Raw genomic sequence first — 72,089 nt, 5'->3', positions numbered from 1 at the left:
ACACACTTCAGCTATTCATGTGCAAAACAGCTTTAATCTTTACCCCATTTAAACGCAACATGAAAAGATGGATCACAACTTGTTGACGTTGTAAATATATATCGCTGGGTCCTGTAGAGAGATTTTTTTTTTCAAGAAAAATAATGCATCACTGAATTTGTGTCTATAGCCGAAAAAATGATAGTATTAAAATGTTTTTCTAATTAGCTGGTGGACAAGCATCTCCCATATCTCAATTGCTGTGACTTTATAGACTTTTCAAAAACATCCTACAGTACATCATTAATACAATGCCACTTTATTACTAATGTTGCACTCACCTAGTTTTTTTTCCATATAAAACTGTTTGTCAACATTTAGCACTGCCATCTACTGCACTTATTCCTCACCTGCGGTCTCTGTAAGTCTCCCAACATACCAATAGATTGTAAGCCCTCCGGGGCAGGGATTTCCTTTCCTACTGTCTGATTTTGCTGCGCTTATTGTATTTTTATAATTCTCTGTACTGTATTGTCTTTGTGAAGCACTGAGAACTCTTTTGGATATATATATATATATATATATATATATATATATATATATATATATATATATATATATACACACCATAATACTGAGTTAAGTTATGGTGAGTAAAAAAAGTGACAAAAACCCTCCACAGGAAAGCAAATACAACTGTATGCTCATCTGCATGTCTTAGGCAGGTCTGCAACCCTGCCTTTCCCCATTATCACCCAGCATACAGCACTTCCACTGCAGCAAGGGATTCGACCGAAACAGCTGTCTGTGGGTGGTTTTCTGGGTATGCACCTTAACCCTGGCTGTGCTCAAAGCTGTGACCATGCAGCAAGCTTAAGCCTATAGGGAACCATGTTAAAAATGGTTTTAGAGGCAAAAAGTGACACTGTGTGCTCATTTGCATGTCATTTCCTAGAATCCCTTGCTGCAGTGGAAGTGCTGTATGCTGGGTGATAATGGGGAAAGGCGGGGTTGCAGACCTGCCTAAGACATGCAGATGAGCATACAGTTGTATTTGCATATATATATATATATATATATATATATATATATATATATATATATATACACACATACATACATACATACATACATACATATCTTGTGTGAAGTTCCATTGAGTCCTACGTCACCCCATGTGTGATATTGAGATAAATATAAATTCTTGAAACACCATCGCAGTCCAAAACTTGTAATATACCTGTATTCTTTGGTTACATAAAGGGCTTTAGTTTTCTTTTTAATAATACAGCCACTTTTACAAGCACTAAACTAATGGCAAAAAAAAAATCACCATTTCTAATCAGTGCCCATCTGCCATTTTCAACAGATTGTGTTGGTAAATAAAAGCTGAAAAGAAAACCCAGAACAGGCCGTCCCCTCTGTTGGTAAACAAAGGTGCCTAAGAAAGTGGTGCACTGCTAGTTGTGTCCATGTGCTTTAAAATGTGATGATGGTCATGATCAAATAAAGCATGGGAGTGCATGGTGCATAGAAATAATAGCAGGCTCACAACAAAGTCATTAGCACCAGGCTGTGTGGGTTTGGATTTCTCCTTCTTTCCCACACTTCCCCCCCCTCCCTTCATTTGAGGGCATGTTTTCTTGCACAATAGAAGTGTGCCTTCCTACTACTAGTCACATTAGTGCTGCTGCTTGACTTTGAATTAATGAAGGGGAAATCTTACTCCCCACAGACCATCTGGCTATCAGTTCTAATGCAATAATAAAGTAAGTCTTGTCCCTGGGAAAGAGATGCTCTATATGCCCTATAGCAGTTTCTTTAGTAATGACGATCCTTCCTGTTGGAAACCAACCATGCAGCAGCAGTTTATACCCCTAAAAACTAAGTGGCACAAACAGCATTGTATGGCCAGTCAAAGTTGGAGTATCTATTCTACAAAGGCTAAAGATGTTGAACGATAGTTAGGTGTGTCAATGCAAAACAGTTGCAGGGTTAAAAATATGTCTGAAAATGCTTGCGGATCCCAAGAGAATATAACAATTGTTGACCCCCTTTCTTGACATAGAGGTGCTTAGCGCTACAACTGAACAGTGAGTCTTAACTTAAACCCTTAGTTATCTCATCATGAAATTTCAATGTCCAATAGTCCCTCAGAACTCCATTAATTACATAGAACGTGTCACCTGGGGATGTGCTCATTATCTATCATACGGACATTAAAGATGTTGGAAAGAGACAATTATAATAATAAAATGTTTAATATGACCATAGTTTCTCATGATCGTCCCTCCACAATTGAAGGTCCATTCCAATGACCTGCACAGTTTGCGGGGTTACAGGTATCTTTTTTTTTTTTTAACGATCTTTTATTGTAGATTGACATATACATTGAAACAAAGCATCATATAAAAGAAAACATATATTTACTGTACATCATATACATGAAAGCCATACAATATTTTGACTCCAACTCTTTAGATTATCTGTCAGATCTGTGAGACTTGGCATTCTGCAAACTTTCTCGTATTTTCTCTTTATAGAAGATTACAAAATAAAATGTAAATAAAATAAACCAACCTAAACAGCGATCACATCTGATCGAATTAAACATACTAACATTTAAACAAAAATGTAAACAAAACAATGACGGCCTCTAAGGGGTTCTACAGACTAGGTTAGGAACAGGAATGCATGTTAACTCAAGCAGAGAAACATGAATAAAACACTAATACCAGCTTTGACCCAACTCCTGAGCAGCCATAGTTTGCATTTATACAAATATTGTAAATTAAGACTCTATACAGTCTCCCTCTAGATAGTTCTTTACCGCCCTTGACCCAGAACCTTGCATTTGTTCATCACTTCTTACAGGTATCTTTAAGTGAAATATTGTTTCTGGCAAAAGAAGATTTAATTTAGATGGAACATCTATCACTAAGAGTGTATTATATACACATGCATACAGTTGAAGCCACCAAGCTTCTGAGCATTCCATAATATATCTTTTATATTTACAAAAACGCTTATTATTAACATGTACGTCCCAGACTTTAATATCTGAAATGTTGTACTTCATTTACAGTAGGTGCTTATCGGGTAATTTAGTGCTCAAAATAATAAAGCTGGGTCTTATAAGCCACCTCTCACCCCCACCTCATCATACACTCTGGCTTACTTAAAACCCCTTTGCACTATCCATTGAATGCTGGTAGTTCTTAAAAGCAGCCCACCTAGCACCACTAAATCAACCTGCCATGCTAACATATCTCTTTTTGCAAGTCACAAATAATGATTTACTTTTATATTTACATTGTTACTTCCTTTGGCAGGTGATACAGAATGATATCCAGGCCCTCTTATTTCTACACATTTCAGTAACTTACGAATGGTAAAATGTGCCTACCTTTCTCTAAGCCTATTGCTATTGCCCTCCTATGTCCCACTACAACCCCTACCTGATGTGACTCACTTTGTCAACATAATTTCTTCTATGAATAGAAACAGTGAGCTACAGCAGCGGTGCACAAACTGGGGGGTTGTGAAAGATTTTTTGGGGGTTCGCGGTGCTTACAGAGGCCCTGCGCTCTACCAAAAAGCATTTAAATTAAATGCCGGGGGAGCGCGCGAGGCCTCTGTAACTCACTTACCTGGTCTCCGGTGGCTCTTGGCTAAGCATCGTCACATAATACTGCATTGCCATGGAAATGTGACGTCACATGACATCGTGACGCGAGAATGCCGGAGACAAGGTGTAACAGGGACTTATCACTGTTGTACGTTGTACGTTCCGGAAGAAGTCGCGAGTAGAGCGACGAAACGTACGTCGGGTCTTAGCCGACATGGTTGCACCAAGTTGATCAGTTCCTTTTGTATGGACATCATGTATATAACTAGTTAGGACCTCCTGTATTACCCTGCTTTATTCCGGCAACACAGCCGGAACCGTTTACCATTTCTCACGTGTCAGCTGCTCACAATACATGTAGAAGCACACTGATACACGATCAAATTTAGCCACGGTGTTACCGTATAGACAGATTTAAGGTCTGCCCTCTAACTGCATGGCTCCACACTGATAGCCACTCCGTTGTCGGAAAAATCTTCATAGGACACGGAACAGTGTATCAATAATAGACAGCGCAACACACTGCCCTACATGTATAAATGAAATAGTGACAGAAGTCCATCTACCCTAGTTTGATCAAATCCCATTCTGTGTATCCCTGCTTATTAGAACCAAAAGTGCTTAGATTCCTAGAGTTTCATTGAAACTGACACCAACATATGACGCTGGAAGCCCTTGTAGTCCCACACGGTGCCTACAATAAAATCATTACTAAGCCAATACTTCAAATCTCTCACATAGTAAATACTCAGAGATGAGAGAAAAGGTCTTCCACCCTCATCTCGATCAGGGACAGTGTTTGTATGTACAATAACATCATCGCGCAGGGCATCCTGTACGGAACCCACCGCGCATGCGCAGATCATTCAATTGGACTCTATCCTGTTATTAGATCATTACAAGGAATCTACAGATAGGAACACGTGTGGGTATACTGCACCCACCAGATGTCATTGGATACTTTCTGAGCACCTACAATATATTAATGGAAACACAGACTCACTGTACCATGCACTGTGGGATGATACATATGGCATGAGAAATAACGAAACACTATATTTACACAGGCAGCCACATGCACTCCTTTATGCACGACTGATCTGCATGATTACTCTCATGGATCAATAGTTAATAGATGATTCTTTTCGGTTTAAAAGATACCTGGGAGGCATCACCTGAAATAGGGTAGATATTAATCTGCCCAAGGGATCACTAGGACCCCCCACTGAGGATCAGAACTCTACATTCCCCCCACTAAAGAAACGTCTGTTCAGTAGGGGGCAGGTTGATATCTATAAGATCCCTGGAAGTATCAACTTTCACTGTGCACACCAGCCGTAGTGGTGTGTTGAAAATATATATAGGAGGTACCTTGATTTGTCCCCCTACCCAGTCATTTGACATTTACACATAGGGTATACAGCAAATCCAGGTGTATTCACACCCTGATCCAATCCTGTGGAACTTTTCTGGATGTTTTAACAACTAGTTACATTACAGAATTTCATCTTAAGGAACATCATTATATTTATATATCCTATTCCACTGAATTAGGATTTATATTTATTTTTACTAGCTTATAATGTTTACCAATAAATTTTATTTTTAACTGCTAATACACAGCCGCACCTTTTGACCTTAGTATATCATAAAATTTGGTCTGCTGTGCGCCACCACTTGGGACTCCTCTAAGTGTACCCTGTCTCATCAACAGAGTACACTAACTCTATATTAACTATATATATAGATATATATTTGGGGTGGTAATTACCTTAGCTACTCACTCAGTTAGAGAGGGCTGGAGCAAAGGTGTAGATATTGTCCAAAGCGGAGTAGGCCTTTATTTTGTTTATTTTTAATGTTTTGCCGTGTTAAAGGAACAGGAGCAATAAAATCTTATTTTAGTTTCACCTTAAAAACGTTCTCCATTGCATACTTCTCCACACATCTCCTACACAAGGTAAAGGGGGGAGGGAGAGCATTGGGGAAGGGCAAGCAGGGGTGCGCAGGGGAAAAAGTTTGCGCACCCCTGAGCTACAGTATTGCAGCTTTGTAACTCTAAATTTAGTTCAATTGATTTCTTAACCAACTTGAATCAATCTAAGTCCCTGTAACCACTCATTCTAATATTGAATCTTACCTTCCTGTCCCAGCAGAAACCAATCCTCTGATATTTAACCTGACATTTTCATGGATTCTGAAATTATGTACTGTGTATGCAAAATCAGACCGCAAAGTTATTATCATCACAGCATTGTCATGAAATAACTCCACATTAACATTAGTGTAATGAGCTCAATTACAGCTGTTATTTTTTCATATAATTAGCTTAGTGAGTAAGGCGTTAACCCAAGAAAATTAATGTCCGTTCCTATTTTGTATAACGTCACATTATTTGCCCTGATTTAACTATGCTCAGTGAATCTGGGCCAACATTTGGGCCAAGGGGAAATGCAGATTCACTCATGGGTTAAACATATATGGTTACTGTGACAGGGTGAATGAACGTTACCAGCCATATGCCTGGAAAACCTATGTTTAGGCTTGCAGTGCAGCAGTGACGAGGTTAGTTGAGAAGGGCTGCTTAATTAGTCTGACCCTAGCTGCATAATCAAGGTGTTAAAACCCCAGGCTGTACACACATGCAAGAGAGCTGGTGAGGAGACAGGACTGAAAATGCTGAAGAGATTACTGCTGTAAGGTCTGTGTTGCAAAGTACATGTGTGATGAACTGTCTGTCTCCTGCATACAAAAGAGAAGCTGCTTTATTTTTTTTGTCTGCTAAAGAGAAGCTATTTTGTTCTGTCTGCTAAAAAGAAGCTATTTTGTTTTGTCTGCTGAAGAAGCAGCTATTTTCTTTTGTTTGCTGATGAGAAGCTATTTGTTTTTGGTGTGCTGTATGTTTTAGGGCTCAAATAAATAAGCCTTATCCGTAAGAACCCGCCTGTGTGGTTGCATGTACCCTGCAACATATGGTGTCAATAAGTGCTGGGATTTTAAAAGGCCCCTGCAGTTAAAGGGCCACACACACACAAGAATGAGAAAAATGGAAGAAATTTTTAAAGAGTTTCTGTGCGAGCAGAGCAGAAAGCAGAGACAGTTAATGCAGGAGCAGGCCCGGCTACAAACAGAGACAGATGAAAGACTATTGCAGCAGCAAACCCAGCTCCTAACCCAGCAGCAGGCAGCACAGGAGGAGCGGATGGCCAAGCTGCTGACCCAATTCCAGGGGTCTGTCAGTCCAGAACTTGCAAACAAACCCCCAGTACTCCTGAGGAAAATGGCTCTGAACGAGGATCCAGAGGTTTTTTTTACTGACATTTGAAAGGGTTGCCGAAGCTCAGGGCTGGGCTGCAGATCGCTGGGCAACTGTGTTGGCCCCGCTCCTCATAGGAGAAGCCCAGGCCTCATATCAGGGCCTCCCTGCAGATCAGGCAATGGACTACCGACAAGTAAAAGCCGCCATACTGGATCACTTAGGTCTGACCCCAGAGACCAACCGGCAGCAGTTCCGGAACATGAAGTACACCGCTAAGATGAGAAACTGGGTCCTCGCTCAACGGTTATTGGACTTGTGTACGCGCTGGGTACTACCTGAGGAGTGCACTAAGGAGGCAATTCTTGAGCAGGTGGTTTTGTAACAATTCCTACAGATAATACCCCCTTCCTCACGCTCGTGGGTAAAACACCACGCTGCTGAAACCCTAGCTTTGGCAGTCCGACTCGTGGAGAACTTCCTTGGGGCTGAGGAGCAGGCGAGTGTTCTGGACCCGACGGATCCGACTCCACTGGCACTTGCGAATGCCCAAAGAGGGAGGTCAGATCAACGGGGAGCCTACGGCCCGTCCACGCGCAACCGCAAAGTCCAACGGAAGGAGCAGTCGTTCCAGCAAAGGCGGAGTCCAAATGCTGGTCCCCGCCGAGACCCTCATCTACTTCCTGATGTCGGCTCATTGCAAAATGAGAGGAGCTTCCGAGGACGTCGCCCACAGTACCCACCAGATGCCTGGTCTCCAGTGTCCGGTTCAGCAGAGCGCTATCCACGGCCCCCTCCTATGAGGGAACCCTCTCCATGTTCCGCCTGCGGAGAACAAGGCCACCGGCATGTGGACTGTCCACGGATGGATTGTTCATTCGGCAGGACCGTTGCCTCTGCCTTCACTGGAGAAAACCACAAGCCCTGGCTACTTCCAGCCCAGGTTGGGGGAAAAACTGTCCAGGCCCTTGTAGATTCGGGCTCTGGGAAAACTCTGGTCTTCCAGGGACTGTTACTGCCTAACGTATGTTCTTTTGACTCTCCATGGAGCATAGAATGTATACACGGCGATGTAAGATGGTATCCGACGGCCAAAATCCGGCTACAGGGAAAGGGTCAGGAGGCCTACCTCGAAGTAGGAGTCGCTCCTTGGCTCCCTGCCCCCGTTGTGCTCGGCCGGGACTGGCCTTTCTTTTCGGAACTAATGGCCCCAGTCTCTCACGAGGAGCCTTATTCTGTGGCTCAGGAGAACCCTGGCAAACTGTCCCCCTTCTCGGCAGACCTTTTCTCCAGCCGACACCAGAAGCAAAGACGCTCCGACAAACAGGACTGGTTGCAGAAATCTGGGTCTCAAGGTGACCATTCTAGTAGCCAGAGGTCACAAGTGATGGCTGGGGATGGCAAGAGGGAGGGGGATATGGGCCCTGGAGATTTACCAGACCTATACCTCCCTGACTTTCGCCAAAGGGAAGACCCAGTCCTTGCTAGACAGTATGACAAGGTGGTAAAAATTGATGAGCAGATTTTAAATGCACAGGGGCTGATAGTATTCCCCCATTTTAAATTATCAAATGATATCCTGTATAGGGTGAATAGGCAGACACAAACAGGGAAGGTCACCAGACAGATATTGGTTCCCAAGGCGTTTGTTAAATCTGTGTTCACTCTAGCCCATACTGTCCCTTGGGGTGGTCACCTGGGCAGGGATAACACATTGGACCGTATTTCGTCCCGATTCTATTGGCCAGGGATGCATAGTGATATTGCTAAGTTATGTGCGGCATGTCCGGAGTGCCAGCTTACTAGTCCGAAGGGACAAAAAACAGCCCCTTTGGTTCCTCTACCCTTGGTGTCAGTTGCCTTTGAAAGGATTGGGGTAGACTTGGTAGGACCTCTAGAACCTTCTGCGAAAGGACACAGGTTTATTCTTGTAATAGTTGACTATGCAACAAGGTATACTGAGGCGTTCCCCCTGAGAACAGCAACGGCGAAGCAAGTAGCCAACAAGTTGTTGGAGCTGTTCTCACGGGTTGGACTTCCCCAGGTTATATTGACAGACCAAGGTATAAATTTTATGGCTAAACTGATGCAGGATATCTTAAAATTATTAGAGGTCAAGTCGGTTCGGACATCGGTCTACCATCCACAGACTGACGGATTGGTGGAAAGATTTAACCGAACTCTAAAAGGGATGCTGAGAAAGTTTGTAGATTCTGAGAAGACAGCCTGGGATGAACTTCTCCCTTTTCTGCTGTTTGCAGTGCGGGAAGTTCCCCAGGCCTCCACAGGATTCTCTCCATTTGAACTGCTGTATGGCCGCCAAACCCCGGGGTATCCTAGATCTCCTAAAGGAGTCCTGGGAGGAACAGCGGCCCCCTTCTAAGAATACCCTGCAATATGTACTAGACCTTAGGAAGCTCCTAGATGTGGTCGGCCATTTTGCTAGGGAGAATCTTAGATCAGACCAGGACAGCCAGGAGAGACATTACAATCAGAATGCTCGCATGAGAGTGTTTCACCCGGGAGACCAGGTGATGTTATTATTACCCAGTTGCGAGAGTAAACTCCTGGCCAAATGGGAGGGCCCATTCGAAGTACTCCGCCGCATGGGTGATGTGGATTACGAGATTGCTCAACCAGGGTACAGGAAGGGTAAACAAATTTACCATGTGAACTTGCTGAAACCCTGGAAGATGCAGCAGGCTCTATTCATCCACCCGGTGGAGGAGGAAACGGGCTTGGGTCCTCAGCCCCCACGGGAAAACTTCGTGGGTGACGATAAAATCCCAATGGGTAAACAGTTGTCCTCTGAACAAAAAGGGGACTTGTTAGCAATAATCACACAATTCCATGATGTTTTTTCTGATCTACCAGGGCAAACTAATTTAATTTCACATGCGATCAAGACAGCACCTGGGGTAAAAGTACGTTCCCGTCCTTATAGGTTGCCTGAAAGTCGTAGGGCCCTGGTAGAGAAGGAGGTACAAGAAATGTTACACTTAGGAGTGATTGAGGAATCATGCAGTGAGTGGTGTAGGCCACTAGTTATGGTCCCTAAACCCGATGGGAAGGTAAGATTTTGTGTGGACCTCCGAAAGGTCAATGCGGTATCCAAGTTTGACGCATATCCGATGCCAAGGGTGGACGAGTTAATTGACACCCTTGGTAACGCGGAATATATATCCACGCTGGACTTAACAAAAGGATACTGGCAAATACCCTTAGAGGAAAAGTCCAAGTGCAAAACAGCCTTTGCCACTCACATGGGTTTATACCAGTTTGTGACAATGCCATTTGGACTGCATGGAGCCCCAGCCACATTTCAGAGACTCATGGATAAGGTGCTGAGACCCCATAGGACTTATGCCGCAGCCTACCTAGATGACATTGTCATTTATAGTAAACACTGGCGGGCCCATCTAAATAGGCTGAAAGCGGTCCTCAAATCTCTAAGAGAGGCAGGGCTCACAGCCAAGCCTAAGAAATGTGCCTTAGGTGAGGCGGAAACCAAATATTTAGGGTATGCAGTGGGAGGTGGAAAAGTAAGGCCACTAGCCGACAAGGTAGTTGCCCTGAAAGTTGCCTCAAACAAAAACGCAGGTACGCTCTCTGCTGGGTTTAGCAGGGTACTTCCGGCGGTTCATCCCCAACTCCTCAGAAGTTGCAGCCCCATTAACGGACCTCACAAAAAAGTCCGCCCCTACACAAGTGTTATGGTCAAGGGAGTGTCAGAGAGCCTTCGAGGACATAAAAAGGTGTCTATCAGAGGGTCCCGTCCTTAGAAGCCCAGACTTCAACAGGACTTTTGTAGTGCAAACCGATGCATCAGAGATAGGGGTAGGGGCAGTGTTGTCACAACAGTTTGAGGGAGTGGAACATCCAATCCTTTTTCTGAGTAGGAAATTGTTCCCGAGGGAAAAAAAACTACTCAGTGATTGAGAAGGAGTGCCTCGCAGTAAAGTGGGCAATCGAGGCTTTGAGGCATTACCTGGCAGGAGTCCATTTTACTCTGGTGACGGACCATGCTCCATTAAAATGGTTAAATAGCATGAAGGACTCCAATGCTAGATTGACCAGGTGGTATATGGCCCACCAACCCTTCTCATTTGAGATTCAGCACAGGCCTGGAAAAGAAAATGCAAATGCTGACTTCTTTTCTCGAGAAGGGGTGGAGGACCGGGCTTCAGCTGTGCGTGGCCCCAGCCACACACTAACAGGGGAGGAATGTGACAGGGTGAATGAACGTCACCAGCCATATTCCTGGAAAACCTATGTTTAGGCTTGCAGTGCAGCAGTGACGAGGTTAAGTTGAGAAGGGCTGCTTAATTAGTCTGACCCTAGCTGCATAATCAAGGTGTTAAAACCCCAGGCTGTACACACATGCAAGAGAGCTGGTAAGGAGACAGGACTGAAAATGCTGAAGAGATTACTGCTGTAAGGTCTGTGTTGCAAAGTACATGTGTGATGAACAGTCTGTCTCCTGCATACAAAAGAGAAGCTGCCTTATTTTTGTTTTGTCTGCTAAAGAGAAGCTATTTTGTTTTGTCTGCTGAAGAAGAAGCTATTTTGTTTTGTTTGCTGATCAGAAGCTATTTTTTTTTGGTGTGCTGTATGTTTTAGGGCTCAAATAAATAAGCCTTATCCAAAGAACCCGCCTGTGTGGTTGCATGTACCCTGCAACAGTTACGATCAGGCATATTCTTAGATGGGAGAAGGAGCGGCTAGTGAGTAAAGACACTGACTGGCATTGAGAGTTTGAAGCAGGGGAACCTGGTTCAATTCCTGGTGTCGACTCCTTGTGACCTTGGGCAAGTCACTTTATCTCCCTGTGCCTTAGGCACCAAAAACATAGATTGTAAGCTCCACAGGGCAGGGACCTGTGCCTGCAAAATGTCTCTGTAAAGCGCTATGTAAAACTAGCAGCGCCATACAAGAACATGCTATTATTATTATTATTATTATTAGATACAGTATATTGCTGGGAGGTAAATCAACTTCTAAAGCATGTGTGGAACTACCATTGGTGCAGCAGATGCAAGCCACTGGGGCTCCATAACTTAAAGGGCCCACTGCACTGCCTGTCTCACTGGTGATCCACACGGCGAGCCGAGCTATGTATTCCGTGGTAAGATTTTTCAGTGCTTGGCGGCTGTCAGGTGCACCCCAACATGTGAACGCAGAGGTCACATGGTGGGGCCCCTTTCACTAGTTACGCCACTCTTAGAATAATATTAAGGGAAGCATAATTCTACCCATTAAGGTTTTTAAAGGCAGTATATATATAAATATATATATATATATATATATATTATATTATATAGTCAATGACTGAGCCAGTGATTGAGCCACCTGTGCTGAAGCAGGGATATCCTTACAATCTGACCTGTTGGTGGCCCTTGAACTGGAGTTGGCCACCCCTGCTATAGGTTTTTGAACATTAACCCTTTCTTTTACTGATGGGAATTATTTTTACACAATGCGAATATAGGGATTTAAACTGCCAGATGGTGAAATGTGTTATTTCCCATCCACAATCAACTGCAGTAATAATGTAAATATTCTCATTGATTGCTAGGGTTTAAATTTGGAAATCTATTACAAATATCTTAAATTATTAAGCCTTTTGAAATGGCAGGTGTTGCACGATTGTGTGATTTCACTTTATTACACCTTCAGTACATGTTGTTGATTGCACCATTAAAGTGCTGATCACATATAAATAAAATGATAGATTTGGCTTCTTAAGGAAGCTAAGAATTGTACGATATTGGTCGCCCACTCCTATTAAATTGTGGCCTTAAATAGGATCTGAGTTTTCTCAGGGTATCCCACAGCTTTCTTTCTATCTGTAACATTCAGAAGGGGTACAAAAGAAGTGTGTCTTACAAGAGGCAAATTACTGATGATGTTTAACTTGCTATTGTATTTACCAGCAATTCCTGTCCCCGCAGACCATCTGGATCGCTCTTTTCCCAAGGAGCACAATGATCGGTCAGTATTGTCAAATGCCTCTAAAACCTGGGAAAGTAATGCCCCTTGACACTAAATGAGCTGCTTAAGAGGTGAAAGGGTTGGTTTTAAGCAGTTTTTAGAATAGCCGATTTCACCAAAAAGGGCCCTTTTTTTTAGCTTGTCATTATATGGTGACAGCCTCATTATGCGTGTCCCACTACAAAGGTCATTCTTCTTATCAGAACATTCTGTGAAAACAGTTTTATCCGCTCTCACAAGTTTTTTTTCTGTCTACACGAGACCCACTGCATTAAACAAATGCAGTTGTTTGTTCTTCACAGAAGGAAGGGGGATAGAGGTAAGAAAAAAAACATCAAGAATTACAGATCATACATTAACAGGATAACTAATGTTTACAGATGCATGCTTCAAAAGCATGACATTGATGGTAATGCCCCTTTTTTTTGGTTATTTATAATAATATCTCACCTAGTCCTATGCTGAAGGCATAAACTCTAGGAAGATGTACGCAAACTAAAGAGTGTTACTAGAAGAGCGACTAAAACCAAGTTGGTATTGTTCGGCAGTATGCTATCTGAATACATTTCTCTTATAATGTTGATGATGTTGTCCATGGTTAATGTTTAGCTGAAGGTTATTACTTCAAATTATGCTAACAGGAATATCATTTTAGATTGATATACTTAAGCATATTTTCCCCTTTGGCAAACCCCATGATAATTACCATATCAACCTTGACTTTACAACGCCTTATCCTATTGTGTTGTAAACAAACAAGCCTTTATTTTCCTAAAACACCTACTGTAGAGAGAGATGTATAGCATACTGTCAATATGGCCCAGGAAAAAGTACTAAGCACTTCTAGTCAAATATATGTTAAAAATAAGACAGATCAGAGAGTTTTTGTGTAAGTTGGGGACATTCAGTCAGGTATCTATCCTAATAGTTATAATTACACAGAGTTAACACAAGAATCCCACAGAATATTCTATCCAGTACATTCATAATATTGTTATACTGTATTATAATAATGTAAAATTGATGGTAATCATTTCCAGTGCCTCAACATATGAACATACAGAGTAACTCAGGATTAATTATTATATTAACATTACATTGATCTACTCATACAGATACTTCAAACATTATTGTAGTTCCATTTCTTTCTAAGAAAGAAAGAATAATGTGAATAGCGCTAAAATAATAATAAGTGAGTGGACCCTAACTAGGGGAAAAAAACCTTACAAGGGTACTAGGCTGCCTGGTGGAATCTGACAGCACAATCAGGATGGAACAATAGAACAAAAAGGGGTACCGGCGCCTTGAATGTCCAAATGGATTATAGTCCTGGAAATTCCAAACAGAAGGATGAGTGTCCAAGGAGATGAATTGGCAATTCCTCAGTCTTTTAGGTAGTCAGATGTAGCTTCATCCGTGTGGAAAGCGATATGAAATGAAAAAAAAGAAATATAGTGAAACACAGCTAACTCACAAATGACCAAACATAAAACAATACAACACAACACAAGACTAACCACAAATACACAAAAGCAAGGCTGAAAATAAAAAAGTTAGTTTAACACAACTCTAAAATATAATATAAAATTGATGGATGAGTGACTCAGGGTACGCCGATCCGGTGGAGTAAAATCAGAGTACTACTCACAAGATGGCTGAAGGTAATGAGCAATGGATAATAGATTGAAGATGTGATGTATCTTTAAACGCCCAGATCATGAGGTGAGCCGGTGCACCTCTCCACACTCCGTGCCTCTTCAACCGGAAGTGACGTCACCGGATGTTCTGTCACTGGTAGGTGGGATTGCTCCACGGAAGTCCCGGATGTGACGTCACCAGATGCTCCGTCACTGCTGGGCAGGATTCCTCGACGAGCGATCTCTCCTTCTCCTGCTTGAAAAACTCTAATGTCTCAGAGCCCAAGCCTCAAACGTGCCTTCGTCACAACACCCAAAAACGTTATGAGAAAACCCTATGCGTTTCATGCGCTTGCGCACACTTCCTCAGGGGATAAAAGTCATGCCAGTGATGCGTGGTATAAATACTCACATACAAGTTCCTGATTGGCCTATCAATTAAGGCATACATGAGCTAACACCTATGTGGCTAATGGTAATAAAACACTGGCATTTGAATAGCCTTGCAAGACAAAAACATTACTACAAATACATTACTACAAAAACAATAAATAATAACGTAACATAAAACATAATATAAAGGAAAAAGAAGAGGAGAAAGAAAATGTAAAAACCTAATAATGTTGGCAAATATCGGTCATCAAATAGTTACAAGAAGGCTCCCAGATCAAAATCTATATTAAAACCTTTTGGAGAGAGTGTTTGTAATACATAAATCCAGTATGCCTCACGCACACTGGATTGTTGTAGTCTATTGCCACCTCTTATATTAATAGGAATGGTCTCAATTGCCTGACACACCAATCCTTTTGGATTTTTATTATGGTGTGTTAGAAAATGATGAGACACACTATGGGTAACTAGCCCCTTTTTTATATATTATATATGCTCATATTTTCTCCTTTGGAATGTTCTACCTGTTCTGCCCACATATTGTAAACCACAAGGGCATTGGAGTAAATATATGACATACACCGAATGGCAATTGATAAGTGATTTGATCGGGTAAACCTTCAAAGTGACGGACTTAAAACTTTTTACATTACAACTATATGAACATGCCAAACATTTTGCACATTTAAAAAAACCTTCCGGTTGAAGCGGCACGAAGTGTGGAGAGGTGCACCGGCTCACCTCATGATCTGGGCGTTTAAAGATACATCACATCTTCAATCTATTATCCATTGCTCATTACCTTCAGCCATCTTGTGAGTAGTACTCTGATTTTACTCCACCGGATCGGCGTACCCTGAGTCACTCATCCATCAATTTTATATTATATTTTAGAGTTGTATTAAACTAACTTTTTATTTTCAGCCTTGCTTTTTTGTATTTGTGGTTAGTCTTATGTTGTATTGTATTGTTTTGTTTGTTTTATGTTTGGTCATTTGTGAGTTAGCTGTGTTGCACTATATTTCTCTTTTTTCATTTCATATCGCTTTCCACAAGGATGAAGCTACATCTGACTACCTAAAAGACTGAGGAATTGCCATTTCATCTCCTTGGACACTCATCCATTTCTTTCTAAATACCTAAGCAATCAAGTACACTTTAACAAGACATTATTGGACTACCATATCTTTATAAACACATCAGACATTACCTATACATCACCTGTATTAGGGCCAGATGTATGAAGCTCTGTTAAATCATGGCAAATAACGGACATTATTTTCACTGTTTAACACATATTCACTAATGATATGAAAAAAAAAAATCCATCATTAAAAGCAGTATTGTAGCGAGCACGTTAATAGCAGTGAAGCGTTAAGGAAAATGCACATGCGCACTGGGAAAAATGCACATGCGCTTTAGCTGCGTAACCTAAACGTAACGCTCATGTGCACGTTCAAATTCAAATAAATACACAATACACAGGGAAGGTTTTCAGCTATATTAACCTGACCCTACAGATGTGAACATGGCTGAGGAGGCTTCCACCTCTGCTGCTGCTAATGAAGGGAGAAGCCTTACATTTACTGATGAGGAGTTGGAGATTCTCATAAATGGGGTGGTGGATCACCACTCCAAACTATTAGGGGAACTGTGTCCCAAATCTAGTACTGCAGAAAAGTACCACGTTTGCGCCAATATCCTCAGTAGGATAAATTCCCTGGGGAATACTGTCCGCACTGTGGACGTGTTAAAGAAATGGAGGTCAGACAGTAAGATGAAGAATAAAATGGCTACTAAGACATGGCGCAGATGAGGGGGACCCCCACCCCAACTTACGCTCTCCACCTTCGATACACGGCTGATAGCAGGCCCACAACCTGGGAAGGTGAGATCATGTCTATCACTAGTGGATTCAAGGGATCTTTCCCAGGAGAAAACTGGTAAGTAAAAACAGACACCATACAGCGTATATTAATGTAATGTATACATGTAACATTATACACTACCCTCTATATCACACATTACAGTATTATTTTAAAGTCACTCACATATACATATGCTGGGTAGTTCTCACAATAAGCTATATGTGACATGCTTACACTAAAGAGTGCATATTCTTAAAGTATAACAGGCCTAACGTATTACATTCATTGAACAATAACTACAAAGTAATCAGTTGTATATTTCATCCCCATAGGAATGTTAACAATTCCCTATTAGATTACACGAATATACTCCTTTAACCCTATAATTACAATATGGTAAATAATATGTAGCTAACCATATTAATAAAATTATTAACATGTAAATAAAGGTATGTATATTCACTCATCAATATTCATTGTGTTATATGTACCCAAAGAATGTAGTACTTAATTTGACAATTATTTACCTTTTTATGAAGAACTATCAAGCAGAGACAATCATCTCTTGAGCTGGAACCCTCCTTGCAGGAACATTCTGTTCAAGAGCTGGCAGAGGGTGAAACACTGATACTAACCTCCATGGAGGTTCCTGAATAGGAGTATACAGCTGCAGCTTCCTCACCTGCTGCACCACCTGAGAGTACTGTATTATGACCAGGCTATCCTTCAGTGCATGGCTAAATTAAGGCTTTGGGGGGACTGGGGCACTTTAGACAGGGGCTCTTGTGGTCTTGTCCACATGGGCAGCACATACTGTCATTATAACATGTCTGTCTCACGACAAGAAAAAACACAAAAGCGCACCAAGATGAGAGATAGATATTGTATTAGCAACAAATAATAAAATTAGTAACTTACATATAAAATTTCTTTAATAATCCCCGATTCTGGTGTCTATCACAGGAGTAGGGCATCACATAGGAAGTATGAAGGGTAATCTCAGTTCTGAGAGATCAGACCCGCGCGCTGGGGCTGTCTCAGTTTCGCCTGAAGAAGTTTACTTTGTTAAACGAAACGCGTCGCGACTGTTGTGGCTGGCGGTTTTACTACCCACCACCAGTACACACTCAAGTGTACCGTTCCTGCTTATTTCCGATCGTTTCTATGCTATCAAAAACGGACAGGCATCCTAAGGACACCTATTGAAGGCCCCGGTTCCTGCACATGTGTGCTACACTCTGCACCACGCTTCCACACGTGGAGGACAGGAGAGGAAACAGAGACAGCCCCAGCGCGCGGGTCTGATCTCTCAGAACTGAGATTACCCTTCATACTTCCTATGTGATGCCCTACTCCTGTGATAGACACCAGAATCGGGGATTATTAAAGAAATTTTATATGCATCCTAAGGACACCTATTGAAGGCCCCGGTTCCTGCACATGTGTGCTACACTCTGCACCACGCTACCACACGTGGAGGACAGGAGAGGAAACAGAGACAGCCCCAGCGCGCGGGTCTGATCTCTCAGAACTGAGATTACCCTTCATACTTCCTATGTGATGCCCTACTCCTGTGATAGACACCAGAATCGGGGATTATTAAAGAAATTTTATATGTAAGTTACTAATTTTATTATTTGTTGCTAATACAATATCTATCTCTCATCTTGGTGCGCTTTTGTGTTTTTTCTTGTTTTGCTGATATTGGTATCACCATCGGGGTTCCGGTGGAGACCACATTTGGAGGTGGGGGAGACACCTCATAAACACAGAAGCAGCAAGAGAACTGAGAGGGACCAACACTCCAAGTTTAAAGAGCCAGAGCGCGGACTGAACTTTTCATGTCTGTCTCACGCCCTTTGCCCCTCCTCCACTTGTCTGTCTGTCTCGTTCTCTGTGCCCACTTGTTGGCCTCTCTCCCTGTTCTCCTTGCCTGATTCTGTAGGTGCCACCCTGTCTGTTTGTATCTTTCTCTCTACCCCCTCATCTGCCTGTCTCCCTCTGTGCCTGTATGTGTCTATCTTTGTGCCACCCTTGCTTAATGTTTGTCTCTCTCTGTCCCGTCTGTATGTCTCCCCTCAGTACCTGTATTTGTCTTAGGCCTTGTTGTTTCCTTCTCTGTTTTCCCTGCTCATCTTCTGCTTAGTCGTTACCTTCCTCTCTATCCTGCACCCTAACTCTTCTGATTGGTCCTGTCTTATGTAATTTTTTTCCTCCTCTGAGCGTTCTTGCAGGACTCTAGCTCTGGGTCCTATACACTGACTGGCACCAACCAGCTGGGGGACCCCCGTTAATAGGAGGGCCCGGGACACATACCCCCTGTGCCCCCATCTTAATCCAGTCTTGCTGCAGTGGTAGCATTAGTTGATGTGCATGCAGCATTCCACCTACAGTAAGCAGCATGATGATCGTGTTAATCATTTGCGGAACTGGCATTTCCGCACCATGACCCACCTGATCGTCGGCACACTACTAATGTGATGAAGCGTTTAGCCCTGCTGACTGGTGCTGTCAATGGGCTCACCTGGGCAGTGCTGTTGAGGTGAAAAAGTTGCAGCACATCAATTGTGTAATAAAATCAAGGTCACTTACTGTACATAAGTGACTGAGTAGAGTATATACATAAAAGTGGTGTAGGTACTGTAGATCAAGCTCATAAATTGAACAATGTGCAATAGTGCCAATGAATAAATAGAAATGGTAAAAATGACTACAATGAGAGAAATAACAGTCAAAAAAGGGCATAAATTACAATACAAAATCCAGGACTACAAGAGAGTGTCTGCAGCTATCCACACAGATGGCTCAACATCTAAATGGCTACAGAAAAATGACATGCGCACGACTCTCATAGTGTAGCAAGTACAAAAAGTATATATATATATATTGCTGTATAAAAGGTGAGTATAACACATACAATAAATCAGATCCTTCAGGCATATCGTGTAGCACTTGGGCACTGAATCAAGGGCTACCAGTGCACCACACTCATCTGGTCTCACATGGACAATCACGATCAGGGGGACACTGGCTGCAGCACCTATGGATAGATATTGGGACTTCTAATCCACAGTCCTGGCGTCTCCGGTGTTCACAGATGAGCAGGGACGCAGAATCACAGCTCTTTGGGTCAGTGTTGCCCTTGGCGAGTGATCTCCAGAGGCAGTGATTGATGACATCACTGAAGGGACCGGATGACGTATCTGCAAAAGTCCGTTATGAGTAGACTACAGTAGTCGACGAAGCAGAACAACTCCACAACTGTAATAATATCGATCCAACACGTTTCATGGCAGGATACTACTTCCCTGATGTAGTATCCTGCTACAAAACGCATTGGAACAGTATTATTACAGTATTGCAATGTAATTCTAGATAGATACACACTTCAACTTCAATAAAAGTATAGCAGCATAAGTTACATTTTTTTTTATAAATCTGCATCATAAGCTAAGCTGAAATGTGACTTTAATTAACAGCTTGACCAAATGTCATGAAATTATCAGGAGTAAGTGGTCAGCAGGCCACTCACAAACACTTTGGAAAATGGATTTGGCCACAAATTGAAAAGTCCTATAAAACAAATAACAATTACAGTATATTTGTTATACAGTATAACAAGTACAGTATTTTTTTATACTAAATTGTTGGGCTAATCATAAGATCAGAGCGTCTACTGTTGCATGGTACTGCATGGTTTGAAGTTTGGATTTGGGAAACACTAGTAGTCTTGGAAGCTCAGGTTCTTGTTTCAAGTTCTGCTTCTGTCACTGACACTGTGAGTGATCCAAGACAAAACAAGTTTGGCAAAATTCACTGTGATCATTACTATGAATTTGTGATTTACTCGCACTCCGAATCAACTGAGCCAAATCACATTGCTTCTTTTTTTCAATCAGTTATACTGTATGCTTGTGAGTGCAAGTCTCTTTGTATGGTATCTGCATTCTACCCTGAAAATTCTGCATGCAATACACAGTATTACTTTTTAAATCTGTTTTTTAGTATCTGTCTTATAAATAATCTCTCTCAATATGATGTAATTTTGTATTGTTCAACATTATCCAGAAAGCGGGAACAAAAGGACGTGATTTCAGGTGCTATGCATTTCTTGTCAAAAGATCCCCCAATTAATCTATTTCTACAGTGTAAAATATTTGTGGGAGTGTTTTCATTGATAGGCCTTAGAACATTGTTTAAATTATTCAATTGCTTTGCTCTGAGTAAGTATCAGTAGAAACTGACACGTTTCCAATGGATAGAATTTGTTGAGTACTATATTGTGGTTTGTGAACATTTGCAATAATTTTACTCCATGTGCCTGAAACCAGCATAAACAATTATAGTAATCTGTATTATGCTCAAAGGCACACCGGATGTAACTTACTGTAGATCACTTTGTGGGGAGGTTTATTTGACGGTAACAAAATTCAATTTCACTTACTGTATATGTTTTTTTTAATCTTTGCCTTAGCAATGGGTTGTACTAAAAACATATAATTTAATGAAATTATGTTCTGCAGCTAGTGCATCTATGATTTGTGCCCTGTGCTATGACATCTGGTTTCACATTTGTGATTGCACTGGCACACTTCAAAAAGAGCAGCATATTGCCATGTAGATGTTCTCATCAGGCATCAGTTTGATTATAATGATGGGAAGCTCTTTCCCACGTTCTCCCACCTCATTTTAAAGCTTATCTCTATTGTGTAACACACTCTTCACCTGCTCCTCTGGGAGAAGGGTATTATCCTCAGGCAATTCACGGTCAATTTACCATGCTGTAATAGATGCCTGTTCTATTGTCCCTCTGAATGCATGTATTGGCTAAAAGAGTGTGGGAAAGTCTAACAAGTTTGGAACTCATGCATTTGTATACAAGCTTAGGAGTATAAATACAGGGAGAGTTCGCTCCATTTCTCAGATCACTTGAGACTCAGCACTAGTGCCTGTGCATTCACTCTCACACTTTGGATAATGGCTCCTACCACCATTTTACTGCATTCTCTGTCAAAGGAAAAACATATAGTAAGTTTCATTCACACCATTTTATTTGAATGTCCATTTTATTTATATGTACATGTTCAGTATATAAGTATTTTAAATGGTTGATTAACAATGTTACCTTTTTTTATTTTTTGCAGTTGAGGAAACCTATTGTGGAAAAGATGCGCAGAGACAGAATTAATAGCAGCATTGAGCACCTAAAACTGCTCATGGAGAAAGAATTCCACAAGCAAGAACCTAATCTCAAACTGGAGAAAGCAGATATACTAGAGATGGCAGTGAGCTATTTGCAACAGCAAAAAAGTAAGTTTCTTCCCTGTCAATATTTACAAGAACCCTACTTAAAGACAACCATTAAATTAAACATTGACATAATTTCCTTTCCTATTTTCTGATCTTATTTGTTGCACTTATTATACTATAATTCCCTGTACTGTATTGTCTCTCTTGTAAAAGCGCCGAGTACAGCTATGGGTGCTATATAAATAAAGATATACATACATAATGGTCTACCCATCTAATCTGTGTTATTATTTCTCCAGGTCAACCCTCCTGTCTAAACAGTTTGGAGCAGGATTACAAGCAAGGATACTCCTGGTGTACAAAAGAAGCTTTGCAGTTCTTATGCTGTTATCCAGAAAGCAGTGAAGCTCAGATAAAACTGCTTAACCACTTGCAAGCACCCCAGAAAGTAAAGAAAGACTTGGAAGTTTGCTCTGCCTCCTTCTCTTATCTTTCCAGTCTTACTGACAGAAAACAAACAGTGTTGACAAGCATTACCAGCAAGCCATGGAGGCCTTGGTGAAGTAGAAAGCATTTCATGAGGACTTTTAAAGCAAAGAGGAGAAGATGCTTGATGCAAGTCATTTGTGCCTCTATCAGTAAGGAACTGTGTTTTCCTACAGCTATACATTATCATGCTTGGATATTATCAACTCTAGAAGAGCAAAGAGTGACTATTTCAGTGGAGCATGATGTTATCCTACGGGATGATTGTTAGACGTTCTTCCATGAGGATGTGCCAATTTCTATACAACCTATTTTAAGGTTTATTGAATGTTTATCATAATTGGTAACTTGGGTAATTTACTCCTGTATAGAGAAGTTCTATGATATTTGTAGACATTATGTAAAAATGGGGGACACCACATTCAAATACAATATATATGTGTACATACACATAACAAAATAGACTACAATACCTGGTAGTGCCCTTATTAAAAATTCCTCCATTTTCATTAGTAACTTCTATGAAGTTTTTTTTCTTTTTTATAGCAAGGGTCTAACATCTATAACATTTATAGAATGTTTTGTATTCTCATAGAATGTAACAGAATCAAGCACTCTATTTGATTGAATAATAAGTGTCAAAGGACATTTTCCATGCTAAAGATTCTATTTTGCATTGAAAAAAACTTACATTTTTTTTCAGACTATGCTAAAAAGAGGTTTGCAATATTTGCAGAATATATTTCTTCAAGGAAGAGAAAACAATATTCTTTATGTAACTTTTGTGAAGTTTGTGTATGGTTTCTAGATCATATGAATGTAATGACTAGTTTTATCATGGTGAATATTTCACTGTGAGCTATTTTATATAATACACATTATTGTGTTTTTACAAAATTAAGCAATATTTCAGTATGTTTAATAACAGAATGTAAACTGCAAAGTTTCCTGTTCCCTTCTGAAAAATCTATTTTAATTATGTTTTTTAAAGATGTATTTATTAAACAGTGGAGGAAGACATTAACTGTATAAATGTTAACCTACTCAAGCCATTGTACAAAACATTTTTGTTTATATGGTACAGTAAATTACTGCAAATGCAGTTACTTCATAATATTCATCCTCACAGGATGATCAAATGAGTATGTGTGAAATGCATCAGTACTGTAATTTATATTAAATAATATTTCCAGTACAAAGAGTAAAGGAATATTGCACAAAGTAAAAATAAAATGTTCTGTGAACTAAATTTTAAGACTGTTCAATCCAATTTTATTTTTAAATTATACAAATTGTTTTGTAACAAACATATCATAAGACAACTCATATATTACAGATGTTTTGCACACAGCCAAACATACATTGTTAGTCACATACTGTACTGTATATACAATATACAGCCCCATCAGTGTCTCTTTGTGTCAGTGTGCAACACACACACACACACACACATACCTCTCCCCATCTCACTGATTCCACTCTCTCCCTCCTTCCCCCTCCCTTTCTGACACTTTCTCTCAATTCTCCCCCCTCCCTCACTTCTCACCCCCCCCCACCCCCAAAACATCTTAGTTCTCCATCCTATCTCACTGAAACAGACAATACTTCCCCCCCCCTTCACCCCCTAAAACAGGCCTCACTCTCACTCCTCCATCCTATCTCACTGAAACAGACCTCTTCTACTCCCCTCCCTGCCTCCCCCCCTGAAACAGACCTCAATCTTAGTCCTCCATCCTATCTCACTGAAACAGACCTCACTTCTCACCCCCTGAAACAGACCTCACTTCTCCCCGATGACGAATGACGAATATATATATATATATTCGTCATCAGGGGGAGAAGTGAGGTCTGTATCACTTATTTATTATTTTCTTCTTTACATTACCGGTGTGCCACAATGTACATTATAAACATTTTCAACAGTAAGATTGTGTGTGTGTATATATATATATATATATTATATATTATATATTATATAATATATATATATATATATATATATATATACACACACACACACACACAATCTTACTGTTGAAAATGTTTATAATGTACATTGTGGCACACCGCTAATGTAAAAGCAAAAAATAAGAAAAATAATAAATTAGTGAAACAGACCTCACTTCAATAGGTGTTGGGTCTGAGGAAAGGACCTTGAGTCCTGAAACGTTACCTGTTCATTAGCTCTGATGATCTAATACAGCTTGAAGTTTATTTAATTCTCCTTTAGCCTTGTGTGTGCTTCTTCTTTTCTACATTGTTTGCCATCTTGATAATGCGTGCACATGTGCAATATGGATCGCGCATGAACACAGATGATCCAGGTTGCGGCGGCCATCACAGGAGCTATGCGCATGCGCAGTAAGCAGCGGCCATTACAATTAAGATTCGCAGGGGATGTACAAGCCACATGATGCCCAGGGGCTTGAGGTCACGTGGGCGTGAGCAGCCAATTGGGCTGCTGGTATCACAGAGGACTGGGATTGATACATTTGGTGCGCTGCGAGCCACGCCAGTCAGAGCTGGGACACTGAAGGGTAAGGGTGTAGGGTGTCTGTGTCCCTTGCACTAGGCCAGGGGTCATGAAACCGCGGCTCGCGAGCCACTTGCGGCTCTTTGGGCAAGTCCGTGCGGCTCTCCCCTCAGTATTTGAAATTGAGGGGCAGGCGCGATGCGGGAGCAAAATGGCGGCGATTTCCCTGCTGTCCCGGCGCGCGCATGCGCAGGTCCCCAAACGTGGGACGGAGGGGGAAGTACAAGCTCCTCCTGCAGGGGCCCCTCCCTCCCCCCATCCCGCTCCCAACGTGGGACGGAGGGGGAAGTCCAGCTCTTCTTGCTGCGGCCCCTCCCCCCCCGGCTCCCAACGTGGGACGGAGGGGGAAGTACCAGCTCTTCTTGCTGCGGCCCCTCCCCCCCGCTCCCAACGTGGGACGGAGGGGGAAGTACCAGGTACTCCTGCGGCTTGCTTCCCCCCGCGGCAAGCTTCCTGTGCTCCCCCCGAGCCCACCTCCCGTGCCCCCTCCCCGAGCGCACCTCCCGTGCCCCCCGAGCCCACCTCCCGCACCCCCAAGCCCACCTCCCCTCCCGGGCAACTGCTACAGGGATATCGGGGGCAGGAGGGGAAAGAGTCCAGCGGCAACCTGCACCCACCCGGTCAAGGTAAGTCACTGTCACCCACCCAGTCACTGTCACCCAGTCTGTCTCCCACCCACCCAGTCACTGTCACTGTCAGTCACTGTCTCCCACCCACCCAGTCACTGTCAGTCACTGTCTCCCACCCACCCAGTCACTGTCACTCACTGTCACCCACCCACCCAGTCACTGTCACTCACTGTCACCCACCCAATCACTGTCACTAACTGTCACCCACCCACCCAGTCACTGTCACTCACTGTCACCCACCCACCCAGTCACTGTCACTCACTGTCACCCACCCACCCAGTCACTGTCACTCACTGTCATCCATCCAGTCACTGTCACCCACCCAGTCACTGTCACCCAGTCACTGTCACCCACCCACTGTCAGTCACTGTCAGTCACTGTCAGTCTCCCACCCAGTCACTGTCAGCCTCCCACCCAGTCACTGTCAGTCACTGTCAGTCACTGTCACCCTCCCACCCAGTCACTGTCAGTCACTATCAGCCTCTCACCCAGTCACTGTCAGTCACTGTCACCCTCCCACCCAGTCACTGTCACCCTCCCTACCCAGTCACTGTCAGTCACTGTCAGTCTCCCACCCAGTCACTGTCAGTCACTGTCAGCCTCCCACCCAGTCACTGTCAGTCACTGTCACCCTCCCACCCAGTCACTGTCAGTCACTGTCAGCCTCCCACCCAGTCACTGTCATTCACTGTCACCCTCCCACCCAGTCACTGTCAGTTACTGTCAGCCTCCCACTCAGTCACTGTCAGCCTCCCACTCAGTCACTGTCAGTCACTGTCAGCCTCCTACCCAGTCACTGTCAGTCACTGTCACCCTCCCACCCAGTCACTGTCAGCCTCCTACCCAGTCACTGTCAGTCACTGTCATTCACTGTCACCCTCCCACCCAGTCACTGTCAGTCACTGTCAGCCTCCCACCCAGTCACTGTCAGTTTCCCACCCAGTCACTGTCAGTCACTGTCAGCCTCCCACCCAGTCACTGTCAGTCACTGTCAGTCTCCCACCCAGTCACTGTCTCCCACCCACCCACTGTCATTCAACTGTCATTCACCCACCCACCCATTGTCATTCAAACCCACCGTCATTCACCCACCCACCCACCGTCATTCACCCAACTGTCATTCTACTGTCATTCACCCACCCACCGTCATTCACCCACCCACCCACCGTCATTCACCCACTCACTCACCACCCACCCACCCACTCACTCACCCACCCAGGCAGTCACATGTCTTTTGTTGAAAATATAAAAATAAATAGGTTGCATTGTAATGTTTTTTTCTGTATCACAATAAGAAAACAGTTAAGTAAAAGTTGCGCGCTAAAAGATATTTTTTCGTGGTAGGTGCGCTATGGGTTCGGGGGGGGGGGGGGGGCTGCTCCTTTTATTTGTCCCGGGCCCCATGGTTTCTGTTGGCGGCCCTGGGGGGGGGGGGGGGGGGGAAGCCTGATGTGATGAGGGGGAATAATGATGGGTGGACAGCCTGATGTGATGAGGGGGAATAATGATGGGTGGACAGCCTGATGTGATGAGGGGGAATAATGATGGGTGGACAGCCTGATGTGATGAGGGGGAATAATGATGGGTGGACAGCCTGATGTGATGAGGGGGAATAATGATGGGTGGACAGCCTGATGTGATGAGGGGGAATAATGATGGGTGGACAGCCTGATGTGATGAGGGGGAATAATGATGGGTGGACAGCCTGATGTGATGACAGTTAATCAACCGTATTTGTAAAAATATATTTATGGCTCTTTGAAAAAGAGTTTGATGACCCCTGCACTAGGCCAGAGAACCCCTATTATGCCCCAGCTAGCCCCCAACTCCCCTGTAAGCTTGTGGCTGCTACAGGGACAGATCCCTTAGAAATGGACACTGTCCCATGAGCTGATCAGTGTCAGGGACACAGCTGAAGACGCTGCGCAGCATCAGCAGCCTGTAGTCTTGGATCAGACCACACCCGTATGTAGAGACAATTAAGGTGGGACCCTCCACCTGTATACCACCCCATGTGGAGGCGGACTCATCGCTGAGGGCGACGGCATGGGACCGGACGGACCCCTGTCTTCCGTTGGCGATATTGGGTGTTGAAGCACCCAGCAGGTATCACACCATCTACAAGTGCACCAACTATAACACTGTGGGTGGCGCTGTCACACACTTCCGGGTGGGTTGGCTACTGTGGACACAAGGTTGGGTAGGTGCCCAGGGAACCTCTGTACATTGGGGGACTCTCTCACCGGGGTGTGGACAAAGTAGATGTACAGTGTACTATCGCGTGTGGGAAAGGCCGTGCCAGGCCTGAGTATATATATTATAGTGTTATCATTTGCATGTCAGTAAACCTGTTATTATATATACGCTGTGTGTGATTATTGCATTGGGTCTTGTGAAGGGATTATCCAGCGCTGTCCGGATCCCACACAGGCGCTGTCACCAGAAGATCCAGATACACCCCAGGATCCCAGCAGCAGAGGTTCAGGCCTCCTGAGAGCCGCAGGTAAAGCACCACACAAACTCAGTAGCCGCCACATCTCCCATAGGGTGGGGGAAACAGCGCCACATATACATATATATACTGTATATACTATATATATATATATATATATATATATATATATTTTATACATAGACACACAGCCGGCTTGTACTTTTACGGGGCTCAGTGTAGGGGCTTTCGTGGGCCTCTTACCTGGTACTGTGCGGCATCTCAGATGTCATGCAACGTGACGCCATTTGACGTCATGGCACCATGATAATGAGACGCTGAAAGAGGAGATGCCGCCGGACAGGTAAGAGTCGGTTACAAACGCGGGAAGAGCGCGGGGCCTCTGTAAGCGCGGGGCTCGGTGCAGTGGCACCAACGGCAGCATCACAGACACTCGAACATCATTATATTACGTGAAATATCCAGTGTAATTTAATCACACAATGTCCACATGTTCTCATTTTCTGTATTACAAATTAGTCCGCAACAAATATTTTCAAAAAGTAATGGTCATTCTCAAAAGACAGTGAAAAGTGCTACAGCAACACAACCTCAACCACTAACGGTATAACCCAGAAAAAAATGGGACACAAGTCCCCAGTGGTGCTACAACAACTTTAGTGAATCCAATGAGAAATGCATGACAGCAATCCTAAGGATAAAGCTCCTACATGGAGGGGAACGCATCAAAGGACCCCTGTATTTTATTTGTATATGGCTATTATGCACATTACATAATTCATTTTTATTTTTAATCTGCCTCCAGCCCTCAACTTTTTTCTTCTTGCTGTGCTCAATCTTTGTTCCACACTACATCGATCTAACTGTACAACCCAAATGACTCCAAAACAACCACCAAATCACAAGCCGTTTTCCAAAGCCAACCAACAATCACAATCTAAGGCTGCGCTTATAGTGACAGCAACAGCGACGTCGCGTCAAAACAAATGCATTGCCGCCATCGCGTGCGCTTATAGTAAAAGTGACGCGACGGAGCAATGGCTTGGTCGCGATCGCTGGAAGTCATCTCAATTTGATTTTTCCAGCAACCGCAGCCTGATGTCACTATAAGCTTAGCCTAAGGGTGCAATCACACATAGCCAGCCAGTTGAATTTCTTAGGGCCTCTTAATGGGGAGGTGTTTGTCAATCAAGTGTTTTCTTTACCCTTCTACCATCCTTTCCCTATTAGGAGCACCAATAGAGATAAGGGAGCGGTAAGGAGCAGTGGCGTGGTGGGGGCTGTAGGAGCACATGCTGAACACACAATAGGTAGTAAATCAAACCACTCCACAGGCTAACTTTTAAACATACATAAAAAATATACTGAAATGTGTTGGATTCGGGTTAAAAAAGTATAAACGATCCAGATAAGACCCATAATACATATCACTGGAATTAATTAATTTTGGTCCTAGGTGGGATTGTCTCAAGCAGCAACCTACAAAGTAAACGCACTATCAATCTATGGAGGTTTACTGAAAAGTCCTATATTAACTTTACCATAACATAAAAAAAAGCACAAGTTACTAAAACAGTTCTTATAGAACCCCACAGAGATTGATACATACTTTCTTTAAAGCAGCAAACCACGTAGACCATTTTTATTTAGATAGCATTGTAGCGGAGGGAGCCGACACCCATCCATTTCAGCTCTGGGGATCCCCTGCTTCCTAAGATACTTACCTCTCTAGGGGCTGTCGGTATCTTTGCACTGTTTTAAGTCCGGGTCACGCGGGACAGATAGGAAACCGCACCCGATGAGGTCACTGCTTCCTATTGGCCCATGTGCCACGAGAGCTTTGAACGCCGTCAATACGAGAATCCCAGCTAGCCCAGACGGAGGTAGTCCTGGCACCCCTTATGGACATCAGAATATCAGGAAGCAAGGGGTACCCGGAGCTGAAATGAATGGGGTTCAGCTGCGGAGACCCCTTCTTCAATACTATTTAACAAAAAAAACGGTCCGCTTGGATTGCTGCTTTAAAGTATTGTAACTGTGTCTGCACCTTTTTAAACCCCTCAATGTCAGAAGGTCCAAACACGGACCCTCCGACACTTCCTGACAAAGTGACCGCTCAATGTGAGTGCCCTAAAAAGCCAACAAAAGCCAATGAGATGGCACTTTTCATGACGTACGCTGTACGTCATTAGGAAACTGAAGGGGTTAAATTGTGTTCCTTTGTGTAGGAGATGGTGCATCTGCGGCATAAACTGAATCTGTGTTTCTTTGCTGTATACCTTATGGTTACAGACAATCAAAATGCTACTGACTTATCAAAGTCGCAAATCGAATATAGCAGACCACATGACTGGAAAGAAATATTTTAAAGGCCTAAAAATATCTCAACATGTTAGAGCTAATGCAGCATAAAATCAAAAGAAAATATGGACTAAGGACAGTGGCATATTTATTAGGTTAAAAGATAGCTGATAGCTGGGTACGAAATATGGAGGTTTACAGGTCGCACGTCCCCCGAGTCAATAAGGAGCCACAACGCCATCCAAAACAGCTTTCTATTGGCCCTCGAGACATATATATATATATCTCAATACATTGGCCATTATATACATAGGCAAGATAAGCTAAACCAACCTGAAATAGGTGACAAAATAGTAATTAAATATATTACAGCACATATTAACCCCTTAGTAGCCCGGGTCAACTAGGTATGGGTTTCCATAACTAGCTGACCAAAAAGGACTACAAAGGGGTTAATATAAACATAAAACTATACTACCTATTCCCCTTAGAGGCTAGTAAAACATTAACATACACCCATCCTCCCCAAACACACCAACTCCCTCCCACCCCCTCTCCCGACTAATGGCCTATAGCTTGATTAGTCAAATATGGCTAATAATGCTTTTGGGCTTTTTAGAAAAAAACAAAACAAAAAACACTGATACATAAAAAATACTTTTAAAATAAATGTTCACCATAAAAGCACTGGTTGTCACTGTGGCAACCTAAGCCCTCTCAATGAGGGCCTAGATAGCCACATTGGAAGCCAATGGTAAGCTAGAATGAAGAATAAATCTTAATATATAAAATCAAAAGGTTAGTGCTATCTGCGGTGAATCTGATTGGTCCTCAGCCTCTGGCCAATCAGATTGGTGGGTCTGACGTCACCCAACTGCCACTGTCTTCCCCCTCGGCCTCACACACACACACTCTCCCTCCCCCCCCAATCACACTCACCTCTCCCTCCCCCCATCACACTCACCTCCCTCCCCGGCGCTCCACTCACCTCCCTCCCCGGCGCTCCACTCACCTCCCTCCCCGGCGGGGGAACAGGCAGTGGCCAGGCAGGCTGCAGCTGCCTCGCGGCGCCGAGTGCCCAAGATGGCGGCGCCCAGAAGGACCCCCTTCCTCCCTCGCGGCGCCGAGTGCCTAAGATGGCGGCTGGAAGTAGAGGTGTGTCTGTGTGTGTCGCTCTCCCACTTCCCCCCAACCCCCAGAGCACGCTCTCTACGCCTCAACATCCACGAGGAGCAGGGCGGCAGGGAGTTGCGGCCGCGCAATACCTCCTTTGTGCCACCGGGATTCAGCGGAGGCCACGAGGGGGGAGAGAACCAGTGGCAGCCCGAGGAGTGCGGCATGCTGCCAGGTGAGGAAATGCAGGGGGAGGAATCCATGCCTTTGATGCCCCCCCATGCCTTTGACGCCCCCCCCGCCTGCCTTTGACGCCCCCCCGCCTCCCTTTGACGCCCCCCGCCTGCCTTTGACGCCCCCCCGCCTGCCTTTGATGCCCCCCCCTGGCTGCCTTTGACGCCCCCCCGCCTGCCTTTGACGCGCCCCCGCCTGCCTTTGATGCGCCCCCCGCCTGCCTTTGACGCCCCCCCCGCCTGCCTTTGACACCCCCCCGCCTGCCTTTGACACCCCCCGCCTGCCTTTGACGCCCCCCCGCCTGCCTTTGACGCCCCCCCGCCTGCCTTTGACGCCCCCCCCGCCTGCCTTTGACGCCCCCCCCTGCCTGCCTTTGATGCCCTCCCGCCTGCCTTTGACGCCCCCCCGCCTGCCTTTGACGCCCCCCCGCCTGCCTTTGACGCCCCCCCCTGCCTGCCTTTGATGCCCTCCCCCGCCTGCCTTTGACGCCCCCCCGCCTGCCTTTGACGCCCCCCCGCCTGCCTTTGACGCCCCCCCGCCTGCCTTTGACGCCCCCCCCGCCTGCCTTTGACGCCCCCCCGCCTGTCTTTGACGCCACCCCCCGCCTGTCTTTGACGCCCCCCCCTGCCTGCCTTTCACGCCCCCCCGTCCCCTCCCTGCCTTTCACGCCCCCCGTCCTCTCCCTGCCTCCGGGCAACGCCGGGTACATCAGCTAGTATACAATATTAAGACATTACATTCCCCCTCTTTCAGTAGCTTTGTGTTTGTGGCTTGTAAAGCATTGATAAGCAATCACAGAAAAAAGAATGGGTGCAGAACAGCGCTAATAATACAACAAATGAATAAATATATATAGGCAGCCAGGTGAATAACTGGTAGTACAACCAGTCAGAATGACAAAACAAAAAAAGGGGTAACCGGCGCCAAAGGGGTAAAATATCAAACCGATTATGGTGTATAGTCCAAATGGAGTCATTAGGATGATGGAATATGATGATTCTCACCTCAACGGGATATATGCGGAAAGAAGAGAAAAGAAAAACAGATAATGGTGCAGTAAATCAACACTGGGGGGGTGGACAAAGACTGACAACATGAGACATACAAACGTAAAACACTAGCACGGCCTTAATACTAATAAAAAGCAAATTTATTGGGGTGTGGAAGGTGCATAAACCGCATCCGGAGGGGTAAAATTAGAACCCTACTCACAAGATGCTGGAAAAGTTAAGGCAGCGAACTGGATGCATGCAGCTTGGCTCTCAAGATGGCGACCGGAGCACTCTGCTTGGCGTCCACACGTGACCGGGATGGAAGGCAGGTGACTCAGATGACGGGGCCTCTAGGCGGACGTGACGTCTCCTCCGCTGTAGTCCCACCGCAGACACACTTTCTCCAATCCTCCTCAGCAACCGCGATATCGCCGCAAATCGGTTGTAGCACTTAGAAGACTGCAGATTTCTCCTCTTGGGACTGCAGACTTCACCACGATCTGGAAACACTCTAAAAACTCGAAACTTCCCGACGCGTTTCGTACGCATGCGCGTACTTCTTCAAGGGATGTGCTTGCCTTTTAGTCTCTATGGTATATATACCGTCAGTCCAAAGTTCTTATTGGTTGATTAGATAATTATATTAACCCCGTGTTGGACTGATAAAAGGCAGCACATAAAGAAAGGCCTATGCTAATCTACATACAAAACAGACATAAAACATTAAATGGGATAACATAAAAACATTAAAAACATTTAAAAGAACATTAAAAAATAAATACAAATATAAAGAGGCAGAACAATGAATTAATGAAAATAACTTAAAAATAATTATAGAAAGGCTTTGAGTTCAAAGTCGATATTCATTCCTTTTGGGGAGAGAGTTTTTAGTTCATATATCCAGTAAGCTTCACGCATACTGGCTTGCTGGAGTCTACTCCCCCCTCTGGGATTAACATCAACCTGCTCAATTGCCTGACAGATAAGACCCTTGGGATTTTTATCATGGCACAGAAAAAAGTGATGCGAAACACTATGTGTCACCAAGCCCCTCCTAATGTTATAGATATGCTCATAGACACGTCTCTGGAACGTTCTCCCTGTTCTGCCCACATATTGTAAGCCACAAGGGCATTGTAATAGATATATAACATACATGGAGTGGCAGTTAATGAAATTATGTATAGGGTAACTCCTATTAGTGACGTTAGATGTGAATTGTCTAGCATTTTTACTAAAGGAGCATGCTACGCACTTTGCACAGGTAAAGAAACCTTTCAGACTCCCTCCTAGTTTCTGTTTTTTTTGTTTTACCGGACAGCTGGGAGCTAATTTAGATTTCAAGTTATTAGCCTTTGAAAATATAATATTAGCTTTTTTTGGAAGGATATCTGCTAATACTTCATCTTGTAATAAAATAGGCCAATATTTGTTTATGATTTGTTTAATTTTTGGCGCCATCTCATTGTATTGAGTGATGAACGCTACCTGATTGTGACATCTATTTAATGTTTCCTTCTTTTTAACATCATACTGAAGTAAAGTATCCCTATTGATCTCATTGACGTAACTGTTCCGAAGAAGAGATTTTTAAGAAACAAGCAGAAGATTTAAAACAAAAATGTATTAATAGAAAATAAGCTGAAGAGGGTGGTAGGTCACAGAGGTGGCCTTAAAGACTCCTATTTGCACTCGCTTGACCAGTTGATCAGGGCTAGGAAAAATTCAATCCAAGGATTGAATTTTTCCTAGCCCTGATCAACTGGTCAAGCGAGTGCAAATAGGAGTCTTTAAGGCCACCTCTGTGACCTACCACCCTCTTCAGCTTAATTACCCATCCCGTATGCACCCTATCCCTAGCTACCAGCCAATTTTATCCCACATTTATGGTGAGCGGTAGCCTATCCCTACCTTGGTATTAATAGAAAATATCAAGAGTTTGAATTAAATGAGGCTTTTAATCAGGTCAATGAGATCAATAGGGATACTTTACTTCAGTATGATGTTAAAAAGAAGGAAACATTAAATAGATGTCACCATCAGGTAGCGTTCATCACTCAATACAGTGAGATGGCGCCAAAAATTAAACAAATCATAAACAAATATTGGCCTATTTTATTACAAGATGAAGTATTAGCAGATATCCTTCCAAAAAAAGCTAATATTATATTTTCAAAGGCTAATAACTTGAAATCTAAATTAGCTCCCAGCTGTCCGGTAAAACAAAAAAAACAGAAACTAGGAGGGAGTCTGAAAGGTTTCTTTACCTGTGCAAAGTGCGTAGCATGCTCCTTTAGTAAAAATGCTAGACAATTCACATCTAACGTCACTAATAGGAGTTACCCTATACATAATTTCATTAACTGCCACTCCATGTATGTTATATATCTATTACAATGCCCTTGTGGCTTACAATATGTGGGCAGAACAGGGAGAACGTTCCAGAGACGTGTCTATGAGCATATCTATAACATTAGGAGGGGCTTGGTGACACATAGTGTTTCGCATCACTTTTTTCTGTGCCATGATAAAAATCCCAAGGGTCTTATCTGTCAGGCAATTGAGCAGGTTGATGTTAATCCCAGAGGGGGGAGTAGACTCCAGCAAGCCAGTATGCGTGAAGCTTACTGGATATATGAACTAAAAACTCTCTCCCCAAAAGGAATGAATATCGACTTTGAACTCAAAGCCTTTCTATAATTATTTTTAAGTTATTTTCATTAATTCATTGTTCTGCCTCTTTATATTTGTATTTATTTTTTAATGTTCTTTTAAATGTTTTTAATGTTTTTATGTTATCCCATTTAATGTTTTATGTCTGTTTTGTATGTAGATTAGCATAGGCCTTTCTTTATGTGCTGCCTTTTATCAGTCCAACACGGGGTTAATATAATTATCTAATCAACCAATAAGAACTTTGGACTGACGATATATATACCATAGACTAAAAGGCAAGCACATCCCTTGAAGAAGTACGCGCATGCGTACGAAACGCGTCGGGAAGTTTCGAGTTTTTAGAGTGTTTCCAGATCGTGGTGAAGTCTGCAGTCCCAAGAGGAGAAATCTGCAGTCTTCTAAGTGCTACAACCGATTTGCGGCGATATCGCGGTTGCTGAGGAGGATTGGAGAAAGTGTGTCTGCGGTGGGACTACAGCGGAGGAGACGTCACGTCCGCCTAGAGGCCCCGTCATCTGAGTCACCTGCCTTCCATCCCAGTCACGTGTGGACGCCAAGCAGAGTGCTCCGGTCGCCATCGTGAGAGCCAAGCTGCATGCATCCAGTTCGTTGCCTTAACTTTTCCAGCATCTTGTGAGTAGGGTTCTAATTTTACCCCTCCGGATGCGGTTTATGCACCTTCCACACCCCAATAAATTTGCTTTTTATTAGTATTAAGGCCGTGCTAGTGTTTTACGTTTGTATGTCTTGTATGTCTCATGTTGTCAGTCTTTGTCCACCCCCCCAGTGTTGATTTACTGCACCATTATCTGTTTTTCTTTTCTCTTCTTTCCGCATATATCCCGTTGAGGTGAGAATCATCATATTCCATCATCCTAAGGACTCCATTTGGACTATACACCATAATCGGTTTGGCATTGATAAGCAATGCTTTCCTAACCGCTATAGTAATGACAGGGTTAACCCCCCCTCCCCCTCCGAGACCTAGCCACACCCCCACAGTAATGGGCAATAGTCCCAATACAAAACACCAACAAGTAACCACTCCTTTGGTTGCCTTTCCTGCATTGCGCTGGTTAGTGTGGATATATACTCTATAGTCTAGCTTATTGCCAATACTATAAGAGGTCCTGGTTTCTAGGGTAACTATACCTATGATGATACATTGTGTTTGTTATCATTACCAGTATTCCTCTCCACTTACTTTCTGCCTCGCCTTTGGGGTCTTTTAATACACTGTATAAATTTTGTCACGTGTATCGTCTGTTTTTAAGAATAATATTATTAATAAAAGTTTATTATTTGTTGTCCTGTTATCTTGTCTGGTGGAACCTATGACCTGTTTCCAATGTGATTTTCTGGTAACAGTTATTAAACTGTTACTTTATGTATACATCTTTCCTTTTGTATCTAAAGTGCAGCTTATAGGGACTTGAGTGACTCCTTGTGGTTACTCATTTGTGTTTTGCATTGTTGTTTTCCCTTTGCACCAGTTACTCTATCATTTCTATATATGGTGAGCGATGTGTCTCTGTGTGTTCTCAATAGTCACAATAGCCAAATGTTGCTAATAGGACTTTTGCCATTGAAAAGCATCAACAAAATACATTACAATTAATAACATAATAAAAATGAAACCCCATTGCCCACTTAGTGGCTAGTAAAGCATCGCCATGCAATACTTTACTAACCACTAAGGCAGGGAAAAAAGTTTGCGCCCCCCTGCCGGCGGTTCCCTCACCGGCGTCATGACGTCACGTTGCCATAGCAACGTGTCATCACATGACCTCGCAGAGTCATTTGACGCCGCGTGTGAGAAGCCGCCGGAGCCAAGGTAAGTTAGGTTTACAGAGGCCCTGCAGCTCCCCCGGCACTTAATTTAAGTGCCCCAGGAAGCGTGCGGGGCCTCTGTAAACCCCGCGCCCCACCCCACACTCAGTCCCGTGTCCCCCCTGGGGTTCGGGCGCCCGTTTGCATTCTGCTGCACTAAAGGTAATGAATGGGTTAACCACTCCCACCAACAAACCCCCCTCTATCCGGGAGGCTCAACCACACAGGGCAACTACCCCTAATACCCCTCCACTACCCCCACAACAAACCTACCCTTCTCACTAGACTATGCCCAATATCCATATTTGCCAAATGTGGTTAATAGTAGTTTTGTGCATTAACTCCAAAAAATACACATTTAAAAAAAAAAAAAACATACATTACAAATACATTTTGAACATAAAATCATTGATTGTTACTGTGGATACCTAGTCCCTCTCAATTGGGGGCCTAGATAGCCACATTTGCAACCAAGGGTAAGCTATAATAAAAAATAAATATTAGTAATATTAAAAGACATTAATTACCCCCATTCATTACCTTAGTGGCTAACTGCTGTCACAAAATAGACATTACAATAAATAATAATATAATAAAACCTCTAGCCTTTTAATCCATTGATTGTCAATGTGGCTAACTATACCTTCAACAGGGGCCTAGATAGCTACACCAGCAATCAATATAAACCCTAAATAAAAGTATTACTTATACCTGCCGGGATGAAGGCCACCCTCCTCATCCTCAGGAACACCGGCACATTCATCTGATAAAGGGTTGATGCCCAACCACAATCCTTTTTTTTTTTTAAAGCAATGCTAGCTTGATGGCCAATAAAAAAAAAAAAAAAAACACACATGAAAAATTATGCCCGAATAAATAGATAAACAATGGAGGAAATAACCCCTGTAGAGCACTCATACACTGTGTTGAGATGATGGTGTAAATTTAAAACTAAACTTTATTAGATACATAGTAAAACAGTGGGGATTAAAATAGGATTAAACTCTATCACTACGCTTAATTACCTAAGGGATATGATAGTCCCCCAGGTAGGTAGTCGTTATTGAAGTGTTGCTTGAGTACACTAGCCCCCAGCCACCTTAATTAGGGAAGCTTGGGGGGAAAGCTAGATTGAGGGATTATAAGTACTATTCTTATATGGAATGCCAATATATATACGTGTAGTGCATTGGTGCAATAGTGTTGAAATGACAATGCTAATGGTGGGTTGATTGCACAGCCTGTAGTTAGCAATAGTGTCATTTAAATCTTGATAAGATAATGCACCTATCATTATCTTATCAAGATTTAAATGACACTCTATTGCTAACTACAGGTGGTGCAATCAACCCACCATTAGCAGCGTCATTTCAACACTATTGCACCAATGCACTACACGTATATATATTGGCATTCCATATAAGAATAGTACTTATAATCCCTCAATCTAGCTTTCCCCCCAAGCTTCCCTAATTAAGGTGGCTGGGGGCTAGTGTACTCAAGCAACACTTCAATAACGACTACCTACCTGGGGGACTATCATATCCCTTAGGTAATTAAGCGTAGTGATAGAGTTTAATCCTATTTTAATCCCCACTGTTTTACTATGTATCTAATAAAGTTTAGTTTTAAATTTACACCATCATCTCAACACAGTGTATGCGTGCTCTACTGGGGTTCTTTCCTCCATTGTTTATCATTCTTATATTGCCCCCTCAGCACCTACACCCATCATTACTAATTCACTATTGCAAGCAGTAGCGGGGGTTTCTCTCTAGTTTATTAGCCTGAATAGACCAAAAAAAAAAAGCAAACCGGAACAATAAATCCAATCTGGATGTCTGTCGTTGGGTCCTCAACTTGACCCAAAGCAATGGATCCTCTGTCGATTGAAGAGCTGTCTCCGGTGAGTATTTCTTCTTTGTATCTTTAAAGATGTCCTCTTGCTTTTCTTTTTTCTTGATATTGACTCGTAATTTTCCGGTCAAATGAGGCCTCCCAGGCCTTATATAAGGCTTGTAACGTCACATTAGGCGAGTCCCATGGTAAGGGCCACCGATAGGGGTGGGGTGATCTGGCTACAAGGAGCTTGGCCAGCGGGGCCTCTGATTGCTTCCAGGCCCCAGTTGGGGTGTGTGTGTGTAGGGGGGGAATTGTGTATGTGGGCAGTGGGGGATTGATCGAGAGGGGAGGGGGTGTGTTGTGAGAGATGGGGGGAGAGGAAGAGTACCAGAATGCCCTCCTACCGTCTCTGTATGTTCTTCCTACCTACCAATTACATTGTAAGCACTTCGGAGCAGGGACTCCTCTTCCGAAATGTCACTGTTATGTCTGAAGCACTTATTCCCATGTTGTTATTTGTATTACTTGTTATTTATGATTGTCACGTGTATTACTACTGTGAAGCGCTATGTACATTAATGGTGCTATGTAGACATACATACTGTACATACCGGTAGCACCTTCAGACTGATGTATCTCAGAAAGCAGGGGGTCTCCAGAAATTAAATTAATGACGTGCAACTCCGGGACAATTTAAGTACAAATAAAAAACTAAAACACAAAAAAACAGAATTGACTCCTAGGATGTCGCATTCGTTTATTTTTGTCCAAGGAGTCAATGTACCCATACTGGCCACCATTTAAAAGCTTCTTTTAGAGATGATACATTTCTCACCTAAACATCAGGAAGCCGCCCTCATGAATAGGAAGAGTCGGTCAGTATGAATGGCAGCTGCAAAATGACATGAAAGCAGCAACAGAAAGAAGTATGTTAACATCATTATGTTTTGTGATCTCTAGTTCTGCTTCTCCATATTTTACTTTATTTTGAGTCAGGATCAGGCGGATCCACTAAAGACGCAGAGAAATTCCCAATGGTTCACGTCAGCCTGCGTTTTTTTTTCCACGTGCAGAGGGGGGTCGTGACATTACTGCCATGCATTATAACTTATGTAGCCCTCTTACCCCCACCCTAAGTGAGATTGAGGTGGGTAGGTGTATCTGACTACTTATCAGTGTGGTGCTGTACCTGTTTGGCAACCAGGAGGACTGAGCTTCCGCCACGGGGAACCTGGGGTATGTACTTACACTCGGTGCAGCGCCTCCACTGATGAGGGATTCCAGCGTAGTGGGAGTGTGCCCTCACCAGAACAACCATACAGTAAATACACACAATGTGAATAAACAGTATTTACTGAGCATGAACGATAACTTCAATTAAACTCTTTGCATATAATCAATACATATGAAAAGTAGTTGACAAATCACCAAAAAATCTACTCGCCACACAAAAAAATCTACTCGCCACCTAGTACCAAACGTGTGCTGCTTGGGCCAATATTTACTCGCCCGGGGGTTAAATCCACTCGCCCGGGGCGAGCAAATGTATAGGTTTGTCGAACACTGCATATGAATAACATTTCATCACCCTGAATGCATACCATCCCCTCAGCCCACATGTCCATCATCACATCACCCTCAGTCCCTTTGATAATAATGTGCTTGGGCACTTATTCCTTGAGTGTCCACAACAATAAAGTGTGAGGGATAGCGCTTCCCTGTGTTGGTGCCCGGTGGTGCACTTATTATATACTACCTCCCTGATCAGCCCTGATCAGGAAAATCCTTTGTAGTCAGCAACTTGGTCCCACGCCGCAGTGCGCTGCTCCTTGCAGAAATGATTACACCCTCTATCTCCAACCGGAATTATCCTTTACCACAGTCCCTGCTATGGAGTCAGGCACTGTCATGCAGCATTCCTCTTTCTCTCTGAGTATGGTGAAGGAGTGTAAACAGACAGAAAAAAGATTCCTCCCTGAATGCACTCAGAAAGGCCAGTAATTTGTAATATGAGTATATATTTAAAAACCTTTTAATCGCAAGAGAAGGTTAAAACATATTTGTACAGAGGGGCATGGTATATACAGTCCAGGACCAGCCCCTTAAAGGCAAACCAACAAAATCTTCCTGACTCGTAAGGAGATATTGATATTACACCACCTTAATGTGGACTGCTTCGCTCAGATAATCCCCTGTATGTAGCTCCAGAATGGGAGGCCCATATCACCTATGGAAATCCTAATATCAATAATTCAATGAACCTGACATGATGTAGGTCATTGAAGCTAAATCTGGAGGGGTGATTAACTCAAAGCCGAATGGTCAGATAGTATGATGTCCCTAGACCACTTATACGGTGTGTAAAATAAATACCAGAACAGGGTGAAAACAACAACGACGCAAAAAAGATAATAGTGATAAAAATAAATACTAAACCACACAAAAAATAATGTGTGGATGTACACATAGAGATACGTAGCTGGATGATGTGAGAGCTCTGCAAAGGGCAAGCACAAAGTGTGCTCTTGTGGGCGCCCTGAGGCACGGTTCAAGGACCGTATCCAGTTATAGCCTCTGTATACTACCGTTGGTATGGTGCAGAGGTCACATACATAGTAATCTAGCTTGAAACCGGTGAACAACACTAATCAGACCCAATCAATATTAATACCTGATTGGTTTAGGGGCATACAACACACTGACTCATTAATCATACTGTGTCTCCATGTAGGGAATATGCACAGTGCATGAACAGCTAGTGCTGTTCACGGTAGGTGGGCACTGCCCCAGACTCAGCCCCCCTGTTATATAGCAGTAAAGTAAGTATCCTGCATAGTAGTAAGACTGTCACTCTAGTAGCTGTGTGGGGAAGGAGGCAAAACATATAATGCAGTCTACTCCTATTACCCTAGACATAAATGTCTTGCACACTACTTAGCTCCTTGGCGCTTGTATCGTCCTTTGCGCCGTCATATGTGGAGGAGAAGGGGAGTAGAATGCCAGGGGAGAAGTGTCCCGGTCTCAAGGCAGCAGCTCCAATCGCAGGGGCGCCATCTTGAATGCGGTGACGTCACCACGTTCTGGTCACCTGACGCACGTTTCGCACGTGATCTCGCTTTCTCAAAGGTACATGCACGCTGTCAATGTGCACTTTAAGTAGCTAATGGTTGCCATAGCGACCGCTGGGGGCGTGTTTCCCCCAGATCGCCTGCTGGCCTGAACTGTTGTATTGTCAGTTTTGCAGCAAATTGATTAGTCTTGATCATGACGTGGCCTGCACATGTTGTGGGGATAATAACCCCTGGTGATTAAACATAGTGCAGTGCCTGCATCTTGGGTACACTACGTGATCATGCTGTGTTATGTGTGTTTCTCGTAAATGCAGATGTAGACAGCAGAGACCTGAATTGGATGTGTCATACTGATTTGTCAGACCTCTTAAGGTTACAGTACCCAATTAATGTAGATACCAATTACATACCTAAATGACATGTGGTGTAGGGTCTAAGTCCCTTAGTTGTAACACACCATGTAAAGTATTTGGAATGTGGGGTAAGGGAGACACAGTAGGACGTAGGTAGGTGACCCTGTCTCCATCTGTAGTTGTGGATAACACTCTGCCCGCAGATAGCTAGACCTGGAGACATGGGTGCTTAGGGGAAGGTAGGTATTAAAAAAGGGAGAGAAAGCATGTGGCCCAGGCACATGTAGAGTAAAATTGCCCACAAAAAAGGGGCATATGCATATAGGGCCAGGCAGACTAGCTTGTTGGGTGATATTCAACACGGAGGTACACTGTTGGATGTATGTGGATGTGAATGGGGTTGATAGATTCCAGAGGACACGTCAAATAAATGGGGAGAAAAGGAATTCCTCATTTAGTCCCCTGGGGGCCAAAGTACCCAGTGTGTAGATCCACCGAGATTCGCGTTTTAGGATCTCGTTGTCCCAGTCACCTCCTCTACTATGATTGGATACGGCCTCTATCCCCACAAATTTAATAGCTGTAGATAATCCCTGGTGTTGGTTGTGGACGTGGTTCGCAACAGGGGTATCTCGATGGTTACGGATATCCCCTATGTGCTCAAGTATCCTGTGCCTTAGTTGTCGTTTCGTTTTACCAATGTACTTTTTCTTACAGACACAGACGATCTGATAAACCACGCCCATGATTCTACAATTAATAAACTGACGGATGTTAAAATTGTGTGTGTTATTCCAATTGTAAAAAGTCTTAGTGGGAAGACAGGAGGAGCAGGCGGTACATTTGTGACATTTAAAAAAGCCAATGGATCTGTTAGCCAGCCACGTCCCTGTGGATGGTCTTTGATAATGGCTGTGTACCAACAGATCACGCAGGCTGGTGGCTCTCCTGCTTACCAATGTCGCCCTATCGTTTAGGACCTCTCTCAGATCCACATCCTCACGTAGTACATGCCAGTGTGTGTTCATGATGTTAGTGATCTCTGGCCATTGGTTGTTGAACGTACCAATGAAACGTATCACTTGTTTTTCAATGAGTGAGGTCACTTTCTCATCCAACAGTGTGTTCCTGTCTGTGAGCCTAGCTCTCTGGTACGCTCTCTTAATGGCCCTATTGCTATATCCCCTTTCCATAAATCTTTGTTTCATGGTTGTTGGCTGGGTCTCGAAATCCTCGTTAGAGGAACAGTTCCTCCTCAGGCGTAAAAACTGGCCAGTAGGTATCCCCCTCAACAGATGTTTAGGGTGATGGCTATCCGCTCTGAGGAGGCTGTTCGTAGCCGTGGACTTCCTGTGAAGGGACGTAGCTAGGGTCCCCTGTGTGGTTTTGGAGATCAGGAGATCAAGGAACGTTAGGTTCAATCCATCAACCTCTGAAGTCAGTCTCAGGTTCAGGGGGTTAGTATTAAGCTCGCCAATGAACATATCAAGATGCGTTTTGGTGAAGGAGTCCCTGTCTTAAGGCAGTCCCTATAACATACAGTTATTCTTCGACAGTGTCTCAGGGGACTAACTGGGCCCTGGGGATATACCTCTAGCCTAGTCCCTGCATGCAGAAGATCTCTTGCTGTAGGTTCTGTCTGATCCCAGACTCTGGCAGCTCACCACATGCAACTGGCACTGGTGATATAACACACACTGTATAACTTAGAAAGCAACCCCCCCTTCTTCCTATGAGGGGCCTTTCCTTGACACAGCCAAAGCAACTACTCTGGCTGCACTGCACACAACACTGTTGCAACTTACTATCCTGCTCAGCTAAGGTGGCAGCATCCCTCTCTTGGGTCTGTCCCTATCTGCAGCAGCTCACTGGTGACTCAGGGCTATCTGGGGCCTGGGGAGCGTCTCTGGCCTAGTGCATGGCTCCCTGACCCTGCACACCTATCTCCTCCCCTGTCTGCTTCCCCACCCTGACTGACTTCCATCCTGCCAGCTTGCTAATATCCCTAACTAGATCCTCCCCTTTACAGGAGAATCCCTCAGCCCTATTGGCTAAGCTCAAGCACCTGACTGCCTGCTGCTATGCCTCCTGGGAAGTATAGTTCCCCAGAAGGCTCCTGCCTATGGAGACCGCATGGCCTCCTCTGTAATGGCCGCCTACCATTTCCTGTCTGAGCCTGCGCTATCCTAATGGCCGCCGTGCCACTTCCCTGCACATGCGCAACCTCTAGAGGGCCTTCCTGCCTTCTCCTGCGCTTGCTCTGCCACCTCTAGGATGACCTCCGCAACCGTCCGCACTTGCGCAAGCGTTCGTGCACGCCCGGTCAACTCCAACATGGCGGCGCCAACCAATTGGAGAACCGCCGGAGCCTCCCTGTGCCTCCTGCTGCTGGCTATCTCGCCGCACCGCCCTAACTAACCACGCGGCACCTGCGTTTACGCCAGGGGGAGCGCAGGGAAGCGTCCCATAGCCGGGGACACGCACTGGTAAGGGGACCAGTGCTATACTTACATAGGTTGAACTTGGACACGTCTTTTTTTTTTAAACCTAGTCTATGTAACTATTTAACTTCTCTCTGCTTCAGTCAGCCAGCTCGCTGCTAAAGACTGCCCCACAGGCCACCTGTACTTACGCAGTGTAAGAGGATGGGGCAGTATTTTTCGCAGGAAGCAGCTGACCAGGTGGTGGGATGGGGAGTTGATTCTACAAAAGCCTTGGAAGAGTGCAAGTGGTACAGTCCATCCCCATGTCACCAACTCCCACCCATATCACTCTCCCCCGTGTTCTACTTACTCCAGTTAATGTACATTATTTTTTACTTATATATAGATAACATTTTTTTTTTGTCGTTATGCCTCCGCCGTGGGCCCTTACAAATTTTCATGCCCAAGTACTACACGGTTGGACCAGATTTTTAAGAACCTTTAAAGCTTACGCCGTAAACACTGTCACGCCTGAAAACAACCTGTGCAAAATGTTCTGCCTTTCTTGGCAAAATGTATATTAAATGTGCTGTGTTGCAGCAGCAGGAAAATCCATTCAACATCCCCATCTCGATCACAAAAGCTGAAATAACATCTATTCTGTCAGCTGTAAATGTCCCCAACCATCATGACTCTTCCACACCCTCACATGACTGCTCCCAAAACACACCACACCTCACCTCATTATCATAACACATGCAGAGCGTATTCAAATGTGTGCGCATAGCTTCCCATGCTCATTGGCGGCAGCGGCGGGATATCCAACATGGCGACAAGTGGAGGGAGAGGTAGGAGTGGGGAGAGTATGGATAAAAGCATCACCCTGCCGCCTGATGAAATATTTCGTAATCTAGAAAACGCGAAGCACTTTGCCATTGATATAGGTAAGTGGTGCGGGAGTGGGGTTATCAGAGAGTATTGTAGTGTGACCCGAGGACCCGCTGAAGCAGAGAGCCAGGCAGTTGTGGTACTAGCGGGTCTCTCCAAACCCCCTCCTCCCTGCGCTGTGCCACCGCTTTGCATGCTGGAATGTGTAGTTCTTACCGGCCCTTCGCCCTAATTGCATCAGATGGCAGTGAAAGGTTGAGGACTACATCTTCCGCAAGCCTCAGCGGGCACACAGACTGATGGGAGTTGTAGTTTAGGCAGGGCTGTTTAGGTTTGGCTTGCATGTTGAAGCTTTCCAAACGGGACTTCAACCCCCATAATCCTTATAGTCCGTAGCAGAGATGAGAAGTAGAAAGTAAACAACCTGCTGTAGCAGAGTGTATAGAATAGATTGCATTAATACTAGATATTCCTCTGATGTCTGATTTTTTTTTCTGGGGAAAGGCCGTAGCTCATTTAATTATATTAGGATTGTGACTTCCTACATGGTTGTGTTTAAAATCTGTATTTTAAGCACCAAGCAGGTTCAAGGTGTCAAACGTGGGCACGAGCTGTGGCAATCCTTTTAAATAGTGTGTGTGTGTGTGTGTGTGTGTGTGTGTGTGTGTGTGTGTGTGTGTGTGTGTGTGTGTGTACACATGCACTTAATGTCTTGTACTTTATTTCTGTTGTGAATGCAGCGTGGAGTGTGAATAAACAAACATAAATTGTTAGTTGCTTAAAACACTTTCCTTAACATAATTATCCTAATTTATACGTAGAAATGTGTATTCTGTAGTCTTGGATGATGCCAAACAAAGTGATGTCCTTGCAAAACCATCAAGCAGCATTTCACCTTGTAAGGCAAACCCTGAGAAGGATCAGCTACTCTAATCTAATTGGTTTTTTTGACAGGCACGTAGCTTCAGTTAATCTTCCTAAAGCTACAGTAGGTGTATAATTGGTTTTATTCCAATTTAAGATACATGTTTGTAAACTGTATTTGGTACTCCTGCGTTTTAATGTTTATTTATGCATGTGATAAAATAGGTGACAAAAGCGTGCATACACTTTGGTAAATACATCTCGGTTGTGAGTAGGTAATTCTACTACAGGGTGAAATAATTGTATTGTGTATGTGGCAGTGTGTTGTGCCAAGCTGTCCGTGAGGTTAAAATGGAGCTCTCCAGTGCCCAATGCAGCATAAAGGTTACCAGGATAACCTCGGAAGCTAGAGATTGAAAAAATCTTTACTAGTGTAGGACATACTGAGGGGGTAAGATACTAACAATTTCTGAGTTATATAAGCTTCTGGAGGCAATAAAGCAGACTTCCAATTTATATAGTTAATAACCCATTTTAAAGCAGCAGTCCATTCGTTTTTGTTATTGAATTGTTTGAAAATTAAGATTGAAGCCGGGGATCTCTGGAGCTGAACCCCATTAATTTCAGCTTCGGAGACCCCCTTCTTCCTGAGATACTTGCCTCTGTAGGCGGTGCCGGTATTTCTGCAAAGTTTAAAGGTCCTTATCACGCGGGCTGTTGGGCAGCTGCAAGGGATGACATCACGGCTTCCTATTGGCCCGTGTGATGCACCGTCTACGGAGTTAAGTACCTCCAGAAGCAAGGGGTGCCCGGAGCTGAAATCAATGCAGTTCAACTCCAGAGACCCCATGCTTCAATCATATTAAAATAAATTTAACTGGCATGTCCTATTCGGAACATGTCAAATCCAACACTTGCTAAGAAACAAATTAACATATTGTTGACATTACAACTGCTTGAGAGCTGGCATTTTATCCAAGTGGATATTCCCCAGGGATTCCATCGCTCACTCCCTTGCTCGCTCTCTCGCTTTATCTTGCACAGACTTGTCTCAAGTACACAATCATATCTATGGTGAGCTGTCGCTTTTCACAACAACTTGAACCCAGTTGATGCAATAGGGGTCAGCAGCACATTGCTATGAATGGCTGTGAGTTTTAAAGAAAAAAATAACCATCTGTTAAACCACAGAAAACAGTTGAAAGTAGTGATGCGCTTAATAGATTCTATTGATCTGGGGTGATCTTCATACCGATCACTCTGTTCATGTGAAGATGGTGGTCCACACCTCTGGCGATGTCATCGTTTTGTATCAATTTCAGGTGTGTGTGTGTGTGTGTGCATGCGTTTGTCACTCATTCAGTGCAATCATTCTATTTTAATGTGTGTGTGTGTGTATAGGGGTGAGTGGTTTCGACATTGGCACAGGGTGAGTGGTTTCGACATTGGCACAGCAATGCATGTCAAAGGTTTTTAGATTCCAGCCTGTGTGGCTCTTGCAGCTTTTGGGTTCGCAATAATACCAGGTCACAAAATATTGTATACGATGTTCCTTATGTGGCTTTGACTACTGTAAATGCAATTATGCTGTTCAATTAAAAAAAATTGGTGTGTATGTTTTATAGGTCATTGCCCATGCAATAAAAATTGATGACCCAATAATATTTTATGGCAATTCTGGTGGGTTATTTTGCAGACCCACATACATTTTGTATAATGGCTTGTCAGGATCTGTCTCATTTTGTTGACATTCAAATAATCTTGCCGCTTTCTTGATTATTATGATATGATGTGATGAGTATTTTTTTTGTTTTTCTTAAATATTTTTTTCCTCCCCAGGTGGCTCACTAACAAAGTTGGCCTATTATTCTACTGTTCAGCATAAAGTAGCCAAAGTAAAATCATTTGATCACACAGGAAAGGTAAGTGTTTTCTTGTATTTACCGTGTGTGTGTGTGTGTGTGTGTGTGTGTGTGTGTGTGTGTGTGTGTGTGTGTGGTTTCTTATTGTAAATTAGTGTTAAACCTTCTCTGCCAATCTTGTCGACCAAGATTTTAGCATAATATTTTGTTACCCTATGCCAGGGCTGGGCAAGTCCAGTCTCCTAGGGCCACCAACATGTCAGGGTTTCCAGGATATCCCTGCTTCAGCACAGGTGACTCAGTCAACGACTGATTACAAACGATTGGCCTCCCCTGCCGTACGCATATTATGCAGGTATTCTGAAAATATTCAGTTCAAAGCCTGTAATTCGCATTGCCACTCTGTCTAGGACATTTGCTTGTGGCCTTTTCACTGCGACCAAATGAGTGGCGGTGCTTTGTCACCACTTGCCCCACTCCTGGGACCTATCGCCGCCGGTCGCTTCCCCTCCAAAAGGAAGTGCCTTGCCCTAAAACACCCTATCCTAATCGCTAAACCCCCTAAATTAACCCCCCCCACAACAGTAAAGCTTACCTTAAAAGCGGCGGATGGTCAATCTGCGGCAAAACTGCCATGGCCAAATGTCCCATTCTGTTGCCACTTGGCTTCCAATATAAGTAACAGCTTTGGCCAGTGGTACCTATGCAATATTTAGAGCATGGGTGTGCAAACTGAGGGGGGCTGCCGCGGCAGTTATAGAGGTCCCACACTCTTCCCCCCAGGCATTTAAATGAAATGCCGGGGGACCGCGCAAGGTCTCTATACCACACTTACCTTCCAGCGACGCATCATCATGGTAACCTGGCATCAAATGGTGCCCAGGGGCCACGTGATGTCACGTTACCATGGCAACGTGGCATCATTTGACGCCGAGGAGAGGAGGCAGGGGTGTACACGTGGGAAAACTTTGCGTGCCCCTGATTTAGAGGACAGACACTTTATCCTATATCCCTACTTACAGTATATTGATCCAGAGGAAGGCAAACAAACCACCCCAGTGAAATATCATTCAATGATATCTCATAATGGGAAAAATAGAAGGTTCCAAGAATTGGCAATCAGATTACTCCCTGGATCAACATTTTTCCCATGTTTACTTATTTGGTATGTCCCTGTATACCTTTCCTTTCTAAAACAATGTCGTTGTTTGCGCACACAAATATACAAGAGCAAACTCTGGTTCTTAGATAATGAGTAGTTTATTGCCTGTACAGCATAGAGTATGATCATACACACAAGTCAATGAGACTCTCTGCCAGGGGAGGGCCCAAGCAGGCATTATATACACTTGATTTCCTTTGTCTAAAATAAGTTGTTAGGCAGAATATAAAGGCTACTCCCTATTCTTAAGCCATTCATTAAAACTGGATTAACACAGCTCTCTATGGGAACCAGGTACTGCTTGATACTAAAAATGTGGGCGTTGCTACAGGCACGGTCGTAAATCTACTGTCGAGCAAAACTCATTCATACCACACAACGATTCTTTCACACAGAGATAAGTTCTGGAACACAGCATGAAATACATATGAGGCATAACAAAACAGACCAAATGGATTCTGCACACTGCTAACAATTTCCTCTCCAAGACCCCCCCTCCCCCCAATCCATTTCAATATGTCCATTCCAACATTTTATTTCAACCATCTCTAACCTTTTTTTTAATATACATAATGAATGATTTGAAAAGAACCAAACTACCTCATTGTTCTCATCCATCCTTTCAATATTAAAGCTAAATGTTTTAATAAGTGGCCTAGTGGCACCTCTCTATGGGGAAGAATAGATTACAGGATATTGCACTGCCACCCTGCGTTAACTGCCATTCAAGTCAATTCTCCTGGCTTCAAAACCAGTGCAAAAGACATACACTGGATTTATAAATATGAATCAAGCATCGCAAACCGACACAAATGGCATCATTTTTTTTCAATCTGTCAGTGTATTAAAGTAGCAATCCAAACGGGCAGCTTTAATTTATTTTCTGCAAATGTTTTCTTCATAGGATTGAAGCTGTTTTTTCGGAGCTGAATCCCATTCATTTCAGCTCTGGGGACCTCCTGCTTCCAGGGATGCAGTCCTCCGCACGGGGTACTGGTATCCTGCAAGTTTAATGCTCCCACATCCCACGGGCCAATATGAAGCCACACCAGATGATGTCACAGCTTCCTATCGGCCCGCAGGGCGCGGGATCTTGAAAAAGTGGCCATTACGTGAACCCTGCTAGAGGAGCGGTTACCGGCATCCCGTGTTGGAGGTCTGTGCCTCCAGAAGCAGGGGATCCTCTGAGCTGAAATGAATGGGGTTCAGCTCTGGAGACCCCTTTATTCAATGCTATGTTCAAACAAAAATTGTGCGCTTGGATTGCCTCTTTAAGGGACCAGTTCTTCCTCCTACACTTTAATATATACTGTGTGTATATATTTATTTATTTGCCTCGTTTATTTTCAGGGTGGGAACCATGTGTGTGTCCCCCATGCTAAACATCACTATGTTTAAGCTTCGGTAACCCTCACAGTTCCTGAGATACTAACCAGTGAATTTACTGGGGTTAATGCTCCCTCCGGGGAGGGGAAGCAGCGAATCAAGCCAATATTATGAAATGGAACAAAACGTCTGCCTGTAACTGGTGCCGTTTTCATCTCCTTTGTGGCAAATATAATGGTGGATTTTAGGTAGCGTTAACTTCTGCTCAAAAGAGATCCAGATCAAATGTCCATAACGAGCAGCTACTTCACCTATTGGCTTCACCATCGCCCCTTATTCCCTCTAGATTGTAAGATCGCATGGATAGAGGCTCATTACCTCTATGTATCTGTTTGCGCTTGTTTGTCCTTACATGTGTAACCCTCCCTGCCTAATATCGGGGTGTATTTTATGGCTACTTCGCATCGGTTACCTTGACCCAGGGACTGGATTCGGGCTGCTAGGTGATGAGGTAGCAAGGTTGTTGATTAATGGGCGCCAGGAACTTTTGTAGTACAACTGTCATTTATTCAGATCTCCAAGGACCGAACCTTTCATTTATTTATAAGATGTTTTACCAGGAAGTAATACATTGAGAGTTACATTTCGTTTTCAAGTATGTCCTGGGCACAGAGTTATGATGATTGCTACATGGTTACAAACACATAGTTACATTAAGTGAGCAGGGTTATACATTATATACAAGACATTGCATGCACAGTAAGAGATAATATATGTTCTAGGCGTATGTAACAGCTTGCCAAGAAACTATTTGAAGGCAAGACAGGAAAGATGAAATTTGCGCCTAGACTCTAGTGATGATCAATCCTAGTTCTTTGAGCATTTCACAGTGATGTGTGTTGTAGTTGCATTGGAGGACAAAACGGTATATTGAATTGTAGATGGTGTCAAGTTTGCTAAGGTGGGTTTGGGGTGCCGACATATACAGCTGAACCCCGTTATAACGCGGTCCTTGGGGGCCATCCGATCAGACCGCGTTATAACTGGGGTCGCGCTAATTTAAAAATAAAAGGGCCTCCGCGATCACGGACTCCGCGCCCGCCGAAGGGGGAGAGCTGGGATAACTCTCCCAGCTCTCCCTGAGCCCAGCATCACAGTGGCATCCTCCCCCTCCCCTCCCCCAGCAGCACTTACCCAGCGTCTGCAGCAGTTGGTCTGTGCAGAGAAGTTGCGAGGGGGAGGAAAACGCACGCAGCCTTTGCAGGGATCTCAGCTGTTTCTGAGTTCCCGGCCAGGGATCAGCTCCCTTCTATCCCCCCCACAGCAGCAGAGATACAGGCAGAGAGAGGGGGGTCTCTCCCTGAGCCCAGCGTCGCAGTGGCAGGCCCCCCCAGCAACACGCCCCCCCCAGCAGCACGCCCCCCCCCAGTAGCACGCCCCCCCTCCAGCAGCACGCCCCCCCCCCTCCAGCAGCACGCCCCCCCCCTCCAGCAGCACGCCCCCCCCTCCAGCAGCACGCTTCCCCCCCAGCAGCACGTCCCCCCCCCATCAGCACAGCCCCCACCCAGCAGCACTTACCCAGCATCTGCAGCAGTTGATCTGTGCAGAGAAGCTGCGAGGGGGAGGAGAGCTCAAGCAGCCTTTACTGGGATGTCAGCTCTTTCTGAGTTCCCCGGCCAAGGATCAGCTCCATTCTATCCTCCCGCACAGCAGCGGAGGGAGAGGGCTGGGAAGTCCTCGGAGGCTGCATCGTCGCAGCACTGGGGGAGGGCTCTGGCTAGCAGCCACTGGCGAGCCTCACCTACCGCTGCTTGCCCAATCAGAACGCGGGGTTTTCCAGACCGCTCTCTCATTGGTTAACACCATTGTTTGGGGCCAGCTTTTGGAAATGGAAGTGTGCGTGCAGTGCAAGAATCATCCCTCCCCAGAAGTTCTCACTCTCAGGTGATTGGCTTTCAGAGGGTTGCCATGATAACCGCTCATGTACACAGATGTATGGGCCGCCTATAGGAGGAGCCTCTATATGGGCTGGCTGCCCCCTGAACCCTACATTTGTTTCATTTTCTCAGCTTTTCTTTGAGATCTTGTGGATCCAACCCGAGTCTGTGGTGGGAGTACTAATGATTAAAAGGCAGTGATCCTGTGCTGGAGTGTAGGGGCTGGTATAGTAGGGATATTCCCTGTAGACAAAACAATAACATTTATAATATGACTAGAGAGTTATTTGTGTAGTAGGTTCCTAGTTATGTAGTTGAAATGTAGCAATAAGAAAGTAGTGTGGTGTGTACAATTGCATTGCAATCACTGGTCATGGCAACTGGGGAAGGGGGAGCACCAACTAGGGAGGAGGGAGAGGTGTGTGGTGTGTGCCCCCAAAAAATGAAATTTTTATTGTAAAAACGGGAGCCACGTTAATACCGCGTTGTAATCGGATTCACGTTAATACCGCGTTGTAATCGGATTCGCGTTGTAATCGGATTTGCGTTATAGCGGATCACGCTATAACGTGGTTGAGCTGTACTGTGTCCCCATAGTCTATAATTGGCATTAGCATCTGCTGTGCGATGCGCTTTCTGACCAGCAGACTTAGGGAGGAATTGTTCCTATAAAGTACACCTAGTTTGGCATAGGTTTTGTATGTCAGGGTATCAATGTGCATCCCAAATGTTAAATGGGAGTCAAACCATATAACCAAATATTTGAAACTAGTAACAGGGGCTTGGATGGTATTAGCGTTGGTTCTGATCTGGAGCTCAGTCATTGAAAGCTTTAAAAATTTAGCCTTGGTCCCAAATACCATTGTTAGTCTTGTCAGTGTTTAAAAACAATTTGTTTTGTGAAATCCAATTTTCAAGTCTCAAAAAGTCAGATTGAAGTACAGTATGTGTTCAAGGTCGGAGAGGCTAGGGCTGTGTGCATATAAGATTGTGTAATCTGCATACATGCGTATTGAAGCTCCCTTACAAGCTGTAGGAAGATCATTTAATGAACAGTGAGAGTAGGGGCCCCAGAACAGAGCCTTGCGGGACACCTCAGGTGATATCCAAAGGGTTGGAGTTAGGGCCTGAGATGGACACATGTTGGGATCTACTTGATAGGTAGGAATGAAACCAGTTTAAAGCATGCTTCCCTATTCCAGAGCACTGGCGTTTGTTTAGCAAGATAACATGATCAACAGTATCAAAAGCCTTGGCAAAATGTAGGAATATTGCACCAGTAAGTTGTTCCATTCCACACTGGATCTCATTGCAAACTTTTAGGAGGATAGTTTTTGGTTTGGGGTGAAAGCCAGATTGGGAGTGAACACATTTTTTCATGATTTTGGCGTTTTGCTAATAAGTTAGTAGCACACCCCGCAAAGTATTCATTGAATGCATTTGCAATGTCAGTGGGATTTGTCAGAGTAATATCCTCCTTAATGATATTGCATAGTTGTTGATGGCTGGAATATATTGTTACTAACCTTCCAGAAGTTAGCTCGGTTTGATGTATTCTGGCGAGGATTGTCAGAATAATATTGTGACACCGTGAGGTCATGACGTCACGTTGCCATGGCGCCCAGATGCCGGAGCCGATGTAAGAGGGGGGGGGTGGGTTTGGGGGGCGCTCAGAGAGGGGAACAGCCGACGGGGCGCAGGGAAAAAAGATTGCGCTCCCCTGGGTTAACCAACCTACAATGATGTGTGTATGTATCATATGGTGAAGTTACATTGTCTAAACTGTCTTGACCAAATAAAGGCAAGGGAGTGATACAGCATGCAAAAGCTATTTAATGCAAACAAAAGATATATTTAAATTACAGCTGCTGTTTCAGTTCCCATGCCTTTTTTAGCCCTATGAGGTTCCTCTGGAACCAAAACATCGACCGTATACTGTATTAGGTTGTGTTTTAAACGAACATTTTTTTTTTTGTGTGTGTAATTTTTTTTTTTTTTTAGGATGCCGACCATGAACTGTTGTATGAAATATCTGAACAAGAGGAGATTACAGCACGACTCCACTTCATTAAATTTGAAAATACTTACATAGAGACATGCCTGGATTTTATCAAAGACCATCTAGTGAATACAGAGACGAAAGTTATCAAGGCAACAGGTGGCGGAGCATACAAATTCAAAGACCTCATTGAGAAGAAACTAGGATTAAAGTAGGTTGAGTCCAAATCTTGCAAATAAAAGGTGCAGAAGATATTGTTACCAGTAGCATGATCTGTGTCCCTGGATTATTATTTGGCTTGTACCACGTGCTGTACTTGTACCTCTTGCCCATAAACACATGTACCGTGACCTTTTTTGTCTTAATATCTGAAATATCTTACGTTTGTCTATCGTTGGCTTCTTACACCAGAGCCCTACCTACAGCTGTTACATCCTGTGTTGAAGTACATCCTGTCATTTTGTTTTCATTGTTTCATGTCAGTGGGTAGTGCTGAATTGATTTTCACAATTGTTCATTTTTTTTATATATATATATATATATATATATATATATATATATATATATATATATATATATATATATATATATATATATATATATATATATATATATATATATATATATATTTTTTTTATGCAAAAATAAGCATTTTAATTCAAACATATTTAACCATCACAGGCATTAATATATGACAAACTATATTTTGTTACCAGAATAAATACTGCATCAAAATTACTAAAGTGAGATTCAAAGGGGCAGTTTTATCAACCGCCGATACTTTCATCATTCTTAAAGTAGCAATACGGGTTTCATTATTTACATTTTTTTTCTTTAATGTTTTAATAACAGGATTGAAGAACTGTTAATTTCAGCTCCAGGGACCCCCTGCTTCCAGAGATACTTACCTCCGTTGGTGGTGCCGGTATATCTATTCAGTTTAAATATCCCAGTCACGCGAGCTAATAGGGATCTGCACCAGATGACATCACATGTTCTTATTGGCCCGCGGGACATTTAAGCAGTCTTCTTGTTAGGCACCCAGTTCCCTGGCTGTATAGATACCGGGACCCCTACTGAGGTAAGTATCTCTGGAAGCATGGGGTCTCAGGGGCTGAAATTAACAGGTCAGCTCGGAAGACCCCCTGCTTGAATGCTTTTGTGAAAAAAAAAAAGTGAAACCCATAATGCTTTAATAAAAACTTTGCACACATACTATTCTTGAAGCAAAACTGACGGCCTACTTTTGTTCTCTACAGCCACAACACAATTTCTCCATCCATGATAGTGAAGGACATGACATTTATATTTAATATTTAAATTATAATACTTTACATTTTTATCCATCGTTGTTTGAGGTGCGTGTATGCAAAAAAAATGCATTTGTGTTCTTTCTAGTAGTAGGTGTATTTCTAACAATTGGAATCTTCTGTAGGAAGCTTGAGGATGTGTGGTAAGCCCAAAGTAGGGATTTGCCTGATCATGGGTTGCAATGCTACCATGTCATTATGAAAAATGCAATGTGTGCGTTTTTGTGTATCTTCTATCATAATAGACACACCGATTTCTAATTGACTGCATGTTGATCATTTAGAACACTAATACATGTCTAAGTTCATCAATTCTAGAGACGCAGGTTAATGCAGACATTTAGTCCCATAACAGGCTCTGAATGAGTTTGCCATGTTCCCTTTTTCGAAATGATGTGTCTTCTGAGAGTGCTTTTGCTAACAGAAGACGAATGCTGCATTTGAACGGTGATGTTTCATTTCTTCCTTGCCCCACTTTCTGGTGTCACAGTGGGCTACTGTACTGTCCATCACCCCTGCTCTGTGCATTGGGCCTTCTAATCTAACACATTCTTTCCCCCCTTCCCAGGGGCCCAGGTAATGGCTGCAGTTATCCTGTCGATAAGCCTGTTTGTTATTCACATTTAGCTTTTGCTGGGACAAAAGCAACATCTGCACCAACCCTGTCTGCGATTTTATCAGAGTGTTTCCCATGCAATGTAGTGGTCAGAGGCATGTTAAATCTTTTCCTACTGACTAACACACCACTTTATTTTTTTTAAATGTTGTATTACAGGTTTATACAACAACTGCGTGCACATGCAGGACATGCCATGCTTTCATTGTGGTTTAATCATCTGCCAGTAAGGCTCACGCACACTTTAATATAGTGGTTTTTGCATTTAAACAACATCACTTATTTGTAGCATTAACTATTTAAAAAAATACGAAAATACGAGATCAGGAACAAGCAATTCATTTTTCTTCTCCCTGTACTCTTAACCTCTTTGCGAAGGTGTTAAGTGCAGAACGCACTGCATTTTCGGCTGCTCTGACACTGAACTGAGTTAACTGTAGCTTTGCACTTGGGGAATGACATTGCTACTTTTCATTTTTAGAATGCTCACAGGTGAGTCTTCAAAGTAATGTAACGGACTGTGATCATTTATACCTTATCTCTTGGTCTCTTTTAGAGTGGACAAGGAAGATGAAATGACCTGTCTAATAAAGGGATGTAACTTTGTACTGAAGAACATACCCCATGAGGCGTTTGTCTATGTGAAGCATGCAGATCCAGAGTTTCGATTTCAGACCACTCATCCCAACATTTTTCCATATTTACTAGTTAACATTGGCTCAGGGGTATCGATAGTTAAGGTAAGATTAGTTCTACCTCCTCCCTGTTGTCCCTGAGTTGCTTTAATCTTTCTGCCCTGGGGCACTGGCCAATCAGACCAAACAGGAAAGATTTACAAAAAAATATATATATTTTTTAAAATTAAATAAGTGGCCCTTATAGGTGTTGGAGAGTAGAAGATACTAGACTAAGAGGACCCCTATTACTAAGCCCTTAAAGATGAACCTCCTAGAAAAATGTACTTGGTGTAAAAATAGCATCTTTCATAGTATTAGATTCTATCAAAACTACAAAGAAATAGTTATGATGTTAAAATCTAAACAGGAGCAGCGACCTGCTGACAATGAGGGCAATGTATAGATCACTATAAATAGGAGAGGATTGGGACTGTATTACTGTATCTCTGAAATAATTAAAGTGAAGCAGTGTGATCAAGGAGGATGAACGGTCAAGTGATGGCTGTATCTCAACGTGAGTGTCTACATAATATTTATCAACATACAAGGAAAAAGAGAAATGAAGACAGCCTAAATTGTGTGCTACTACTGTACTGTACATGTGATCAGTGTGTGACATGCTAGAATGCTCAAGACAAACTCTGATACAGTGTTGCTTTCACTTTTTCATAGCAACAATGTTTGCTGAAAGTAAACCTACAGGATCTCTTTCCCCCACCCCCTCTGTTGATCCCTGTGTGTGCACTCACCTTGAGATACAGCTATTAATTACTTCTGGTGACACTGTTCATCCTCCTTGATGATCACACTGTTTCACTTCAGTTATTTTAGAGATAAATCTGTCCTCTCCTAAACTGTTTATAGTAATTTATTTATTGCTCTCATTGATAGCAGGTCGCTGCTCCTGTCTCGGTTTTAATATTTTAAATAATATTAATAATTTAAATACATTTCTTTGTAGTTTTCATAGCATTTTCCAAGTATTAGATTTAATTTTTAGTGGAAAAATGAGGAGCAAACCTCAAAAAAAACGATGCTCTGTCACTAGCAATGATGTAATAAAAAAATATTGTAAAGCAAAAGTCTCTGATTCCTTCGGTTGTGTCAGTGTTTGTGGGGTGATTAAGTAAATAAGTAAAATGTATTCGGTGTGTTGAGAATGGACTCAGCCAGGGTGGGGATTAATAAGCTTAGTGAATCCAAATAACATGAAATGTCAATGCCGTGCAGGCAATGGGATACTCACATTGTCCTCAGATAGCTTCCCTTACCGCACCCTGTGTCCCACACCATGTGTCAGCTGGCCGGTATTCACGTTGAGCTGCCCGTGTCCGAATGTTGTCGCTGAGGTTGGATGAAGGACCCCCACACGCAATCTGATCACTGAGCGTGCTCCAACCGGTAGATAGTATAGCAAAAAAAGGGGGTAGAAATGGTGGTCACTGCATCCCCGAATCGTCGGAATCAACCAAGCGCTAGGTTAATAAAAATGTTATTTATTCATGAAAAAACGAAAAAGCATATAAGGTGTACAGCTCTAACGCGTTTCGTCTCCACAGAGACTTTATCAAAGTCTCAGTGGAGACGAAACGCGTTAGAGCTGTACACCTTGTATGCTTTTTCGATTTTTCATGAATAAATAACATTTTTATTAACCTAGCGCTTGGTTGATTACGACGATTTGGGGGAAGCAGTGACCACCATTTCTACTCCCTTTTTTTTTGCTAGATTTAATTTTTACATTAAGTAAATTTTTATTTCTAGGAGGTTCATCTTTGAGAGCTTAATCTTCCCGTTTCTTGTAGTTCTTTATCCCTCATAGCATCACTCTTTTTGAGATATTTTGGTATTATAGCAGAGCAGGGATACTTCATTCAATTGTCTAAAGAGTTACCTAATTCCTTTATTTTTGATCACGTTTTGAAAGACTACTGCTGTCCTGTACATATTTTGTGATTTTTGTTTTGTTTTTGGGGTTGGTTTGAGTTCCTTTTTGTCCTAGAACCTAAGATGTGTAATTTGGTGTTTTCTTTGACAGGTAGACACAGAGGACAAGTTTGAACGAATTGGAGGGAGCTCTATTGGAGGTGGTACTTTCTGGGGGCTTGGAGCCCTGTTAACAAAAACAAAGGTCAGACAAAGCAATCGTGTGTGTGTGTTGTGTTTCCCCCCCCCCCTCTCGCCCCCAGACCATGGAGTGATTTGCAGCTGGGGCGTTCCATTACAGTAGGGGTGGGAAACTCCAGTTCTCAAGGGCTACCAACAGATCAGGTTTTCAGGATGTCCCTGCTTAAGCACTGGTGGCTCAGTCGAAGACTGCGCCACCTGTGCTGAAGCAGTTATATCCTGAAAACCTGACCTGTTTGGTGGCCCTTGAGGACTAGAGTTAGACACCCCAGCATTAGAGCCACCTATGTTTAGTTACCATTTTCAAAATGGGGGGAAAAGCTTTTCGATCTCTTATAGGATGTTTTATATTATCTTTCAAGTTGTGAAGAGCGGGAAAATTTCTTAGCATTTAAAGCATCAATCCCACCAATAATACCTATTTTTTTGGTTTTGCTGTATTCAGACTGAGCTCTAAACGGCTCTATTTTTAGTTCCAGGGATTCCAGGATACTTGCCTGCTTCGTTACCAGTGTTCTCAGGTCATTTAAATGACTGCCAATAGAAAGCCGCAAACAATGATGTTGCAACTTCCTATTGGCCCGCGAGGGCCTGCAAAATTTGGCGACCGTGTTGGCTTCTCGGATTTCGCGAAGAACACTGGTAACTAAACAAGTAAGTGTATCGGGAATCAAAGCGTCCGCTGACCTAATAAATGGCAAAGTTTGGCGCTGGGGCATCTTGTAGTTCCAATTCTGTAGAAATAAATAAGAGTGAGTGTGAGTGCTTAGATTTGGAATTTCCGATTTTATCATATGGGGATAGCAAAATGTTTTTCATTTGGAAACAGCCTACACCTTTATGCTTTTGATTGAACTTAGAAGCAGATCTGTGTGGACTGGAGACACATAGTGGGAAGAGAGACAGAGGAATGAGCAACTACAGTATTTATAGAGCGATTGCAGAGATCAATGTGTTTGTTTGGAGTATTTCATTTCAATCAATCCTATATGTATGCATTTTCATTAATTCCATTATAACACACAAACGTCATTGTCTGACTATTGGCCCTATTATTTCAGTAATCATTCTGTAATGCAAAAACAAACACAATGGGAAATGTATTAACTTGTGATGCATTTGTTATATTTTTATTAATGCTTTTGTGTTATGATTATGGATGAAGTAAGGAATTTCAAATTCAAATAAAAGGTTGAGAATAGTGAATGCAGGAAAACAATGTCTACAGTCACTCGCACGTCTAATGAATGCAAAGAACAATTCCCAGTGATCGTACTTCACTTAAGATTCTTAAACCTTTGTCAGGTTAACAACTTTTAAGTAATGCAGAACTACAATATCGGCACATAGGGACTGGTGTACATCCAGGGCCACTTTTATGTCCTTGTCCTTTGACACTACTCTGCATAAATGCAAAGCTTAGTGGCCCATTCTATATTCATGAGATTACCAAATGGTCTGTTTTTTTTTTATTTTACTTCAATGGGGAATTTCGTCTGGGTCTGGGTCTGCTTCTGAGGATATAGAATAAGCCCGTAATGCTGTACCTAGTCTGATCTGTGTTCTCTATGAACACTGTCCACTATCGGAGCACATATTACCTCAGTTTAAACTATGTACAACCATACTTATGACATGTAATACAGGAAGCATACTATTTTCATGCTACACCTGCTAAAATATCACAATCTGCCCAATAGAAAGAAAAAGAGCAGGGGCTCTGGTCTTCAAACACCTCAAACATTATGGTTTTATTTAACTAAGTAATTCAGTTTCATCCATTCACATCTCTCCTATTACAAGCCGGTTACGGAGGTGTGTGTGTGTGTGTCAGCATATAGCCTGCTCACTTGCATGGCTTGTAAGGGGCCATACGGCTTAGCACTGCTTCATAAGTATGTATCCACTTCAAGTCCTCACTATAATTTGTATAATGCGCAATTAAACATTTAACTACAAGCATCATTAAAGATGCTACAGTGAGGGATATAAAGTGCTAATGACGCATATCCGTGTCAAAGCAACTTGCTGGATTGCTTCCGTTTCCCCCTTTTTAATTTTTTTTTTTTTAAATGTAATTACTTAATTGTCATTAACAAATTATGTTGGTCTTGAGAAGTAGAGATAAGACTTTGAAAAATGGAAAGACAGATGGGACTGTGAAGATATGACTTTGCAAATCTATATTGAGTAGTATATTTCATACCCCAGAAAAACCCTTGTAGATCAGTCTTGTCTGGTTACTTAGGTGGTTATTCATTAAACTTCTAAGTATGTTTCCAGTACTATCACAGTTCAATGAATACCTCCTCCCACCCCCCTTAGAATTAAAGTGGGATTTCAGAGGTTTATGCAAATCCATGTCAAAGGAGGCTGTATCTATGAACGCACATTTAAACATTGCTTTTCGTTTTGTTTCTTGTCAGCGGTTTGATGAATTATTACAGCTTGCGGCAAAGGGGCAGCACACAAACGTGGACATGTTGGTGAAAGATATATATGGAGGGGCTTTCCAAATACTGGGACTAACCGGAAACTTAATAGCAAGCAGTTTTGGCAAATCTGCCACTGTAGACAAAGGTACCCAAGCAACATTTTTAGCATAGTTTTATTGGATGGTGTAAATTTACGCTGATATTTTAAACCTGAACGTAAATGATGCTTTGTACATAAACAAAATACTTGTGTAAATGAAATATCACTTTTTTTTTTTTTCCTCACTGCATCCAAGATTTATTTAGAATAGTGAAATTAATTCTATGATCCACCACGGTAAATACCATAAAATCACATATTAATGTATTGTCTCCATTTTTTAGAATTCTCCAAAGAAGATATGGCAAAGAGTTTATTGCACATGATCAGCAATGACATTGGACAGCTGGCCTGTCTATATGCTAAACAACACAACCTCTCTCAAGTATACTTCGGAGGCTTCTTTATCAGGGGTCATCCGGTTACAATGCACACCATCACCTACAGCATAAACTTCTTCTCTAAGGTAACAGAGGTCCATCGCTGCGTACAATGCTGCCATAGAGGAACGAAGAACCTCATTAAGTTACATTTTATCTAATGGTATTGGCAGTGTGGCCTTCCAAGCATTTCCTCTCCTTTGGACTTTAAGCAGCAAATTGTGTTTACAGTTACTTTTCTGCATACCCATCACATGCTTCATTGGGAAATCCTCTTGCATTGTCTTTTTTTTGGTAACATTAATTATTTTTAAACCATGTTGTTAGAACTTCTTTAATTTTGCAGTTGTCATGCAACTTTGACATTGTTTTAAGTATTCTTTCCTTATTTAAGTATGGAACCCAAACTAGCTGATATGGCATTTATATACTGTATTACATGTCTGTGTTTTTTTTTTTTTTAAATTGTGCTTTTGTAAGTGAGGTTCTCATGGGTACCTGTGTATATTGTGCATCTGGTTACAGGGGGAAGTGCAGGCACTGTTCCTCAGACATGAGGGTTACCTTGGCACCATTGGGGCATTTCTTAAAGGAGCGGAGCAAGACGGTAAGTGTGAAGTAGTAATATTTTGATATTGCATAACATTTTGTTGTATAATCATGTCACTTATAATTACAAGAACAGCTTGTCGTTGCCTACATTTTATTGCTAAAACAAGAATATGTTAAGCACTCTGACTTTTTAATTAAAAATAATAATCTAGCAAATAGACAATATTTCTGGACATAACGTGTGTGTATACATACATACATACATACATACATACCACAAAAATTGGACAGCCTGCATTTTAAAATGGGACTAAAGTTTTCTGCATAGTCAATATCCCTGTCATTGTTTAGTTATTCCTGTGCTCAAAGAAAATCTCGAATACCTTGTTCCCATGCTTCTCAACCATGAATGTAAGGAGTTAATTGTCCCTTTTGTGCTGACTTGGAAGAAGTTCAAATGCTTCCAAGTAGAGCTAACTGAGAGCAGACCTAGGGAGACTCTTTTTGGTATATCTTGCACTAATTCATTGTGCTTATGCTTTCTGAAGATGAAGCTAAAACCTCTCTTTAGTGTGTAACTGGTTTCTTTCTAGATCCCAACCTGTACAGCTGGGGAGAGAATTATGCTGGGAGTTCTGGTCTCATGAGCACCTCACCCGACATCTACCCCATGCAGCGCACTCGAAGCGGCACAGTGAGTTCCATTCTTGTCAATGGCGGGAGGCTTGGCACCTTCTCAAACTATAGACGTAGCGCTCATGTAATGTTACTGATATGCAGATTACTGCATATCTTTATTTTTCCCTGAGTAGTAAAATTCTAGAAGCGGTGTCTTTTGGTGTGTTTATTTATTTTTAATTTTTTTTTAAACAATTTATTGGTTCTCATTTGTACACTACGTGTGACCTTTAGTGGCTATAAATCCATCATGGCAAATGGATGTTGTATCGGTGTATGAGAGTTTTTTTGCCCTGCATTTGCACTGCTTGGCTGATTTTGATAGGGGTAGGTTAGGTGTTACTTAATGCATATTATAGAGTGATATAGCAAAGATTTGTATCTATTAAATCAGCCAGGTCTCGGATATTATAATTGTTAGTATAATTACCGTATTTCCTCGATTCTAAGATGCACCATTGATTTAATAACAATTTTTTGGGGAAAAATAAACACTACCTTAAATGGCTTTTTCACACATGTGCAGGCAATGACAACGTAAATGAAGGCACCTTCCACTGTTATAGGGCAACAGCCACCTCCTTAGCACTATGGGCGGTGTGCTAGGGTTGGCACCATTGAGCTCTTGGAACGTCATTCCGCAACGTAGGAGATAACTTGATCCTCAGTTGACTCGCATTAGCGGCCATACTGGTACAGAAACAATATCCGTTTTTTCAATGACGTCGATTGTAAGACGCATCCCGGTTTCAGAAATGGTAAAATGTGAAAAAAAAGTGCGTCTTCGAATCGAGGAAATACGGTTGTATTTAACCCCAAACCTAAGAGATCATTTATGCATTTAGCAACGTCGCTACATTTTACTCAAATGAAATATTCTTGTGTAGATATTGGCAGCTTGATGCACAGAAATTGTGACAATGCAAACAGACTGGCAACATATTATTGATCAAGACTCCAAAAACCTGTCAGAATGGTGGAGAACTAAAATTATCCAGGCTCCGCTCTACTGCCTTCCTGAATTCCCTCCTTCCTATATTTGGCTGCTTGTTCACTTAGTTCTGCTTAGCCAAAAAAATGTCAACTACACCAGGAATGAGTCTAGGTAAACCACTTTCAGTGAATCTTCCTATCCTGAGCAATCACTCCTTTAATCCATTACAAGCATTTCTTTTAACTCTCTGCTTTTTGTGGACATCACTGATTCGTTCCATTAGAAGTTTAGCATATCATTTGTGACTGGCTACGGCACACTCACTTTTTTTCTTTTTGTTTTTACGTCCTCCTTTCATCATCTTTACCTTCAGTTTTCAGTAAGTAACTTCTTCCATTTTGCTGCTTGGTAATTTACCTTTTGTAGTGATACCGTGGCCTGTTAAATACAAAGCTTGACTTTTCAACATCAACAACATACTAGTCTTAGGAGGTCATGCAGCACTCATTTTGTATGTGAGGGTGATGCATTTTCCATGTGCGTAGTGCTGATTGTGATGCATTGAGCTCACCCATATTTTACCACCAAATACTTTTAATTCAGATAAGCATTGACCTGCAAAGGCAGAAAATAAAGAATTGCAAGGCTTCCTCTGGGCTTTGTAATGTAGGCAGAATAGGATTTTGTGCATTGTGTCAGATATAAACTTCCACACAAACACTACTGATGTCAGCTGCTTATGCCCATCTCTGTATATGTATATATGTGTGTGTGTGTGTGTGTGTGTGTGTGTGTGTGTGTGTGTGTGTGTGTGTGTGTGTGTGTGTGTGTGTGTGTGTGTGTGTGTGTGTGTGTGTGTGTGTGTGTGTGTGTGTGTGTGTGTGTGTGTGTGTGTGTGTGTGTGTGTGTGTGTGTGTGTGTGTATATATATATATATATATATATATATATATATATATATATATATATATATATATATATATATATATATATATATATACACAGTGTTCGACAAACCTATACATTTGCTCGCCCCGGGCGAGTGGATTTAACCCCCGGGTGAGTAAATATTGGCCCAAGCAGCACACGTTTGGTACTAGGTGGCGAGTAGATTTTTTTGTGTGGCGAGTAGATTTTTTGGTGATTTTGTCAACCACTGTATATATATATTTTTTTTTTATATATATATATTATATAGTGGAATCTACTCACCACCTAGTACCACACATGTGTTGCTTGGGCCAATAGGAGCTCGCCACGGTGTTAAATCCACTCGCCCGGGGCGTGCAAATATATAGGTTTGTCGAACACTATATATATATATATATATATATATATATATATATATATATATATATATATATATATATATATATATATATATACACGGTACATCTTTATTTATTTCAATTAGAGATCACTAGTTGCATCTTGCTACACTTTTAATGTAGAGCTTTAGGAACCATCCTGGATCTCATGTTTGCCCTCAACATTGTACTATGTTGGACTATAAAGTACCATAACTGAAATGACAATTAAACAGACTCTTCTGTCAGGTAAATAATATAGAGTCATAAACTGCAAAGTTAAGGGTACTTTATATTTATTGCCTGAGGATATTGTGGCTTTGCTAAGATAACATGTTTGTCAGCACCTCTCGTCACAATGCTTCTGTGCTCCTTAGTTTGACATGTTGGAGATGGACCGTTTGGAGCGACAGCTGGTGAACCTGCCTTTGCTCTTCGACCCATCATCATATGTCCCTGATACAATGGATTTGACAGAAGATGCTATGGCTCGAGAATACTGGCTCACCTGCTTCGAGGAGGCTTTGGAAGGGGTAAGTCCCCAGCATTCTGATGAAACAGAATACATCTGTCCTGTGTTTTTAACTTGTCACTGAAGCCTGTTGGGTTCATACAGTTGGAATAAGGTAGTTCTTTTTCTGTGACACAAGCAGGCGCTTATATTTTAACTTTTCTGTGGTTTGGTTCCACCAAGTGGCTATTTTGTTGAACAGAAAATATATTTTATTTTTAATGTCCTTTTTTCTGACGCGCCGTTCATTGTAGGTGTTCAAGAATATAACAAAATATATTGTAAGTGATGCAACATTGATACATTATGCTGATAGACTAGGAAAGGTTCTTGAAATGTATTCTTACAATTGTTAGACTTTTCTACTGGCCGCAAAATATGTGAAATGTTATGGAAATTTATTTAAAAAAAAAAAAATAATCGGTTCTGTAGTATAAAATCATACATACATACTGCATTTTAATTTTTTTTTTTTTTTCATTTTCTTCAACACTTTATGCCATTTTGAATGAGTTTTAAGGAGCAACCCAAACAATATTTTGTGTGTGTGTGTAAAAAATTGAGTCTGTAGTATTGGATAATACATACAGTACTACATTTTTTTTTTTTTTGTTTTAAAATTTTTTTTTATTCAACTCTTAATGCCATTTTTAATGAGTTTTAATATACTGAGCATCTTTTCATTTCTATAACTGGTTTTAGTGCACCTCCCAAGCAGCGCAAGATCTTTGCAACCCTTTCTTGTGTAAACTGTAATAGATAATGTTACCATAGTAATATTAGGATACATTGTAGCTGCTCAGTTACACTGACTGAAGCAGCCACAATGTTAATAACGCCCTACGGCAAAGTGAGGAGCGTGAGATTTTCGGGGGGGGGGGGGGGGCACAGCTGTTACAGAGGCCCCGCACTTCCCCGAAGGCATTTAAAAATAAATGCCGGGGATTTTGCGAGGCCTCTGTAACTTTACTTGCCTTGCAGCGATGCGTCTCCATGGCAACCCGGCCTCAAATGACGCCGGAGCCGTGCGCGGGAGGGGGGGAGGGCACTCGAGCCGGAGAGGAGATGTGAGATGTGAAGGAAACTTTGCGCACCCCTGCCCTGAGGATTTATAACAGGAGCACCAAATGATTGGCAGGTTAGGTAAGAATGGAGATTTATACATTTTCACATACTTCACATACACAAATATGTTAAAAAAAAAAAGAGATGGGGGGGAGGGAAATGCTGCTTTAACAAGGACCGTGTCCACTATTCAATACCTTTTTTTATGGACAGGCAATCATTACTACAGATAACAAACCCGATTATAATGCTACTTATTCACACTTCATGTATTAACCTAAATTGATATGATCTGCACATTCCTTTTCCTTGTTCAGACCTTGTTACTGATGCACTGATTTCTCTTTCTCTCTCTTCCTTCCCAACATCATGCTCCTGTAACTTTGTGTATAGGCAGTTCTATAATGAGTAGCCCACACTACCAATTTTTATGACTGAACCATTACAAAGTATTTCCCGGTCACATCCTGCTCCATTGCACCGTAGCTCCACCCTTGATCTTCGACACTGCTGATAGACTTTTTAACTCGTTAAAAACTGATTTGTACAGCAGTGCCAGTTGATGTGCAAACAATAAAAAATATAGCTCTCAAAAGGTATAAATATTAAATAAATATATTCAGTTGATCCAAATAAGGGAAAAACATACTTCTGAAGTATGAACTATTTCATATAGCGCTTTTCTCCCAATGGGACTTCACGATTCACAATTACAGTATAGTGCGTTGAACACAGGGATTTTTACAGTCACATACTCTGCCTAGGGGAGCTTACAATCTAGAATTTTGGTGTCTGAGGAACAAGGAGATAAAGTGATTTTACCCAAGGTCACAAGGAGCAGATGCTGGGAATTGAGGGTGCCTTGATTCAAACTCATTCATTGTTTACTGTTTCAGTGTCTTTACTCACTGAGCCGCTCCTTCTCCGTTACCTAATTTGGCAGTTTGGAAAATTGAGATTGAGTACAAATAGGTGTCCTACAATAATTATTTCCATTTGGACTGATGGTAAAGGTTCTTTCGTACAATGTTAAATATAAGGTGTGCTCAGACTTTAATAAAAAGCACTTATTTTGACCGAAATACATTGGGGCGAGCAGAATGGAGAGAACTTTCTGCATGTGAAGGAAGTGTGTTTAACCTGTACTGCCAGATATTGTTACTAAAATCCTTGGTGGGGAGGTGGGAGTTTATATTTTGAAGTCAGAAGCACTATAGGTTTAACATATAGTGCTAACACCTGTATGTAAAATAAAGAAAAAGGAGCCAGTCCTCTTGCCCACAATGCCCAGCACAAGAAACTCGTGAAGCTCAGATTGCAAAGTTGCTAAAATACCCCCTGTATTCTCTATTTCTAAGGTGGCCAAACGGGCTATTGCCAGTCAACCAGATGCAAAAGATGCAGCAGATCGGGCACAAAAGTTTCAGCAGAAGTATTGGAACAAGCTACAAACCCTGAGACACCAGCCCTTGTAAGTATGTTATCCTTGCTTGCCTGTGAAGAAGCAGACCGAGAATGTCAGAGACACTGGGCCTTGTTTACTTATTGATTCTATTCCATAAAACCCATTCTGGCCAATTCAAGAGAATGGACTACAAGGCACCTCCGGAATAGCATCACTTAGTAAATATGGACCACTGAGTCTTCATACAATGCACCACATGATGGTTACATTCTCCCAAACCTACCAATACCTTTTTAAGGAAAAAGAAACACCTTTAGTCAAAATTATCACTTGGAGCAGTGTTTCCCAATATTTTTTTTCACAGGGCCCCCCTCTTGAGATGATCCAATTGCTGGGGTACCCTGTCATTTTATCAATTGTCATTTTTTGTAAGTTCCAATAAAACTGAAAATACGTATCTAACGACAATATACTTTTACACTTCCAATTACAGTATTCTCATAATTACTGTGTGTAAATGTAATAGAACATTTTCCATCAGCAATAGATTTATAAAACATTGCAGCATTTGGGTTGATATACTGCACTAAAAGCACACACAATTTAGTGCTTTCCACAGGGCCCCCTTATGGTTAGTCTGGGGCACTCCTACAGTAGGTGACATTGCACCCTGGTTGAGAAACAATCAGTCCCTGCTTGCACCTGTGCTGACGAAGTTGGGTATCCTGAAAACCTTACCTGTTGGTGGAGGACTGAAGTTGAGCACCCTTGCCTTAGAGAATAGTGTATACATAATGAATAGTTATTACTGAAAGAGCTCATGGTTGGATTGAGGGCTGTCAACAGCAATAGAAAGTCTACTGTAAATACAAATCATTACTATTAACAAACACATGATGTAGCTTTTAATTTGATGTTTGGTGAGTTTGTATAAGCATTCCTAAAGGCTTCCTTTTATTTACTAGTGTGCTAGGGAATATGTAACGTACAACAAGCTTTAAGGATTTGCTTTTGAGGTTTATGTGACTTCCTGCCATTCTTTTTCTATATTCCGGCCTGCTATTCTAGACAGTAAATCTAACTTGAAGAAACTGTGCAACCGGTAGATAAAGGAATTTATTTACAGATTATTGCAAGGCCCTAGGGTGAAGCAGCTGTTATTTTGCAAAATGTGGACAACATATTTTAAATGGCTGATTTTACATTGTGTTGTAATCAAGTATTATTATTATTATTATTTTTTTAAGCCTAAAAGTATCCTCCATCAGAGATGCTTTAACTAAATAATACCATACCTTGCAACATCCACTTCTCAGATAAGCACTCTAATTCAATGAAAATAAACCTGTCATTCTCCAGTCTGACTCATGTTCACTGGGTTTTTCTCACTCCCTTTCCAGTGCTTATGGATCACTGACAGTCCGCAGTTTGTTAGATACACGAGAGCACTGCTTAAATGAATTTAATTTCCCAGATCCCTATTCAAAGGTGAGTAGATATATTAATGCGTTATAATTTCCTTGTTGCCGTTCTGGCGCCACTTTTCCAGCCATGTGAGAGTTCATGCCATGTCCTCAGGTACGTTGCTCTATATTGTGCCACAATGCAGATGAAAGATTAATTCTACTGGACACAATATAAGATCTAAATTCTCTGCCAAACACAGTTTCACAAATAATACAGGTCATTCTATGAGTGTTGACTTGGCAGAGATATATTTCTGACTATATGCTACAATTGCTCAAATAATGGCCTTGAGGTGATAGCTCTACTACACTTTTGTTGCTTAATTTAAGTATAATATGATTGACGTTTGCAAATTTATTAGCAACAGAAGTTAGATTGTATTGACTAAAGTTTTGACTTCGTATAAAAATTAGGTACTTTGTACTTACAATTTTATATCGAAAATATTAAAAGTATTCTAAATATATTTGTATTAAATGCAAATAATATGTTATTTAATACAATCTCTCATCTTGTTGTTCTCATAAACGGTGAGTTTAAATTGAGTATTAAAATCAGTATTTTAAGAGACAGGGAAGGTATATGTATGTACAGTATTGGCCACCAGGAATCCTTGGAAACTTCTGTCCTGTCTCAACACATTGTGGGCACATCATAGAGACCTTGTACCCAAACTCTTTCCCTCATACTTCTGTATCTCCCCATCTTCAGACACTTCATCCATCTCGAAAGAGGTTTCATCACTGACTGATGCAATTGTGCTGGTTTAAAAAAAAAAAAACCCCCGTCTTTTCCGCCTTTAAAATACCATCCAAGTAAAAAAATAAATAAAATAAGTGTGAACATTGAAGCAGTCCAGTTTCCAGCTATCACTGCTTTCTTGCTAACATAAGTAAAGTATGGAAAAATATAAAATGAGCAAAGAAGACATCCCTACTTTTGATCAAGGTTGCAATGAAGGTGAAGGAACTGTATCTACCTCTGGAACACATTCCAAATAAAGGAGACGGCAGTGTCAGTACAATTCCGAGTGGGAACACCAATTTGCTTGGGTTGTCAAATGTTACAATGACGAAACTAAGGCCAGATGTAAATTGTGCATTGTATCCTTTACCGTAGCATATGATGGTGTTAAGGCATTAACACAACATGCTGCCTCTCCGAAACATCTAAAAAAAATGTTCAAGCAGCTGCTGCTTCCCAGAGAATGAGTTCTTTCTTGGTCACAAAAGACTGTTCCCAGAGTGAAAAAGTAACTGTTGCTGAGATGACCCACATTTATCATGGAGTGAAGCATCGCTTTTCTTTTCTTGCCCAAGACTGCACAATTAAGGTTATGAAGCAAGTATTTCAGGACTCTGAAATTGTTCAAGAAAATGACTGCTGGGTGCACAAAATCTTTCACTGTTGTTAACATGGTTCTCTATCCGTTCTCAATGAAGCTTGTATTGAATGATTTGAATCATGGTACGCCATTTTCGGTTGCTACAGATGCATCTAACAAAGAAACCTGCAAAGTTTGTCCTGTGGCTGTACAGTATTTCACCCCA

At 42.5% G+C, this 72,089-nt stretch overlaps 2 protein-coding genes across 2 annotated transcripts in view; both read left to right on the top strand.

Moving 5' to 3' along the window:
• The first annotated feature begins 21,673 nt into the window (after window positions 1-21,673).
• Window positions 21,674-23,721, top strand: HES5 (hes family bHLH transcription factor 5). The gene is made up of 3 exons (XM_075603168.1): window positions 21,674-21,780; window positions 21,897-22,062; window positions 22,302-23,721. Exons 1-3 carry the CDS (start codon window positions 21,730-21,732, stop codon window positions 22,562-22,564), a joined length of 480 nt encoding a protein of 159 aa, XP_075459283.1. The 5' UTR covers window positions 21,674-21,729; the 3' UTR covers window positions 22,565-23,721.
• A 22,003-nt stretch (window positions 23,722-45,724) lies between these two features.
• Window positions 45,725-72,089, top strand: part of PANK4 (pantothenate kinase 4 (inactive)) — a 40,985-nt gene continuing 14,620 nt past the window's right edge. Inside the window, exons 1-12 of the mRNA XM_075604877.1 lie at window positions 45,725-45,881; window positions 48,529-48,611; window positions 54,978-55,186; window positions 57,458-57,641; window positions 59,617-59,709; window positions 62,132-62,285; window positions 62,525-62,706; window positions 63,146-63,227; window positions 63,766-63,866; window positions 66,469-66,624; window positions 69,026-69,138; window positions 70,473-70,560. Coding sequence (XP_075460992.1) covers window positions 45,731-45,881; window positions 48,529-48,611; window positions 54,978-55,186; window positions 57,458-57,641; window positions 59,617-59,709; window positions 62,132-62,285; window positions 62,525-62,706; window positions 63,146-63,227; window positions 63,766-63,866; window positions 66,469-66,624; window positions 69,026-69,138; window positions 70,473-70,560 — 1,596 coding nt within the window. The 5' untranslated portion in view covers window positions 45,725-45,730. The remainder of the gene's footprint in view (window positions 45,882-48,528; window positions 48,612-54,977; window positions 55,187-57,457; window positions 57,642-59,616; window positions 59,710-62,131; window positions 62,286-62,524; window positions 62,707-63,145; window positions 63,228-63,765; window positions 63,867-66,468; window positions 66,625-69,025; window positions 69,139-70,472; window positions 70,561-72,089) is intronic.

Source organism: Ascaphus truei, chromosome 6 (assembly GCF_040206685.1).
Source record: "Ascaphus truei isolate aAscTru1 chromosome 6, aAscTru1.hap1, whole genome shotgun sequence".
Lineage (NCBI taxonomy): Eukaryota > Metazoa > Chordata > Amphibia > Anura > Ascaphidae > Ascaphus > Ascaphus truei.
The sequence above is the reverse complement of the archived record's forward strand: the minus strand, read 5'-3'. Positions and strand labels throughout refer to the sequence as shown.

What these genes read in the sequence shown, in the direction of transcription:
- HES5 (XM_075603168.1), top strand. Translation starts at nt 21,730, where the DNA reads ATGGCTCCTACCACCATTTTACTGCATTCTCTGTCAAAGGAAAAACAT. An exon ending in TGTCAAAGGAAAAACATATA is followed by an intron (nt 21,781 to 21,896) that starts GTAAGTTTCATT and finishes TATTTTTTGCAG; the next exon opens with TTGAGGAAACCTATTGTGGA. An exon ending in CTATTTGCAACAGCAAAAAA is followed by an intron (nt 22,063 to 22,301) that starts GTAAGTTTCTTC and finishes TTATTTCTCCAG; the next exon opens with GTCAACCCTCCTGTCTAAAC.